We start from the raw sequence: 72089 nt of genomic DNA, 5'->3' as shown, positions 1-72089 counted from the left end.
ATTTGGTCCCAGTAAATCTCTACCTTTCAAATAAAATATTAAAAACTCTCTAATCTCTATCTTGCCCCAGTTTTTCTGGGATTACAACTCTACCCCAAGCCCTACCCATGATGATCACTTCATTGATAATGTCCTAATCTTCTAATCTGTTTATTAAGTTCTATCTCCACTCAAGGGTCATAACAAATACTACTCATCTTTATAAAAGTTGGCCCTCATTTGCTCTCAGATGGATGTAATCACTCCATAATCTAGTTTTATAGCATTTCTTTTGTTCCTTTCTTATATATTCTTGTACTCCAACTTTCTAGATTATAATGTATATTACATATGATATGATATGATATATATGGTATAACATATATATATGTATATTACATGTGACAATATATAATATGATTGACATAATATAATTATAATTACATTTAATCATTTATTAAAAGATACAAGCCAAGACTAAAGTAGAGGAAGAATGGTGCATAACTTTTTGTTCATAGATGATTGTGTATTCTAGTATAGCCTCTGAGGCTGAGATGGAACAAAATATGTATTGAATCTCTTATGCTTGTATTAATTTTGGCTTAATTATTAACATTGAGAAAACATAGGTTCTCTATCAACCAGTACCATACTATCCATACCTGGAACTATTCATTATAGCAAATGGAGAAATTTTGAGTGTTGGGGCTAAGTTCACTTACTTTGGCAGTATACTTTCCAGAGATGTACATATGGATGATGAGGTTGATTCACATATTGCCAGAGCTTGTTCAGTGTGTGGGAGGCTCTGAAGGAAAGTGGGAGAGAAGAGGAAATAAACTGAAGCTTTACAGAGCTGTTATGCTGACCTCATTGTTGTATGCCTGTGAACCTGGATGGTATACCAGCACAATGCCAGGAAACTAAATTACTTCCATTTGAATTGTCTTAGGAAGATTTTGAAGACTCCCTGGTGAGATAAAGTGCTAGACACTGAGATCGTTTCTTGAGCTGGACTTCCAAGTATTCAAACTTTACTGCAAAGAGAGCTCTGTAACACTATAAATTGTAGAAAATGTGCTGATATGCTTTGATAGAATGTCCTCACCTAGTAGTTCCCTATAGCAATGAAATCATTGATCCAGTCCCTACCTAGTAGTATCCTTGTTATCACAATGTATATAATAATGTATCCTTGTTATCTCTACCATTTGTTTACAAACCTATATACAAAAGGGACTACCTTATATAACTTTATATTCCCCACAGGAACTTTCAGTGTTTCATATAGGTAGACAAGAAATATTATTGACATTTGGAGATGCTCTCCTTCAAAACATCCTGGATTATGAAATGTGCTTTTCTGACCAACAATCTCTTGTTCTTCCACTTTTTCCACTCATTTAATTCTCCCATTCACTTTCTTTCTTCACATTACGACCCAATTCTCTGTCTTTCAATCCTGTTCTGACTTTATCAGAAATCCCTACTTATATGATTAGTAATTTCAACAAGTACCTCCTACACTTTCAGATCTTTCCTTCTTGACTTATTTCTACTCTTCCATTTCTCACTTCAGAAAACTGTTACCATTTACCTCTTCTATGACTACTCTTGAGTGGCTGAATGCTGCTAACATGGGTTAACTAAAAATTTAAGCCACTTAGTTCTCAACTGTGCCGCATTGCATTGCTGCTTCTTTTTTGTTTTTCTTCCCAGGTTATTTTTGCCTTCTGAATCCAATTCTTTCTTTGCAACAATGACAACAACAAAATTTGATTCTGCACACATATATTGTATCTAGGATATACTATAATATATTTAATATGTATGGGAATTCCTGTCATCTAAGGGGAGGGGTTGGAGGGAAGGAGGGGGAAATTCGAAACAGGAGTACAAAGGATAAGTTGTTAAAAAAATTACCTATGCATATGTACTGTCAGAAAATGTTATAATTATAAAATTAATAAAAAAATTTAAAAAAAGATACTGAAATGGTTTGCTGTTTCCTTTTCCAACTCATTTCACAGGCAAAGAAACTGAGGCAAACAGGGTTAAGTGACTTGTTCAGTCACATAGGTACTTAGTTTTTGAGGTCTGATTTGTATTCAGGAACTTGAGTCTTTCTGACATCAGACCTAACATTCTCTCCACTGTGCCATCTAGTTGCCCTTGACTTCATCTACTATTATATTAAAATTAAAGCATTCTGATGTGAATTTCCCTTAGATTCTCTTATTTTTTCAGTCCTTCCTTTTGTTTCCCCTTTAAATTTTATAAAAAAGAATCCTTTATAAAAAAGAATACCATAGTTAATCCTTCCATGTGTTAACTGATCTTTCTCCCATCTCTTCCACTGACTTGTTTCCTTAATTATTTATTCTTTCTTATTTATCTTCAAATTCTAGCCCATTATTGGTTCTTTTCCTTCAGGTTACAATCTTACTCAGTTTTATTTCCTAAAACATTTGCTTTGCCATCACTATCCTCTCAAAATATCATCCCATCTCTATTTTCCTATCACTGTCAAACTTTTAGTTAGAATAGTCTGTGCTCACTGATTCCATTTTTTCCAACATCTTCTTACCTTGTCTTTAACCCATTGAAGTCTGTTTTCTATTTACATTAAACAGGAACATCTTTCTTTAAGCTTACTAATTTAATTAACTTAAAAAGTGTTTTTAAAAATATTTCCATCCTTGATCTTTCTGCAGCATATGACACACTTATCTTTACTTTGTTACCCTCTCCTCCCTTGACTTCTATGATATAATAATCTCATGGTTCTCTTTCCTTTTCTGGTCACTCTCTTTTATCTTTTTTTTTTTTTTTATGATCCTTTCCCTTCTCTTATATAGAAGTGTCCCAAGATTCCATCCTTGGCCCTCTTTTCTCTATACATGTTCTTCCTCATTGATTTAACCTACTTCCATGAGTTCATTTATCTATTATAACTTTTTAGATCTATATCTTTATCCCCAATATTTTTTAGAGAATGCCATATTTTCTTTTAAATTTTTTCTTTTTTAATTCTGAATTTAAATACTAGAAAAAGAAAATCTTTCTCTATATATACCAAAGCACAGGAATATGATTATATGGTACTGTGAATCTTCATTTTATATTGTTTATTTTTTAAAGAATATATGATACTTTATATATTACTTTCTTCCTCCCATCACAGCAGCATTTAATTAAATAGCAGTGAAATAAAGTAAGTACTAATATAAATTATTTTCCCCACAAACACATACGAGTAGAAAGAGTTTGTATTTCTTTATAGGAAATTATTCCTATAAATATAATATATATATATAAATAATATAAAATATAATACATATTATATATAAAATATAAAATAATGAATAATAAATAAAATGAATATTTAAAAAATCCTATAAAGAACTGTAGGATCCTTACTATTATGTAGGATATGGACATCTTGTGAAGGGATAAAGATGTAGGAAACTCACAGTCATGATATATATCACACATTACTTTCAAAACTAAAGTACTTGCCTGTGCTTCCTTCTAAACTTCTCTCTATTCCTTTCTGTGGATTTGGTTCCTTATTTTCAATAGCTAGCTGGTGGTTGATCGGCATATTCCCACTGCCTTCTCTTCAAACCCTAGCTCTTTCCCTAACTTTTCTATTTTTGTTAATAATACTACCATATTAGGTACTATGACTTGCCAAATGGAATCATGGTGACTTCTTTCTTTTCATATCTCATCATCCAATTAGTTGTTGAGTTCTGTTGTATCTACCTTTGGAATAACTTACTTTTTCACTTCCACTGCTGTCACCTAAATGTTTCTCTCATTACTTGATAATGATTCTTGGTAAAGTCTTTTAACATATTTTCCTGAATTAACACCTGCTTTTCCACTGCACTCTAATGACCATACGACTTTTCTGGCTGACTTTCATCTGAATCTTTTCCTGTATATTGTTTCTCTCTTTAGAATGTGAGATCCTTGATAGCTCCTTGACTGTCATACTTTTTCTCTTTGTATCTCCAGTTCTTAGAATAATGTTTTGCACACAGTAAGCACTTAGTAAATGCTTTATTATTTCATTCAATTGAACTATTGAATAGAATTTCATAATATTTCTCTCTTCCCCCCATATTTTATATTTTAATCAAACTGGAATAATTTCCATTTTAATTTTTTGGGAAAAGTAAAATAAGGGGCTGGAATTAAATAAATATATATTAGAAACACTTGATGGTAATTCATTGATAAAAGAATACCATGAAAGAAAAATAAGTTTAACTCTACTGTTCAATATCCTATGGTTTGTATTAAAATTTACTAGGATATTGGAAAACCATAACAATCTTGAGGTATTGACTATCAAAAGGATTGCTAAAAAGGAGAATAGCTGAAGGATAACAGTGTGCTTTAATAGTGATCCTTGCCTATTTAATTAGAAATAAAATTAGTGTTCCCAAAAAGAAAAGAGACTATGATCAGACAAAAAGATATAAATAAAACTAGTTCAGGTTAGACTTATAGGATTCAGAACTGGAGGTTCTTAGAAAAAATCATCTGGTCCAACTCCTTCATTGTGTTTTTTAAAATTCAATTTCATTTTATTTTCAGTTTCGTATTCTTTTCTTCCCATCTCTCTCTACTCATCCATTCTTCCTTCCAACTGAAAAATCAAGGAAAATAAAATCCATTATAAATGCATATAATTAAGCAAAACAAATTCCTGCATGACCACACTAAAAAAAAAATCTCAAATGTACACTTTGATTTCATCACATAAATATCAAGGAATGAATAGCACAGTTTCATCATAAGTTCTCTGGAATTTTGATTGGTCATTGCGCTACTCAGATTCCACAAATCTTTCAAAGTTGTTTCTGTTACAATATTGTTGTTATCTGAATTGCTCTCCTGGTTCTGCTCATTATACTTTGCCACAACTCATACAAGTCTTCCTAGGTTTTCCACTTATTTAAACTTATGAAGAAACTAGGGGCAGGAGAAGTGATGGCTAGCTGCAAAACACGAAGTGGCATGAAATTGAGCAAGGATTAGAACATGACTTGTTTGACTTCAAATTTTGTGCTCTTTCTAGGAGTGATATTTAGGAGGGTGGGCAATACCACATTCCAAATACAATAAGCTCTTGTCAGTACAGACAACTTTTTTCAAATGTAAGCCGTCAAGATGAGCTGATGTGGTTCACTCTGCACAGCTGTAGTCATCATAGTGCTCTAGGTGATTGTAATGAATAATGTCTTCTCCCTATCACTTCACTACAGGTATGCAATTTATTCTTTTGGTAAACACTGTTATAATGTGAAATTTATAATACAGTATCTCACAATGCCACAGTCAGATTCATTATTTTCATGAACTGGAAGCTGTCTGTTGTGTATCAGAACAAACCAACCCTGCATTATAAATGATAGTTTGTCTTGACAAAATGGTGATATTTCTTCCTTGTTTCTTTTTTCTTTGGTATTACTTGGTAGTTTTAAGATCTCTGAACTCTATTTTCTCCCAAAAGAAATATTCATTGGATGTGATTTTTGCTGGCTTAAGTTTCCTTTCCTTTATTGATATGGAAATTTTGGTCACTGGAGCAGATTTTATACTAACATTCAGAAAATAGTTATCATGAATTGCTGGGACAAAAAAAAAGTCATTCTCTTGTAGCCAATCCTGGGGTGATGATTCTTTCTGAATTATGGAGTCTATCACCATCTTATACTTGAAGCCTTTCCATATCAATAGTTGTGAGGAGAACATTGATAAGGTACAGAAAAGGAACACAGATGTTCAGAGGATCACAAATCAGGTAATTTGTTACTCATGGCTCCCTACCCCTTCAGTCCCATGGGTAAATATAGGAAGGATTTGTACCTCACTCAAGAGCATAGAATTCAGTGTCTAAGCCTTTAAATCTGATAGTATTTACTGGGCAGATTCAAAAGGACCAAGGCGGAGGTAGACCTGCAAGGCAGTCAATTAATAGTTGGTCAAGGAGAACCTTGAATTCCTTGTCCAAATGAAACTGGCTAAATAAATTTTTTAGTGCATAGGAACTTCCTGGTACATTGGTGGGTCAATTATGGAGTCACTTATGTCAGCTAAGCCTCACAGATTGGACTTGGTCCTCCAAATATCATCTATAGCCATATTGTGATAAGACCTCACAGCAGAACTTTTTCAGGAGATCCTATTCCTCTCTTCATGTAAATAAGGCATTCATTAGTGTAATATCATTTACTTTGGAGTATCAACAGAGCTGGTTAGCTCATTTTGTTCAATGCACTTGAACTATAGAATTCTTATTACTTTATACCAGTTCATTTCTCTCAGTTTTATGACTATTCAGGGTCCTTTAACCAAGTGGTGTTAAATTCATCCCAACAACATATTGGCTTAAAACACCACAAATAAACATTGTCTATGCTGTACTGTATCATTACATTTTTACTTATTTTGCTAAACATGGTCCATTTACATTTTAATATGGTTCAGGCAGCTTTTACCCCACTTGCCGAAAATCTTGAAGGCTTAGAGTTTTTCAGCCTGCAAGTTTGACACTTTTGTTCTAATCTAATTCCTCTTCAAGATCTATTCTGTAGCCTCTCTTTACCATGCCATAACAACTTTCTTACCAGGGAAGTTCACTCTGCCATTGTGGGCTTTTCCTTTAATTAGTCCATTTTCCCAAGAACCTTTATTTTAAGGAAAGTGCCTGGGTCAACCACAGCATCATTCTTCCCCTGGCTCCACTCCAAACTCTCTGCTTTTTATCCATCATGTCATCTGTCCCTTTCTTTTTCAACTCCTTTTTATGTTCTGTCTTCTTCCATGTCTTTCTTTTGGCTTGTGAGTATTTAATCCAATGCCCACCATGCAATAAGTACTTAATAAATTCTTCTTGTTTTTTCCGAGCCATCACTCTAATGTATGTTCTTATCCCTAGGGAAGATCTAGGTAGTGATCATGAATGAGTGCAAAATATTTTTTCTATCTACCTATCTGTCTGTCTATATATGTATTTATGCATATAGACAGCTAGATATCTATATACATATGTAGATATAGATAGATATAGCTTTCAAATACCATCTCATTTGAGCCTCACAAAGACAGTTGAGGAAACTGAAATTAAGTGCTTTGCCCAAGATCACACAACTAGTAAGTATTTAGGATTAGATTTGAATTCAGGCTTTTCTGATTCTTGGGCTAAAAATAAAACACTCTCCACTGCTCTACCTAGCTGCTTGATATAACAGCCAATAGTACTAATGTTGAAGGAATTAGGTAATGCAGTGGAAGACTCATCTTTGTGAGTTTAAATCCAATCTGACACTTATTAGTTGTGTGAACCTAAGCAAGTCACCTAATTTTTCTTGCCTCAGTTTCCTCATTTGTAAGAGGAGCTGGAGAAGGTTACAAACCATTCTGATATCATTCCCAAGAAAATCCTAAATGGGGTCATAAAGAGTTGGGAATGACTGAAATACAAAAATGCAAATGCTGTCTTAGGTTTCATTTAGAGATACTATGGATTTAGAATAAGAAATGTGAATCTAACTGTACTTCCCCCCCCCCCAAGTTTTCAGTCCTTTTCTTTTTCTTTTTTTTTTAAGCTTTTTATTTTCAAAACATATGCATAGATAGTTTTTAACATTCACCCTTGCAAAACCTTGTGTTTCAAACTTTTTTCTCCCTCTCTTCCCCTAAATGGTAAGTAATCTAATATATTTTAAACATGTGCAATTCTTCTATACATATTTCCATAATTATGCTGCACGAAAAAAAATCAGATCAAGAAGGAAAATAAATCAGAAAGAAAACAAAATGCAAGCAAACAACAAAAAGAGTGAAAATATTATCTTATGATCCCCACAGTCCCCACAGTTCTCTTTCTGAGTACAGATGGCTTTCTCTATCACAAGACTATTGGAACTGCCCTGAATTAATTACCTTGCTGTTAAAAAGAGCCACGTCCACCAGGATTGATCATCATATAATCTTGTGATTGCTGTGTACAGGCAGCTTGGTTCTCTTGGTTCTACTCATTTCACTTAGCATCAGTTTGTGCAAGTCTCTTCTCATCTTTCTGAAATCATCCTGCTGATTGTTTCTTATAGAATTATAATATTCCATATCATTCAAAAGTTTAGCACTCAATTTGGAGTATCACATTTAGACAGGATGTTGATAAACTGAAGATCTTCATGAGGATAGTGATCAGGATGTTAAAAGGCCTGATAGTTAGGCCATATTAAAACTGATTGAAGATACTAGGAACTTCTGAGTCTCAAGAGACCTAGGAGTAAGAATGGTAAAGGTGAATGGATAGTTGCTTTACATATTTTAAAAGCTGTTAAGAGGAAAATGGATTAAACTAGTTCTTGTTGAAACAGATCTAGGAACAATGGGTGAAAGTACAAAGAGTTAGAAGATTTAGACTCTACATAAGGAAATCTAACCCCATCCCCAAACCTCAAACCTCTTAGAGCTGTTCATAGTGGATTGGCAGCAGGTTTTCATTCACTTGAAGTCTGCAAGCAAAGATTGGCAGATCATTTGTTAGTTATGTTGTACAACAGATTATTACTCTAGTATAAGATACCATCCCTTTAACGTACTGGCCTATTCATATGGAGCAGTTTAGTAGTGCTGAAGGGCATAAAAAGTGCTTTTGCATAAAGAAAAATAATTAAATCAGTTGAAAATGATATGTAATAGATGAACATTTTGCTGTCTGAAAGGAGTAGGAATATTATGAATAACAGTTTTCAAATGGGATTTGAATAGTCTGGGGCAGGAAAATAAGCTGACTTAAATATAAAGGCTTAATAATAATAGCTAACATTTATGAAATGCTTCAAGGTTTGCAAAGCATTTTATAAATATTTATTTGATTCTTACAACAACCCTGAAAGGGAGGCACTATTATTATTTCTATTGCATAGATGAGGAAACTGAGGAAGACAGAGGTTAAATGATTTTCCCAGGATCACACATCTAGAAAACATTTGAGTCTGTTTGAATTTGTCTTCTTGACTTCAGGTCCAGTGTTCTATTTACCTCAACACCTCCCTGCTTTTAAATCACCTTGTTAAGAAAAAAAGTAGAGTAATGCCTCTGTCTGGTTATTTAAAAAGGGGCAGGAAAATATATTTTTATTTGTTAAAAACTAGAATAATATTAACACGGAGAAACTGTTTTCAAGGACAAAAAATTAGATGGTAAGCCATGTGGAGAATTATGAGCTACAGGACATTAACTTTAGTTTATTTGCATAAAACTATTTTAAGATAAGAGAAATCCAAAAAATGAGAAATAGTATAATCATTTTGATATTTGATTGTGATTAAATAAAATCTGTTAGTTTTATGAGGGAAATTGGTTAAGTTGTAAGTTGTCTTTTAGATGAAAAAAATGAGTAACTGAGGGCAAGAAGGCTCTGATTTAAGTCACTAAAAGGTAGAAAGAAACAGAAAATGGAGTCTGAGGTTCAAGAATGAAGAACTTGTGATATGATGATTGAAGGTGATAGAAAAATAGCTTTAAGAGAGCTTTTTGAAAAGATCAGTAAAAGTAATGATCAGCTGACAAGATAGCATCAACTAATCAACTAAGCTTCTAATTAGCTGAAATAAGACTGGTGTTGTAATTATTGGTCTTTTATATCACTAATAACTTAAAGAGATGTGAAAGGTCTCATAAGTGCCTTTTGACCATTTACATCCCTTTCAGGTTTGAAAGGGGAAAAGATTAAAGGGGAATGACAGGTTATCCAGTTGCATTGTTGTATAAAAGAGAGATGGAGATTTAATTAGTGTTACTTGACTCTTGTTAAGTAGTTGGTTTTCTTTGTTCGGAGAATCAATGTTTTTTGCTGTTTGTTTTGCTGAGAGCTCTATTCAAATTAAACAATGTGGCATCTTGATGAGTGAAGAAGTTGCCTGGTATGATTTGCCTTACTCAGAGAGTCAAGTCGAGTTATTTGCTGTAACTTTTGATTGGAAAAAATGCTTGTGAGTGAACAGCTTATACTGAATTGCCTTCCCCAAAGAATCATTTTGGAGCCATTTTTTTCCCCTGTGATATTTGCTACAATTTGATTATGTAACACAGCATCTTGGTAATTAAATAGCTGATTGTCCTGGTCTGTAGTTATCAGAGGTAGATTGATAAACTTTGCCAGTTTTTCAGCCTAAAGAAAACTGCTATCCAAATTAGGAAGTATCCCTTTCTAAATATCCCTTTAAGGATAATTATAAATTCATGGATCTTGTAGATACTATATTTATTTAAGAATAGAAGAAAAGATTTGCCCAATTAGGGAGTGGTGAAGAATAATAGATAAGGAATCACCAAAGAAGCAGCTTAGTGTAGCACAGAAGCTTTTTAAAAGACCAAATGGCATTAAAGTTGCCATTGTAAGTTATATCTAATCAAACACATTCATATAGCACAACTTGTTCAGCCATTACCCAATTATTGGACATCACTTCAGTTTCTAATTCTTTTCAGTACAAAAAAAAAAATAAGCAAACGGCTTGGGATTTTTTTATATGTATGAGTCCTTTCCCCTCCTCCCCTTTTAAAAAATCTCCTTAGGGTATAATTCTAGCAGCAGTATTGCTAAAATATGCACAGTTTAATAGATTTTTAGGCATAGTTCCAAATTGCTTTCAGAAACAATTGGATAGATTCACAGTTTCACCAACAGGGCATTAGTGAGCCTGTTTTTTCCCCCCACATTCCTTCCTACACTTGCCATTTTAGTTTTTAAAAACAATCATTTTAGTCAATCTGATGAGTGTGAAGTGGTACTTCAGAGTTGTTTTAATTTGATTTTTTCCCCAATTATTAGTGATTTAAAGTATTTTTTTTCATATAATGATTGGTAAGACTCATTTCTTCCTTTGAAAACTGTTTATTCATTTCTTTTATTATTTATCAATTGGAGAACAGCTCTTATTCTTATAAATGTAACTGTTTCCTATATATTTTGGAAATGACAGTTTTTATCAGAGAAACTTGCTGCAAAGATTTTTCCCAGTTCCCTATTTTTCTTCTAATTTTAGCTGCATTGCTTTTGTTAGTATATATAAATCTTATATAATCAGAATTATCCATTTTACATCAGATGAATCTTATGTTTCATAATTATATTAAGGAAAGATTCTTTCATTTCTAGTGTTAACAATAAAATAATGGTATATCTTGTCTAGGAACTTTCCCTAAATCTACTGATGATCATGTGACTTTTGATTACTTTAAAAACTATCACTGTCTTTTATTATGCTCATAATTTTTCTACCTTGAGCCATCTGAACCATTTTGATACAAATATAAACTAATTATCATATATAATCCTTTTAATATATAACTGCAGCCTCTTTGTTATTGTATTGGATATTTTAATATGCATTTTCATTAAAAATATTGCTCAATAGTTTTCTTTCTCTGGCATGCCTTGCTGATTTAGGCATCAAGGCCATAGTTTTTTTTTTTGGTTTTTTTTTTTTTTTTGGAAACAAGATAAAATGTTTTTTTCCCCTATTTTTGGAAAAATTATAAGAATATTGGAATTCATTTGTAAATCCATCAGATTTTATGGTTTTTTTTTCCTTTTGTAAGATATTTATGAGTTGTTCAGTGTATTTCTCTAAAATTGTTTCATTTTAGCTATCTATTTCTTGTTCTATAAATCTGGGTATTTTATCTTTAAAATATTTATCCTAATATTTTTATGCTATTGGTTTTATTGATATACAATGAGGCAGAGTAACTTCTAATAATTTCAATCATTTCCATTTATGAGTTGTTAGTTCTCATCTTTCATTTTTGAAGCAAGTAATTTAGCTTTGTCCTCTTTTTAAAAAATCAAATTAATTAAGTCAATTTTATTAAGCTTTTCAGAAAATTTTAATTTCATCAATTTGATGAGAATTTAATTGAATTTATTTTATTAATTTATTTACTTTCAATTTTGTCAATCTCAGAATTGCAGAATTTCTTTTTTATATCTAATAGGTTTATAATCTAATATATCTAATTTGAAAGGATAGCCACTATTACCACTATTATGTAGCTATTGAAATGTTACTGATAGGGGCAACTAGGTGACAAAGTAGATAGAGTACCAGCCCTGAAGTCAGAAGGACCTAAGTTCAAATGTGATCTCAGACACTTAACACTTCCTAGCTGTGTGACCCTGGGCATGTCACTTAACTCTAATTGCCTCAGCCAAAAAAATGTTACTGATGGCAATAAGATAATAAAATGAAATTTAGAGAAAAAAAATAGGAAAATAGAAAGCAAAGTCACTGCTTTTTTAGAAGTTATATGGTTTACATAGAAATTTAATGAAAAATTCATAGAAACAATGAACAACTTCAGTAAAGCTGCAGGATATAAGATAAATCCATAAAATTACCTGACAAGAAAACTGAGTAGAGATTTTAAAAGCAGTTCCATTTAAAATAAGTACAGTATGAGTACTAGTGATAGGAAAGGATGAAAAAAAGAAGAAAAGTGAAAAAAATGAATGCAAAGAAGAGATTATAAATTAGTTTTGAAGGGAAGACAGAAAAGGGTATTGGTATAATGATATTAAATTTAATATATGCTACAAAGAAATCTATATATTGGATATTCCTGGTTTCATATGTAATCCTTTTTTTCCCACACTTCTTTGTCATGGAAATATTTGTGGTTCTTGATGATAATGAAGTTCAGAATTAAAAACTACTTTAAGGGAAAAAAAGACAAGCAATAAGGATTCTTTCCTATAGTTTTGAATTTTTTATCATAGTAAATCCACAGAGAGATGCTTTTCCATTGGTCAGAGGTTATTAGGTTCCTTGTTTAACCTATCTAACTAGATGGAAACTTCACTTTTGGTTTGAACACAAGCAAGCAAACAGAACAAGACCTTGCATTTTATAATGAGGGAAATATAAGGACGAATATGACTTTTCTTGATATTTTTTCAAGAGCTTTTAGGTGATATTACAATCATTTCTAATACTGTTTAAAAGCCTTTTAAAGAAAAGCCTTCTCTCCTAATAATTGACAGGCAAGACAATACCATGGGGGAAAAGGAGGTGGAGAAGGATCGAGGTGTAGATGTGCTCTACTAAAAAGCCTCTAAATTATGTTGTCAAAAAAATTATAGCAACACCATTTTAAAGTCCCCCCCCCTAATAAAATCATTTTTCCATTCCTTAGGTCTTCTTCCCTTCTGTTTATTTTCGCACAACCAATCCACAAGGTAAATTCATATGTTTTGTATTATTCATTGGCTCTTCTTAGGATCTCCAGCCTAATAGTAGTTTAATATTCTAACATGTCTGAAAGTGTTGCCTCTCTTAATCTTTGTAAAAAAAGAGTTAGGATTCCTGTTAATTCTTTGTCTTTAAGAAGGAACTAAATCCTCTAATTTAGTCATGGGCTATTCTGAATGTATTTCCTTTGCCTGGATAGTTTTTTTGAAAAAAAAAATTTTTTTTTTTTTATCAGAGTACTCTCATTGAGTAAAACCTGACCTTCTTGCTAGTATCATTTCCTCTGCTCTGATAGTGATAGAATATGTTTGTATTGTACCTCTTACTACTTTCCCAGATTCAATATCATTATTTGGAATAATTAGTTATGACACTCTTGACTTGAATCCCTGTTTGGCTTTATTGTCAGACCATAAAAAACAGCTAAATCCTATATAAAAAACATTTAACAAGAGCTATGAAACAACAAAATATGAAGGGAATCAATAATTCTTTGGACCAATACAGAAATGGGAACAATCTCTTTATTATACCTAAATGATCTATAGTCTGAATTTTCCTTGAGACCCCTGATTATAAGATAGAAGTAGAAGACAAACACTTCATAACTCCTGATACTATTCATAAATGCTTAAGACATACTTCTATTTGCCTCTTGGAATTTCTGTTCTAGGAACCTTCTGGGAAAGACTGATGAAAAACTGATGCTTTAGGACAGGCTGAAGAGTGCAGAAGCCTCTTAGTTGGAATTGTAAGGATGCGGTTCCCGAAAAACAAGAGAAGGAAATTGCAAGGGCCCTTTAAATGGGCGGCGCCACAGCGCAACAGGAGATTGAATGGCCCAGAAATAATATCTGTGGATATTAGGACTGCCCTGTGGGTGGGATCTTGGCCACATTGAGATAGCTTTGTAATGGGTGACTCTCTCTCTGGTTGGCTGTGTGTGACCTCACAGGCCCTTTATAAGCCCACTGCAGACAGCAGTCGCTCTCTTTAACCTGGAGCTCTTTAACCTGGCTCCCTGAACCAAGAGGATGGATAGCCCAGAGAGGTAAGGATTTTGGTAGTGAACATGTGGGTCTTCTGACCAGGTGTTCACTAGGGAACCAACAAGTCAGGGCAGTAAGTCAGGGCATTATGTGAGTAGGTTTAATAAAGGCTTTTAAGATTACATGTAGCTGTTCTTGAGTGCGCTACCGGTTATTAAGCTATAGATTCAAGAAATCATGGCCAGAGACCTTTGAAGGCCTCAGAGGAGGCGAGCCGGGTAGAGTTGACACTGCAAAGGTCAGTGGTCAAAGGTACTCTGTTGGGTCTAGGACAGACTAGTAATTGTAACTGCCAGGAGGGCATGTTACATGGAATCATTGGAGTCTAGCTATTACTTATAAGTTTAAGTATGCCTGGATATACTACTCTAAGTGGTCCTCTTTTATCTTCACTTTTTATAAAAAAAAAATCACTTCTCCTCCTCCTCCTTCTCTTCCTCCTCCTTCTCTTCCTCCTCCTCCTCTCTCTTCCTCCTCTTCCTTCTCTCTCTCCTCTTCCTTCTCTCTCTCCTCTTCCTTCTTTTCCTTTTCTTCCTCTTCCTCCTTCTCCTTCTTGTTCTTCCTCTTTTTCATTTTTATTGCCGCTTTTATGTAATGACTGTTCTATTAATTCTTTTCCCCATGGGGTTTTAATATGTCAGAAGAATATGTGTGTGTGTGTGTGTGTATATATGTACATATATATGAATATACATATATGAATATATCACTTATAATTAGACTAAAAATATAGATCAAATGTAGGAACAATTTATTCTTCTGGTAGTCATGCATTTCATATTTAAGTAAGGGGTCATCAGATAAATAAACTGAATTCTAGATTGATTAGGACAAGTGATTTTCTAATTTCCTGATCACTAATGGATATGAATTAGTATATTTGAAAGTTAGAAATGTGTGGCAAGTGGCCAAGGCCAAGGGTGGTTGATAGGGAAACCTTACAATGTTACTGATTGTTGATTTATAGATATTCAGGCTTGAAGCCTGTTTTGTAGGAATTAGAGCTAGAAGAAACATTTGAAAAACATCTAGGTTAACATTTTCTTTTTGTAGGTGAGGAAACAGGAGTCCATTGATATGAAAGACATGTTTCTAATGTCACATGCTTTATTTACTTGTGTATATTTATTGATATTATTACTAAATTTACAGTAAAAATATTTTTGGTAGGCAAAAGACAGTTGAAAAACTGTGGATCTCCAAAGTTTATAAGATCTTTAGGCTCTGTCTCTCCTCTTCCAAACAGGTCCTGAGAAAGTAAGCAGTTTTTTAATTGTCACATGCTTATATACAGGGCTTTAAAATGTCAAATCTATTATTTAAAATAATACCAGCATTAAGAGGAACAGCTAGGTGGTATAATGGATAGAATACTTGGAGTCAGGGAGATGAGTGCAAATATTGCTTCAGACATTTACTACCTGTGAGATTTTAGGAAAGTTACTTGAAGTTCTCTCAGCCTCAGTTTCCTCATTTGTAAAAGAAGAGAGTTGGATATTTTGGCCTGGAAGGTCCCTTCTAACTCTTATCGATGATCCTGTGAAGTAGGCTTTTTTGTTTAGATAACATTGACATTATATAATTTATTTTCTTCTCTTTTCATTAAAATATTTTAAGAAATATGGAATGGTAGATTTTTGGTGAACTTGAAGTCAGAAAGACCTGAACTGAAGTTATACCTCTATTGCTTGTTGTGCAATTCTGAGCAAGTCATTTAATATCCTTGAGCCTTGAATATTTACCCATAAAGTTGAGATAATACTTATAATATGCTCCTCATAGGATTGTTGTGAGTTATAAGTAAAAAAAAAGATGGAAAATGTTTTGTAAATTTTATTTTGTTATAAAAATGTCAGGTACTATGCTTCAAACTCATAGATCCTCTTAGTTTTCAAGCATTAAAATTAAAATCAATAGTTTTATTCTATATACTTTTATTTACTTGTGTATATTTATTGATATTATTACTAAATTTACAGTAAAAATATTTTTGGTAGGCAAAAGACAGTTGAAAAACTGTGGATCTCCAAAGTTTATAAGATCTTTAGGCTCTGTCTCTCCTCTTCCAAACAGGTCCTGAGAAAGTAAGCAGTTTTTTAATTGATTAAACAATGAGAATACATAACATTTTAGGCAAAAGCAGGCAGCCTAGAAGTTGTCTAGTTTATCCTCACCATCCTACCAATTTGAAGAATAAGTTCCAGGGAAGATAAATTCATTTTCATCTTTGGTCAGAAGTAGTGAGCTCAGCCTTACATTAGAAATCATAATTCTGGTACTGTAACCCAGTACACTTTCTGTTGTTACCATACAAATGTGATCAATCTTTTGCTCTTCCAAAGAACTTAATGTACTTGTGAGCAGAAAAAAATTAACAATTTTTAACAATGAACAATAAACATAACTGTTCTTATGACATTGTGTTTTGAACTGAGAACTAAATATGATTTGTGAATGACTTGGGTACAAATTCTGCCTTTGACACATAATTACGTGTGATATGCCATTTATCCTCCCAGTATTCCCAGACAATCCTAATACTATGGAGTTATAGACTTGAATTATAGATTTGTTGATCGATTTTAGTAGAAGTTTCTGGAGCATTGAATATTAGTGCATAGACCTAGAGTTAATCGTCTCAGTTTTTCTAAATAAAACTGTGATTTCCATTTGTTATATGAAGCTCTTGATCAAGAAATTCTGCTAATATGTAGACAGTCACATTTTGTTTGTAATTTATAGTCTTAAAGAATTGCTGGACAGGCAATGAAAGATAAAATCACTTGCCCAAAGTAACACCACTAATTTATGTTAGACACGGACTTGAAGCCAGATGTTTCTAAAATGAATTCTGATGCTCTACCTAATATTGCTAAGAGGCCACTTTCTCCTCCTTTTATAGATGGGTAAATTGTGAGAATAAATGATTTGTTCAAGATTACATAGGTAGTAAGCAGCAGAGCTAGTATTTGATTTCAAGTCATGTAACTTACTCTAAGTTCATGCCTTCTTTCCCCTCTTCTCTCAGGAATTCTTTTTATTAATGGTGTCATAGCTTAGAATTGCTTTCTCTCCCCTGTCCTTTCAAGTAATATTTTGGTTTTTCCTTTATCAACTAAATTAGATATATGTTTTCCTGTCCATGAACTTCAAGAAACCCGTCTCCCTTAAAGCTTAAGTTGTAAGCACGATAGGAACAATGTAAATGTAAGCATCATGTCAAAGAAAAGATATTTCCATTCAGAATAATTGCACTGCAAAATTGTTCACCAATTACATTACTACTTTAGATTTAGTAGTAAATAAAGAATGGTTTTCATAAAAAAATAAAGGGTGATCTGTCTAATTTAGCATCCTTTCAAATGGGAGGAGAAAATTCATTTTGCCTTCAAATATAATTTATAAATGTTTTCACTCATCTGTACAACCAGTTAGTGAAGTATGAAAGCTTAATGATCTCATGAGACCTTTATATTGACCTTGTACTATTTTTGTGTCCTCTATTGGCCTAGTGTAGGACTTGTAGGCCTTCAGTAAATACCTGCTGATTGATTGAAAATTTGCTCAACAAACAGGATAAGAAACGATTTAGGCAAAGGTCCAAGGTAAAATGGTAGCAATGGTGTATTTGTCATCACAGCAGCTGAACAGATGCAGTTGTTCCTCCTTCAGAAATGGTTCTTTCTGTCATTATCCACAAGGTGGCCACAGTACCTACTTCAACCTTTTTATAAATGCTCACTTGCCTTTATCTACTTTTTCCATAAAGGGAATCAAATTACAATATAATTGAGTAAGTATATTTGGAAAAAAAGTCATTGTTAATTAAAGTACACATCATTTAACTAATATTTTAAAATTACCAGACCATAGGAAGAAATTTTGAATATCTCTATGCTTTTATGTTATCTATTTTGTTAAAATATAAGATTTTTGAGAACTTTGGATCACCAATATCTATCAGAGTGCTTAGCATATACCTGACTTTGAATCTTGTCTCAGACACACATTGATTGTGTGATTCCAGCAAGTATTTAGCCTCTTTGTTCCTCAGTTTCCTCAATGGCAAAATGGGATTAAGAATTGAAACAACCTCATAGGATTGTCATGAGGATCAAATAAGTTAACATATCTAAAACTTTTGCAAACTTTAACATATTCAGATAAATACTATTACTAATAAGTATTTGTTGATTGATTATTTTCTGCTAGAAGATGCATACTAAAAATAATCAAGCAAGTCTCTAAAATGAATAAACTTCCTCCAACTTAGTTTTACTAAAAAGAGACTTATTGAAGCCTTAGCTTAAAAAGGCCAAAGTTATCTTGATCTATATCTGGCCACTGGACCCAGCTGTCTCTGGACGGGAAAGTGAAGTAGGTGACCTTGTATATGATGTCAGGAAAGAAGACACAAATTGTGAGCCTCAGGAAGTCACTTAAACTTCATTGTGCCTTAGCAACATCCTAGGATTTATTCATTAACACCCAGAGGGGTCCACACTGAATAATTCCTCATTGACAAAAATCTTTCCTCAACAGAAGAATAGTTTGTACACAAGGCAAAAAAAAAATAACAGAACGATCTCTTAAAGATATTATAGAAACCATATATATTGGATGGCTTACTCACTTTCTTGAAAGCAATTTCTTGAACATTAAATTTCTTCTATTAATTGATCTGTCCATCTCTTTGAAGACAAATACTTTATTATAATCATAAAGGAAACCACAGTTTATAATTTGGATAAATAGAACATAAGTTCTTCTCTTTGTCTACAGTGAGACTATGCCCCCTAATAGACTAGATAGATTCTAGGAACTACTGAGATTTAGTCTCAGAAAATGTAAGAACTTGTATTCATGCTGTCTCTTTAAATGTCCTTCCTCTGCCACTGCCTAGCAAGCTGAATCTTGTTGTTATCCTTCAACTAGCTATCAGTAATCATCATTGATGTAAACATTTATATAGTATGTGACATGCTTTGAGGAGATATTCCCTCAGTCCTCTTTCAGGAATCCTTGAGCTTTCAGAGCACATGAGTTTGAATTGCCATCAGTGGTTGTGGTTCTACTTGTCACCATCATTTAATGCAAAGACAATGTAACTCATCCTTGCATGTAAATTGCTGATCTTGGTTGAGTGAACAAGCTCTCTCCAGACACCATTCTTCAGTTTACTTTAGTTGGTGGCAACAGGATTTTCTCTAAAGGAAATTTGCATGTATAGAATTGTTAAGGAACTAGAAGCTAACTTTCATGGTTTTTTGGGAGGATATTTCCTACACACATTTTATGATGTGTTCTTTGGCAAATTTTCTTGTTTTTGTCTTGAAGGTTGTCATTTCACAAGGGTTTCCCCTCCCCACCACTTACCATATTGACAGATCCTGAATACCAGAAGTTTACAGTAGAAATGAGAGAGGCAGGATGGAGAAGGCAGTGTAGTCAGGAAAAAGCTTTGCCTCAGAATCTGATCTAAGAGTTAGAAGAAACTTCAGAGAGAGATCATCCAGCCTAGCCTGTAGCAGAGCAAAAATTCTTTCTATAGTCACCCAACTTTTGCTTAAAAATCTTTGTGAGGGAATTTTCTACCTCTCAAGGATATTGCACTTTGGAACAACTTTTAAACATTAGGAAAATTTTCCTTACATCAAGTTGAAATATTCCTTTATGCAGTTTCTTCCTTCACTCCCTCCATCCTTTCTCCCTCACTCACTACTTTTCCCTCTTTTCCTTCTTCCTCCCTTCTTTCCTTCTTCCTTCCTTCCCTCCAACCTTCCATCCTTCTCTTTCTGCCTCTCTCTTCTTCCCTTTCCCTCTTCTTCTTTCCCTTCCTCTCTCCTTCCCTTCTTGTCTCTGTGGTTAGGTAAAAGAAATCTACCCTTCCATACAACAGTTTTATAAATACTTGAAGATAGCATCAGGTCAGTAAAAGAAACCCAGATCTTATATATAAGATATATATATATATATATATATATATATATATATATATATATATATATATATATATATATATATCTTGCTAATTTTTTCCTAGAGTAGAAATCTAACACAAGACTTCAATGCTTTTCAAATTGAATTGAAGCCCTATGTCAGATGTCTGGTGTTATATAAATATGGCATTTTTAAGAGCACTTAGCAGAAATAGTAATGTTTAAATATAATTCCATTGCTTTCTTTGTAGAGATACTACTCTAATAGGAGGATAAGAGAAAATACAATAGATAAAGAGATAAGTGAAAATACAATATGATATGTAGTAAGTGTTTGGACATTCAGAGTAGACTTAGTAGTAGAAGTGGTATTTGAATTGAAGTTTAATGATGTTCATGAATTAAACAGATAAAGAGAGAGGATATTTTAGGAATAGGGAAGATCATGAATAAAGGTACAATAACAAGACATGGTACATGTTTGAGGAGATTTGAGTGGCACAATTTATTTAAAACGTAGAATGCCTGGAGGTGAATAGTATAATGTTGAAATATTATGTTGGCCTGCAATTGTGTTCCACAGTTGGAATTTTAAGTTTCAATGTAACTTTTAAGTGGCAATAGGAAACAAATACAAAATAGCTATATGACGAGATCATAGATATAAGCAAGATTATCCTGCCAGTACTTTGGAAGCTGTCTTAGAAAGAGAGAGAATAGAGGTCAGGAGGCTTATTGGAATAGTAAGACATGTGGTAATTAGAGTCAACACTGGGATATTGGCTTTGGAAATAGTGAAGTGATAAGAGAGATGAATGATTAAATTTTATAAAAATCTGTTGACAGAAGAGACATGACTGGTTAAAAAGGCGTAGATTAATAAAGTTGTTTTGCATTTCATTGAATTAAAAATCTGTTTGCAAATTCAATGCTACCATACATGACTTTTGGCTGATGTCAAATGGTTAATAAATTAATTCTGAAGCAGTATCGCTCATAGAGGCAGAAGAAGAAAAGTGTTAAGAAGAGTGAATATGTGAGTAGAATTATTTCTGAGCATGATCCACAGAAAGAAAAGCTCTGCAACAGACACAGGATATTAAGTCTTGTAACTCTTGTTGAACATCAACTATTTAAACTGATACCATTTATTTTCTTGATCTGTATGACACAAATTTTATTTACCTAGATTATATTATAAACTTTTTGAGGACAGGGTTACTTACATGACACATAATAATGTACTTCACATAATGGGCACTTACTAATGCTTTTAAATACATGAGTGATGAATGTTGATTGATTTAGTACCTCTCTCCTACTATTTACTTAAGATGATCCTGATTTGTCATTACTGCCTATTAATATTATTTTGATAACTCATTCCCCAATTCAATTCAACTTACATATTTTAAATTAATTTTTATTTATTTCTTTAAATATTTCCCAATTGTATTAAATATTTTTAACATTCACTTTAAAAAATTGAATCCAAATACTCTCCTTCCTCTTATACTCTCCTTACTCTATGAGAAGATAAGCAATATATTAATTATACATGTAAAGTCATGCAAAATGCATTTCCAAATAAGCCATGTTGCAAAAGAAAACACTCACAAACAAACTATAATTTACAGTCAGGGTTTATTAGTGCTGTCTATGGAAGTAGGTAGCATTTTTTTTTTTATCATAAGTTCTTTGGTCTTGATAAGAATAGCCAATATATAATCTTATACTCAATGATAAGTCAATACTCTAACACTTTTTCTGCATTTGTCAACATGATTATGTGATTTTGGATGGTTTATTTTATAATATTATTATCAATGTTGATTTCCTAATACAAATCCAACTTGATTACAATGAATGATTATCTGAATAAATCACTGTAGACTATTTGATAGAATTTTATTTAATTTTTTAATTATTTAATTTTATTTAAACTTTAGAGTTAATGTTTTCTTTTGATGTTTTGTCTTTCTCTCATTTAGACATTAGGGCTATATTTGTCTCATCAAAGGATTTTGATAGGGTTCCTTCTCAATTTTTGAGAATTGTGAAGCATGGATACTAAGCGTTCTTTAAAAATCTGATAAGATCATCCTATTAATTCATTAAGACCAAGAGGTTTTTTGTTTTGTTTTGTTTTAGTTCGTTTAGCTAGGTCTATTTTCTGAGATTGTATTATTTAAGATCTCTATCTGGTCTTCTGATTGGGTATTTTATATTTTTGAAGGCATTCTTCTATTTCTTTTGTGTTTTCAGTTTTGTTAGCATATAACTGCACAATGTTATGAGTATTCTTTTAATTTTTTCTGATTTTACGATTTTACCATTCTCATTTGCTATTGTATTAATTTCATTTATTACCTTGTAAAATTTGCCATATGGATTCTTTTTTTATTGTACTTCTCAAAACAATATTAATTATTGTAGGTGCCAGAAAGAAAACCATTGATCTTTATCCCCTTCTGTTGACCCTTTTCTCCCATACCATTTTTCTGAATATTTGTTCCCTGTCCATATTCTTCCACTTCTCCTGGTGCCAGTCATCTCTGTGGATCCCAATTCTATTTCCCACTCCAGGACAAGTAGACCTTTCAAGTACCAAATGCCCTAGGCTCATTCAGTATAAATTCCTAATCTCTTGTCATCCAGAGGAGGATTCATCAGTAGAAACCCTTGTTCACCTTCAAAGTAAGGCCTTCTTCCTTTCTCCCTCTTTTTAGTTTTTCCTCCTCCTCCTCCTCCTCCTCCTCCTCCTCCTCCTCCTCCTCCTCCTCCTCCTCCTCTTCCTCCTCTTTCTCACTATTCCCCTGTATACTCTTCTTTTTCTGAGAACCTCAGAGTTCATCTTTCAGTCCCAGCCCTTGTTTTGACCACAGTGCATCACTTACTTCTCTCTATCCCCCTGTTTTTTTCCCCTTTCATGTATTCTCATGTTGTAAAGTAATGCCACAAAAATTCACTTATAGGCAGTACGTTTCCAGATTTTGTCCATAATGCCCCTTGCCCTATCCATCTCTTTAATTTTATCTCTGACAGATTTTTTTTTACCTTTACCCTATCCCCTTGTGGGGATACATTTGGAATAAGTCTCTTTCAGGTTTTTATTTTTTTGGTCATTCTGCTGCTTTTGCTATCCTTGCCTGCTGCATTTATTCTCTTCTCTTGCATTTTTTTTTGATTGGGGTGTTGAAAAAGGAAATAATCTCTTCAGGTCTGTGTTTCTTTCTAAAAATGTTGCAAACCTTTCTTTATTATTAAATGTCATCTTTTCCCTGTATAGTTAAGCTCAGATTTGCAGGTCAGGGCACTCTAAACTCTCATGCCCTTTGGAACACATTATTCCATTCCCTCTTTTGTTGTTGTTGTGGGTGCAGGATAATCTTGCATTATTCAGAGGTTCTTTCCTTTGTATTTGAAGATCTTTCTCCCAATGGCTCACAGAATTTCTTATTTCTGAACTGAATTATTAAATTTAACCAAGCTGTGTCTTGGATTTTGAAGCCTTTCCCTCCCTTGATGGTGAGTTCTGAATTTCTTCAATTGGAATTTCATTTTCTATGATAGAAGTTCTAGACAAGTTTCTTCTATTATTTCCTTCTTATGATGTCAAGACTTTTTGTCTTGTAACGTTCTTCTGGGAGACCTATGATTTCTTGATTGTTTCTACTTATGCGTCATCAAGATGAGTATATTTTGCTTGCATCATGAGTATATTTTCTTTTAATTTTTTTGTTTTTGCTTTTCTTCTTTTAGGCTGCTCTTCACATCTCTCTCTCTCTCTGTATATATACATACATACACACACACACACACATATATATATATATATATATATATATATATGTATGTATGTATGTGTATATATATAAAACTTTTTTGTTTTAGCCCTGATGGTTCATAGACTATTTTCCACAGCACCATATATATTCCTAATCTATTGTTCCCTCTTATTATTTTTAGATGAGGCTTGACATTACAAATTCCAGTTTTTCTATTTTATTCTTCATAAGACTATAAATAACTTTTATTTTTTCATTTGAAAACTACCTGCTTATAGCCTTTGATGATTTATCAATTGAGAAATGGCTTGTAAAATTCTAAATATACTCAATTCCCTATATGTTTGAAAAATGAGGTCTTTATCAGAGATATTTGCCAAAAAGATTGTTTCCCAGTTTTTTTGCTTTCCTTCCAATCTTGATTGTATTAGTTTTGTTTGTGCAAGAGCTTTTTATCCTTCAGAAGTACTTTTTTTTATTCTACTTTTTTTTCTATACAGGATAGATTATACTCTAATAATTCACATTTCCCTTTTGCTCAGTTCTTTTATGTACTCGTTTCACTAATGATTCATGTCTTCTTTAAATTCCCCAGAGTTTTCTTTTCTCACATCAAGTTTTGGATCATTTTTCTTTATTTTTCATTATTTATTCATTTGTGAATTCATTTATTAGATTTGGGAGCCATATTTCCTTCTGCTGTACATTTTTTCAGGTTGATTTATTTGTTTCTTTTAGAGATCTTTGAGATTTCATCTTCCTAAAATCTTTGATATTTTTAGTCCCCTTTTCTACTTTATTTTGCTTACCACTGACTTCATGCCTCTATTATTATTATTGGTCTCAATTGACTTTGGAGTAGTCAGAACTGGTTGCATCTGGGTGCTATTTTCTTTCTTTTAGGTCTGGGGAGTCCTATACAATTCCTTCCCCCCATCTCTCACTCTTGCCTAGTGGTGTCTTGTTCTAGTATTTTCTTGTCCCAGTGGTTTTTTGTTTTTTGTTTTTTTTTAAATTATAGCTTTTTATTTACAGGACATTTGCATGGGTAATTTTACAAAACTGACAATTACCAAGCCTTTTGTTCCAATTTTTCCCCTCCTTCCGCCTTTCCCCCTCCCCCAGATGGCAGGTTGACCAATACATGTTACATATGTTAAAGTATACATTAAATACAGTATATGTATACATGTCCAAACAGTTATTTTGCTGTACAAAAAGAATCAGACTTTGAAATAGTGTACCATTAGCCTGTGAAGGAAATCAAAAATGCAGGCAGACAAAATTATGGGTATTGGGAATTCTATGTAGTGGTTCATAGTCATCTCCCAGAGTTCTTTCGCTGGGTGTAGCTGGTTCAATTCATTACTGTTCTATTGGAACTGATTTGGTTCTCTCATTGTTGAAGAGCCATATCCATCAGAATTGATCATCATACAGTATTGTTGTTGAAATATATAATGATCTCCTGGTCCTGCTCATTTCACTCAGCATCAGTTCACGTAAGTCTCTCCAGGCCTTTCTGAAATCATCCTGCTGGTCATTTCTTACAGAACAATAATATTCCATAACCTTCATATACCATAGTTTACCCAACCATTCTCCAATTGATGGGCATCCATTCAATTTCCAGTTTCTGGCCACTACAAAGAGGGCTGCTACAAACAGTCTTGCATATACAGGTCTCTTTCCCTTCTTTAAGATCTCTTTGTGTCCTGGTGTTTTGTTCCATTCTCTCCATTGCTTACTTTTCTGTTTTAACCCTGATGGTTCAAAGTCTGTTTTCCACAGCACCAGCAGTTAAGAACTTTGCAGCGTTGTACCTTCCAGATTGTAGCCCCCAGAAACCTTTCACTTCTGAAGGATAAAAAGCTCTTGTACAAACGAAACTAATACAATCAAGATTGGAAGGAAAGCAAAAAAACTGGGAAACAATCTTTATAGCAAGTATCTCTGATAAAGACCTCATTTTTCAAACATATAGGGAATTGAGTATATTTAGAATTTTACAAGCCATTTCTCAATTGATAAATCATCAAAGGCTATAAGCAGGTAGTTTTCAAATGAAAAAATAAAAGCTATTTATAGTCATATGAAGAATCACTGTTGCCTAGAAAAATTGAAATTCATTCAACTCTGAGATACCACTTTAACTTATCAGATTGGCTAATATAATAGAACAGAAAAATTATAAATGATGGAGAAGATGTGGGAAAATTGAGGTACTAATGGATTGTTGGTGGAGTTGTGTTCCTCTCCATAGGTTGGAGAGGAACAGATTTCACCTCTCCAGGGGGTATCTCAATTGTCCCAGCTGCATACAACGCTATCCTCCCTAATTGTAGTCCCTTTCTCCCATCATGTTGCCCCTTTCTCCCCTCAGATGGCTTCCTGGCTGATTGGTCATGTCTGGGTATTGGACTTGTAGGCACTCTCTGGGTGTGGCATCGGCTGCCATCATGCCCCAAGTGTTTTTTGCCTGGGGCCCTGGAGCTGGGCCCCGCATCCCGTTTCCCTGAATCAGTCTACACTCTGAGGCCCAATGGAGTCCTCTGTTGCATTTTGGACATGGGGTTTTGGGTCTTGTTCTCCCAGCCTGTCTTCTCACTCTGTCTCTATGCCAACATTGAGCTTTCAGATGGCCTACTTTACCGCATTGAAAGCATTGACTAGTCTCTCTGGAAATCCCTTGCCAAAAGGGATCCTGTCTCCCCATGTTGGGATCTTGGGAAGTCTGCACCGTAGCCTGGCTATAAAAGGTATTTGTGCCCATTGTGGCACAGCGTCTTATGATCTCCTCTAAAGGGGCATCCCTATGTAGTCCTAGTATAATCCTTCTACAAACCTCATTGGCATTGTCTCTAGCAAGTTGCCTCACCAAAGTGTCTGTTACTTCATTTTCACCATTAGTCTGTGTAACAGCTATCTGCAAACGTGCCACAAAATCAGCAAAAGGTTCATTTGGCCCTTGTACAATTTTTGTGTAGGTCTCACCCTTGTAGTTTTTACTGGGGAGAGAAGCCCATGCTTTGATAGCAGCAGCAGCAATTTGCTCAAATGCTGTTATGGAGTAATTAATCTGTACCGAAGCATCTGCATAAGAACCTACACCTATTAGTAGGTCATAGGTGATGGAAGTATTAACTGCACTTTGACTATTTTGTTGGGCTTGAATCCTACAGAGCTCATAAAATTCATTCTGGAGAACAATTTGGAACTATGCAAACAAATTTTGCATACTCTTTGATATAGCAATACTACTACTAGGTCTGTATTCCAAATAAATAACAAATGGAGGAAAAGGACCCATTTATATAAAAAAATTATATAGCAGCTCTTTTTGTGTGATGGCAAAGGATTGGAAATCGAGGGGATGTTCATTAATTAGGGAATGACTGAACAAATTATGATATATACATGTAATGGAATAGTATTATGTTATGTGAGCAGATTTTTGGAAAATCTGGAAAAGCTTACAGGAATGGATGGAAGGTGAAGTGAGCAGAACCAGTAGAACATTGTACATAATATCAGCAACATAGTTCATTGATCAACTATGAATTTAACTCTTATGAACTATGAACTTAGCTCTTCTCAGGAATACAATGATCTAAGACAGTTCCAAAAGACTCATGATAGAAAATGCTATCCATATACAGAGAAAGAACTGATGGAGTCTGAATTAGATCAAAACATATTATTTTCACTTTATTTTTTCATAATTCTTTTCTTTAGGCCTTAATTTCCTATGTGTACAATAGAGTTTTAAATTAGATCTTCTCTCTAAAGCTATGATTCTCCAAGTAAGCTTGTTAGCAAAAATAATAAAAACTAACATTGCTTAGCACTTTTAATATGTGCAACTCACTATAAACATATTATCTCTTTGATTGTCATAAAAATTCTCTGAAAAAAACAACAAAAGCCAGAAAATTCTAGAAAATAATTAGAACCCGGGCAGCTAGTTGGTGCAGTGGATAGAACACCAGCCCTGAACTCAGGAGGACCCCAGCTCAAATCTGGCCTCGGACACTTAACACTTCCTAGCTGTGTGATCCAAGTCACTTACTCCCAATTGCCTCAGCAAAAAAAAAAAAAAAAAAAAAAAAATATATATATATATATATATATATATATATATATATATATATATATATATATATATATATATATATATAATAATTAGAAACTATCTCATCCCAAATCACTAACTATACATTTCCTTTTAACTAGTGGTACCACTTCTAGGAATATACTACAAAAGGAACAAAAAAGGAAGGAAAACAGTCATGTGCAATGATGTTTATCTAAAACTTTTTACTGTAGTAAAGAACTGGCAATGAAGTATTCATCAATTAGGCAGAGATTGAAAAATTATGGCATATAAATGCACTAAAATATTATCATGCTTATAGAAACCTGGGAAATCTGTAAAAGCAACTGAAGTGAGCAAAATAAGGAGAATTTTATAATTATGACAACATTGTAAAGAAAACAACTTTGAAAATGCTTGATAACCATGATCAATTGAAAGAACAACCATCACTGTAGAAGAGTAATGATGAGCTATCCTTTCCATATCTTTGCAGAGTGGTAATAGACTAAAAGTGCAGAATAAGGTAAATATTTTTCAGACTTGTCCAATGTATAGATCTCTCTCTCTCTCTCTCTCTCTCTCTCTCTCTCTCTCTCTCTCTCTCTCTCTCTCTCTCTCTCTCTCTTTCTCTCTCTCTCTCTCTGTCTCTCTCTGTCTGTCTGTCTGTCTCTCTTTTAAAAACAATTCTTTGTAACAATGGAGGACTTTTACTTTGGGGGGGCAGTAGGAGAAAATAATATGGATGATAATGATACCAAAAAAAGTAAAGAAAAAAGTATTGCATCAATAAAACATGAGAATAGAAAGGAGTTCAGAGACAAGCAAAACACAGACAAGTAAGACAAAGTTATAGGTACTAGGGACTTACGTGTGCAAAAATGTGGCAGCCCTTTTTATAGTGGCAAGGAATTGGAAACCGAGGGGATAACTAGTTGGAGAATGGCTGAATAAGTTATAGTATATGGGTGTTATAGAATATTATTGTTCTATAAGAAACGATCAGCAGAATGATTTCAGAAAGACTTGGAGAGACTTAGATGAACTGATGTTAAGTGAAGTAAGTAGAATCAGGAAATTATTATACATGGCAACAGCAAGATTATTCAATGATCAATTCTGACGGATGAGACTTTTAACAGCAAGGTAATTCAGGCTAGTTACAATAGTCTTGTGATATAGAGTGCCATCTGTACCAAAGAGCAGACTATAGGAACTGAGTGTGGATCACAACATAGTATTTTCACTCTTTTTGTTGTTGTTTGCTTTTATTTTGTTTTCTTTCTAATTTTTTTCCTTTTTGATATGATTTTTCTTGTGCAGCATGATAATTGTGGAAATATGTATAAAAAAATTGCACATGTTTAACATATATCTGGGGGGAAAGGAGAGAAAAAGTTGAAATACAAGGTTTTGCAAAGGTGAATGTTGAAAATTATCTATGCATATATTTTGAAAATAAAAAAAACTTTAATAAAAAAGAAAAAAATGTTGTAGGTACTGTTTAAATTTAATATATACTTAAAATCTCCAATGCTTTATTTAAAATAGTTATAGTTTCATCATGCATTTTTAGGTATAGATTTATTGCACATACAAATGAATATTTATATTAGTCAATATGAAATAAACAAACATTTATTAAGTGCTTACTATATTCCAGGAGAGTGCTAAGCATTGAATGTTAGTTTCATGATAATAAAAAAGAAAATAAAAACAAGATTTGCATCTGTTCATTTTAGTGCTTTAAGAAATACTTAGCATGTCTGTTTTATATGTGATTTCTATATGAAAAATAAGGATTAAAAGATATTTTTGATTACTAGGAGCTTACAACTTACTTAATTATGTATAAAATTTCATGCATCAAGATACTAAAACATAGAATGATTTTCATTATCAACAAACTTCTGATAAATCCAGAATATTGTACAAATGCTATAAAAGAAATTAAGATGCACAAAGGAAATATTGATCTCAAAGAAGGCTCTATTCACACTTCTGTCCTAGGTCCTGAATATTGGTCCTTACTTTTATTTGATGATAGAGAGAGCCTTACTTTTCATTGTTGCAATTGCTCAGGAATATTATTTTGGTCTGTTTTCCTGTTTCATAGGCTATTTTCAATATATACTTCACTTCAGATTTTTGTATTCATATCCTCCATGGAACCAATCAAGATTTATTTTCCATTTTCAGGTTATATCACTATACTTTTATTCTTGTTCCTCTCCTTCTGGGACCAGTAGTGACAATTTGGGATGTGGCCTCCAATATGATTTATCTCTCTTTTCTTCCCTATTTGTCATTTTACATTTTTCATTTGTTGTCATCTGTCTTCATTTATGGGCACTGACTTCATTTGGGGGCAGATTCAAGGTCTTATTAGTGCTGCAGCTTTCCCCTGGCCATTCAAATCATTATTTATCTTGCTCTCCACATCTCCTGATAATACAGAAGCTATCAGCAAGATTGAAAAGGAGGTGATTTGTCTATGTGGCCCTTTCAACAGCCTTTCATCACATTTTTACCCTCCTGCTTCCTGATCTACTTCAATATATTATCCTGTATTCCATTTTCACATAGCTATTCAGTGTAGAGGTGTGGCTGACTGAGTGAAGGAAGAAGTTCAGAGTGTTACGGGAATGAGACACAGATAAAAGGTGTTAACACTGAGGAGAGGATTTAGTATCAACATGTCTGATATACTTGGGATCTGTGCTTATGTTGACAGCTTTTAACTATATCTCTCTTCCTTGTCAAAATATATTTGGTCAATTTTGAAGTCCGACTGTAGTCAATCAATGGAGAATAGCTGCTTTGGATATAGTTGATAGTGCTATAAAATATTGCCTATATCAGAAGTGTTTAAATTTTAATAGTCTACATAAAAAGGTAAGATTTAAATTCTAAAAGATAAATTACTTATATTGAATTTGTCTTTGTTGTTTTTAAGTTGTTTTAGTAGTGTCCAACTCTCAATGATCCCATTTTAGGATTTTCTTGGCAAAGATATTAGTATGATTTGCCATTTCCTTTTTCAATGCATTTTACAGATTAGGAACTAAGGCAAAGAAAGTTAAATGACTTGTCTAGTATCACACGTAATTGTCTGGGGTCATTTTTGAATTCAGAAAAATGAATTTTCCTGATTCCAAGCCCAGTGAATATTGAATCTGGAGTACCATCAATTCATTTCTTAGGATATCATGCAATCAGAAGATCATAGAATTTGGAACTAAAGGGAACTTTAGAGATATTGTCTTATCTAATTCCTTGGTTTTATATATGAGAAAACTGAAGCCCAAAGAGGTAAAATGATTTACCTAAGTCACTTTTGGCAGTAGGCCTTCTTGGTATTTCTTTAATCACGCAAGTAGATAGCAGCCTACTTCGTAAACTCATAAGGTTGGCTTTGTCTGTTGATAGTATGATTATTCATGGTTTGTTTTCCAGTGAAGTCAGAAAGATTTTTTTCCCTTTATGATAAGACAGATCCAATCTTACCTTAATACACACACACACACACACACACACACACACACACACACACATACACACACATACACACACATACTTCTGCTGATATTGAACTTCTATAGGGCTCAGTTTCAATCTGTTAAATAAGGAGGAGAGGACTTGAAGTAAATGGTTTCTAACATCCATTTCAGTTCTAAATCATATAATGTAGATGTGTTTGGAGGAAGGATAGCATTATGACTATTTTCAGAAGAAGTTGTGGAATTTCAAAGATGACACAATGATCTAATTATATAGGGTTATAATTACAACCTCACTCAGACCATGGGATCATAATTCAAAGGTTTAGAATTGAAAGAGATATTAGAGCCATAAAATCTGGCTCCTTTTTATTTGACAGATGAGAAAAATGATCCAAACAGGTTATTATTTTCTAGGGTTACAGAGTTTTTGAAGAAATCTTAATGAACAGTTATTTCTCTTATTCTATCTAATTATTCTATCTGCTATCTAGCTGTCTCTTTCAATAATTTTGAATCTGTCTAGCTTAGTAAGGAAAACAATATATAATCCTTGTAAAGAATTTATATTAATTGTTGGAAATGATTTTTTTTGCAAGAGCATCAATTTTTTGTACAATGAAACCTTATAACTTATACTTTTGTGCTATATTCTACTTTAACATTTTTTCAATGTGTTTCTTAAATAAACTAATTTTAAGTTATTTTCTTGTCACCAAAGACAGAAAAAACTAAGCCAACTCTCATCCATTAGCTCATAAATAAATTGGGCCTTTTATCATAAATTACAAAACTAGTCAAACAGAAATCCATAGTAAATCATGATACATCATAGAGTATGGATAAATAGTGGAGCAAATTAGGGCTAAGGTGAAGAACTCTATGTGGGTGCATAGAGAAGGCATTTGCAACCTAGTCTAGTGGCCCTCAGTTTTTTCTGTCCCGTAACATTTTGTCTAACTTCCCCCAAAGACATTATTTTTTCACTTAAAGTAAAATTGGAAAAAATTTACATGCTTTTGAAAAAGGTAACAATGATTGCAATATCTTTCCTATGACTAACTCAAGGGTAAAGAGATGCTAATGGTGGAATAGGGAGGGAGGAAGTAGAGATTATATACAGAGAATTCTAGAACTAGGTAGAATGTTATTGATCACACATATCAACTCCTTTATGTATAAATATGCATATTTATGGTCCTCAAACTTTTTAAATAGGGGGCCAGTTCACTGTCCCTCAGACTGTTGGAGGGCAGGACTATGTAAAAACAAAGCCTCATATGTCTCCGCCCCTCAGCCCACTTGCCATAACCCGGTGGGCCGCATAAATGTCCTCAATGGGCTGCATGGAACCCACAGGCCATAGTTTGAGAACCCCTGGATTATAGATAATGTAGAACAAGGTAGATGGTAAAGTAGTTACAGGACAGTTATATGATGAAAAAGAGAAGAAAAATTGTGATAGCCATGGGGAAAGATTATGCAATTGAATTGTCTCCTCGCATCTTCAAATTCCTATTTAAAATTCTGTAGCTCTAGATCTTGAAATTGTTTTGGGATTTTTTTAGTAATACTCCAGTTGGCTATATAAAGCTAGAGCCAATGGTTGATTTGTTATATTTTGAAAATTCCACCATGGAATTTTAACATCTAACAACAGTCTCTTCCATCAAAGAATTCCTAGTATTACCTTTTTGGCATATAAATTTGTGTATATTCAAGGCTCTATTATTGAGAAAGAACTTCAGAGGCATGTGGTATGAGTTATGTCTAGCTTCCAGTGCAGGAGAACTGAACGATATTTGTGAGGAAAGGTAATCATTTAAATGTGCAGAAAATGATATTTGACTACTACAAGTAAAGAAATGAATAATATGAAAAAGTCATAAAGTAATCACTTAAAGCAAACTAAAGTATTGGGTAGGATGGGTATATTTTAAAGAAAATTTGCTATGACTTGTGTTGGAACATATCTTCATTTCTCTCTTCTAAGGCTGAGGCTAGCTGATCTCTTGAGCTCAGGAGTCCTTAGCTGTACATAAGGGGCCATAATTTTGGCATTAACAGAGTTAGCCCCTTGCAGGGAAGAAGCACCACAAAACCTAAGAGGGACAAACTACCCCCCAAATTGAGCCGATTAAAGCTCCCATGCTTATTGGAATGGGACTAGGATGTGAATAAAACAAAGAAAACTTGATGTGGGCATATTCCACTAGGATTTCTAATTGATTATCCAAAAAAGGAGAGTTGAATTCAATAGAAACAGTGTGTGATAAGTTGGAGATGATGGAGACTGCTTTAATGACATATTTTAAAACAAATTTTGCCAAGTTGTCTTATGTTTGAATAATAACCAATCCAGAGTATTTTGAGATTATTCATATTACCAAAAGAGTCAATGCTACATAAGAAGAATAACTTGAATTTTTTAGGTGTCCACAGAAATGCAGAGAAACTTAAAGCTAAAGTTTTAGTAGCTTGAACCAGTTGCAGTTTAATTCCAAGAATCTAATTAGAGACCACATGTGTATTACAAAAAGGGAGATATTCCTATATAATGGCACATCATTAGAGCCTTGTGTTTTTATGCGATGTTTTCATTAGTTGAATTCACAATTATTATTACTATGTACCTTCTTTTTTTGTTATTCTTCTTGCCCTTTGCACATACTAAGTATTCACAAAATATTTTTGGGTTTGAGGATATGAACTATTCTTTGTTAGTAGATTAAAATGAAACAGACCTCTTGAGCTCAGGAATTAAGATGATGATGGCAAATAGATGACGTTTGTGTGGCTACCATTTGTTTTGAAAACCACTTTCAAAGTAATTTATATATAAACAATTTAGAGAAGATGTCAAACAAAAGGCCCAAAGGCCTGCATGTCCTACCATGCTCCTAGTGTTTCAGAACCAGATTGAAAGATAATTGGAAAATATTGGCATGGTAAATAAAAATACAATGAAAAAATAAATATATACTTGCAGGGATTCTTATCTAGGGTGTAAGGATCCCCATTTCTTTTTGAGTTTGTCACCACTGATTTAGAGTGGAAAACTTCTGTACTAACCACAAGCATCTGCTTGTGGGAAATGTACTCAGATTTATTACCACCAAATTGGATTCCATCAAAGTCATACAGAAGGAGGCACATTCTCTTAATTTTTATAAAAATTATCTGACTAATTCCTATTAGACCCATTCTAATTCTTGAAAGGCTTATCTATATACATCAATAGTTTATTGCCAATTGGTTAAACTTCTTCAAAACAGAGGATTAGATAATGATGACAAAACCCTATATTTTTTCCCTCTTAATAACAAAATAAAAAACACACAATATCTTTTGAACTTGTCCAAGCTATACCTCTGCCTGAAGTCAGAACCATCCCACACAGTTGGAATCTTTCCTCCTCTAAGGGATCTCCAAAGTAAGCTATTAGAAAATATTGCTCCTTATCAAATTGGCAAAGAGCAAGTATTTCTCAAGCAAAGTCCTGAGCCATATTTAATTTCTCAGTTCAAGAACAAAGTATTCTAGAGGTCAGAGAAGGAAATAGCTTTTGGTTTTGAGTAATAACTCTGTGTTCATAGTTTCCATAATGCCAGATTTTCCTTAGGACAGCCCATTGAAGATTTCCTTCTTTCACAAATTAGTTTTAGAAAAATGAGTTAGAAGGAAATTAATGGATCAAGGACAGTTTATTCCAGGTCATTACTGTTCCTTAATGTTTGTGCTAAGGAATTGCTTAATGTGAAACTTGAACAGGCATTTTAAATCTTCAAATTATAACCATTCAGACAATCGCATTGAATTATTTTAGTTTTTATCAGGGAAGATAAAATGAGTAATGCTTTAAAAAACTGTTAGTGTTTCAGAGTAACTTTAAACGCTAAATGACTTAAAAATATGGACAACATCTGAGTCATTTTTTTCTTATCTGTATTTTGAGTTTGATTGATTTGATTGAGTGGAAGAGAACTAAATTTTTTCCTCTCCCCACCCCCCACCTCCACTTTCACTGAGATACTTTGGAGATGGAAAGTGATAATTTTTGCTTGTATCCTACAGGAGGAGTAGAAAGAGGTAAAAATGCATTAGTCTTTTTAACTTGAATTCTATTCATGTTATAAAAAAACCCTAAAAACCAAATCTCTAATATTTCTGATTTCTTATATTATTGAAATTTTAGTTTATTGGGCTATTATTTTTGGAAGTGGTCTACTTTTTTCCTTTTTGTTCTCTTGCCTTGCTCTCTCTTATTATTCCTTTTTTTCCCCGAGGCAATTGGAGTTAAGTGACTTGTCCAGGGTCACACAGCTAGGAAGTGTTATAAGTGTCTGAGAGCAGATTTGAATTTAGGTCCTCCTGACTTCAGGGCTGGTGCTCTATCCACTGTGTCACCTAGTGCCCCTCTCTCTTATTATTTCTATTTCTTTCTTAAACTCTCTTAATTAATCAGCAAATATTTCGTAATTCAGAAAACAATAACCTCAAGGCAAATGTTGACTCTTCTAATTGTATTCTGGCATCTATCTCAATACTGTAGATTAGAAGTCTCAAAATCATTGACCCTAATCTGGTAGTTGATTTTGAGGCTGTGCCCAGCTGACTTTGAAGTAGGCTAGTTACATAAATGTTGACTAGATATAGAGAAAAGGAATTAGCAGAGCAGTAGAATAAGAATGACTGGCTTTCTATCTTATAGGAGGAAAATTTTAAGTTGAATCTTAGAGGAAGTAATGAACTATGTTTGTTAAAGAAAAGAAAACATTTAAGGAAATGAAATGAACAAAAGCACATAGGAAAAAGCATTGATAGCATATGGTGGAGAGCTGTTAAAGAAATTACATTAATTTTAAAAAATCTTACTGAGAAGAGACCAGAACTAAGATTGATTTTAGAAAAGCCCCAGAAAGTTATGAAATAATGGTCTTGATAGGATTTCTTTAATGGAAGGCTAAGGAGTTTATATTTAATTAATTAGATAACAAAAAATGATTATAGGTTTTTGAGAAGGAAAGTGATAAAGCATTTAAAGAAGATGATTCTGTCATCAGTACATAGCATGGGCTAATTTTTTGAGAGACTTTGGATCATGAAGTTCAACTAAGAGCCTGTAATAATAAAGCCAGTTGGAGTTTGTAGTTTAAAAATGAAGAAAAAAAAGAATGCTTAAGAAAGGAAACACTGAGTGTGAGAATTGATAGGGGATGATCTGATGAATGAGAGGAAATAAAAATGATTCTAAGTTTGTAAGCTAGGGAAACGATGGTGACATTGGTGATTATGGGGAATTTAGAAAGGGGTACATGTAGGAGGGGCAAGAAAGTAGGACATCCTAAGTGTTTTCTTTTGGTAATCTCCATTTTAGGTCCTTAAAAAATGTGTTTTTGATTCTCTATGGGAACCAAGTTGCTTTGGCCCTAGCCTAATTTCCAGGTGATTTTGTTTACTTATCCTGAATTTTGTTTTCATTTCCTCCCTGGTAACCTAACCCTTTAATGATAGTTTAGTTTTTTGGACATGATAGGATGTCTAGTTGTTCAGTAGGAAACTAGAAGCACATGCCTAAATGAATAAAAGGATTCAGATAGTTATAAAAGTTTTGGATAGTTTTCTATTCAAATCGAAGTGATAGTTGAAACCATAAAAAATATGTCATTCCAAGGAATATGTAAAAGAATCAAGGCAAAGGAATGAAGATTCAACTTTGGGGGATACCCATTGTTAAAAAGGAGGTAGAGAAACAAATGAAAGAGACTGAAAAAAAGTAGTTGAAGAAAAGAAAAGCAGGAGAGCAGTGTAATGAAAAACAAAATTTGAAATATCTAAACATTTCTTATAGATGATGAAATTAAAGAATAGAGAGGTTAAATGTCTTGTCCAGAGTCACACAGTTAGTAGCTGGTTGAGCTGTCATTTGAAGCTGGATCTTTTTAAGCTTCAAGTCCAGTGCTATATCCACTACCCCAGTCTTGCATCTATCTCTTTTCATCTTTACCAGTTTTCATTGATTGAAGTGAAACTTCAGAGTTGTTTACTTTCCTATTAAGGAAAAAATTGTCAAGTTTTTACTATATAGAAGGTACTGTGCTAAGTTCTGGGGATACAAATACAAGCAATCAAGACATCTGTACCTTCAAAAAATTTATATTCTAATAGAAGAAGTATATAAATAGGGGAATGAATGCCCTTGAGGAGTGTCAGTAAATGATGATAAAGTAACTGATTGACTCATCTTTCTGTGGAATGGTGCCGTTGGTATAATTTGATTGTTTACTTTTCTCAGAGCTAAACTTGCAAAGTTGGTTTGGGGAGAGAAGGGCAGATGGGAAGGTTGTAGAGGGAGGAAGATAAGCATGGTATAGTATGGAGATGGGCTGCAAATAACTTAATGTGGTCAGGACTGGGCAGGATAGGTGAATGCTTATCTTTCAGATGCCCAGAGTCTCAGGAATAGGAGCTCAAGTTCTGGATCAAGGATGGAGACTTGATTGTAGAAGACCTGATTATAGATGATATGCCATGGAGATGGCCTGAAAATGCTGTTTTATATTATGCTGTTCATCCTTTGTTTCTTAGAGAGGATCTATGCCATCATGGGATGATATCTATATTTGCATATGAATAGGATTTAAGTAATAGAGAGCCATGCAAAGTGATCAGTCTCATTCTCTAGTAGCAAGATGAAAGTCAAGAAGCTGGTGATGGCCCAGGATGCAGTGGATGACTTTAGCATTCCACAGAGCCTGTTTCAGATGCTTTATGGCCATTGGAACACATTGCTCTCATTCACCCATTCTCCTGGGGGTCATCTTCACATGCTTGGGAGCAGATATCTCCCTAACTCATCAATAGGTCTGGGACCTGTCAGTTATCTTTAATCTTATTTAGTTCATCTGCCAAAGCAGCTTACTAGGGTGTGGAACACTGCACATGCAACACTTTCTTGGAGCTACAGATGGGATAGTGAGAGGTGGGACAGAAAAGGTAAGTGAGCAATTCTGAAAAGGGTTCTGCAATCCTTCACAGTAGAGATGCTAGTCCTCTCTGAATATCCTGTACTTCATTTTTTTGCACCATTTCTTGGCAATAAGGTATCCAGATTGAATGTTTAGGTAAGTTTATCATAGATTGGCAACATTCATGATTTTCTGTGTTTTAATCTGGAGGAAATAAAAATCCCTTCTCATAATCACTGGATGAAAAATGAATTATAAAGGTGTCCCCCACTTAAAGTTTGGTAACATCATAATTTCTTCTTGTACTTTTCCTTTATTATCTTCCTTGAAATTTTCAACTTTTTCTTCTTTCAAATAATTTAAATTTACTTTATCTAGATCTTATAAAATAACCATTCATTAATTAGATTAGTATCACACTAAAAAATTAATTTAGATACCATAATCATTTTTATTATAGTGGCATGGTGCAGCTCTGATCAGTGAACAGGTATTCAATTATTTCTTTCTTTATTATTGTTGCATATTTTATACTTATATTTGTATAAATGTTGTATATATCTTTTGGCCCAGTTATTTTATTCATTTTTGTAGTTATTTCAAATGAATTTCATCTTAGTAGGAAATGAATGATGATTGAATATTAGAAAAAATTAGAATATTTCTTAAGCTCATGTTAAGCTAGATGCTAGGTTTTCAAATATGAAAACTCCCTACATTTTAGGAAATTAGAAATATAAGAAATTGTAGCCCAGGAAGAATGTTTTTGCCAGTGAGAAAGTAAATCACAAATGTTATTAAAATTTAAAGAAGGAAAGAGAACAGAGACTATTTGGTATAGCCAAGAGAAAGTGATGTTAGAAATCATCTTAGAGAATAGGTTAATAGAATATTATGAATCACAGAAAAATACAAAGGAAAAAACAATTTAACACTTTTAAATAAATAATAATGTGATGTAGAAGACTAGACTAGGAATCATGAAGACTTGTGTTCAAGTCCTTCTTCTGACTGGTTTTATCTTCTTAGGCAAATTAGTACACTGGGTTATTCTCCAAGACTCTAAAATGCTTTATTTTAATGTTCACCAAGAAATGCAGGGGGTGGAGAATGGTGAGTGAGGAATGGTTTTTAATGGCCCATATAACTTCAGAATATTTACCAAATGACAAGTTGATCTTTGTATCCATTTACTCATATTTATTTTTAGACCATTTAAAAAACTATTAGATTTTGGACTTCCATCTTCTCTGTAATGCTTTAGTATTTCAAACGATTCATGGTCTTATGAAATATCAATAAAGAATATAATTTATTCATACCTTCTCATTTTCTATGATTTTTACCCATGGTCATCCATAAACTCAACAGAAGGAATTTATTCAATATGTCTTCTTCTAGGTCTTTTTAAATTTTTGTGGGTACCAATATAACACTTTGGCTGTACATTTACTATAATTATTCTAAAACCACCATTTGTATACTTCTTTATTTGAACTTGAATTTTCTGGATAACATCATCACCATAAAACCTGTAAGCAAGTTGACTTTAGTCATTTGACATTTTAAGGAGGAGGAGGAGGGTGGGTTGGATTGTCTTTGGGAAATTATATAGTTCTTTTAATGATCCTACACTGAACAAAGGCTAATTTATTTTAACACCAATATTCTTCTGGTGATATGGTAGCTTTGAGCTGTGGAATACTATGATTATTGGAAAATTGAAATGGGATCACTCAGAGGATGATCGGGAGGTACAGGGTATGTGTGAGCATGCTGTAGCATGTTATTAATAAGGAATTATGTAGAAAGAGTATGAAGAATGACATTAGAGAAATATATGACTAGATAAAAGAGATTGAGGGATTACCACTGCATAGTCCACATACCATAGTGGTATCTGCACAATGTCAAGGGATGGAGAGAAAAGCCCCTAGCATGTTAGATGGAGCCTCTGTGGCAGATTTACAGATGATAGTTTCAACGGATGGGAAATCATCATTGGGTTATTATGTTCATCAAAAAAAGGAATATTCATAGTATTAAGATTACAAATCCATTGGAGTATTGGACTTTTAAAACTTTCAGAAAATGGCCAAATCTATTATGAGCATTTTCCAAAGGAATGTAGCCCTTTATAATCATTCAGACAGAAAGTTTAAACCAGTTTTCAGGGACTTTCCTTCAAGTATGAAGAGGCAATGAAAATATTGTTTCAATTCTGAGTCACTACCTCCTTCTCTCCCACCATGTACTATGTGCTAGTGGCTACACCAGTCACTTTAAAAGGCAGTACACTGAACTCTTAAGAAATGAGTTATCTTTGTCTTAGCTACTTCTCCCACATTCTGTGTCATTAGGTACCAAAATGTGGCTTGACTGCTGGATCCCAGTGAATTAGGAAATGACTTTATTTCTTTCTGCAATGCTTTTCTGTCTAATGAGAAGCCTGAGAAAAAAATGTGCCTCCAAGTCTTGCTGCAAGCTGTTGCTGTCATTTAGAGGAGCTATTGCTCTATCAGAAATCCCGCCTAAGCCTATTATTCCAGGGTGACAATTTTGTTATAAAGAAGTGATTTGTTATTTTAAAACCTTGGCAAACAAGCACACTAAAGAAAAGACTCATTTGAAGAGGGGGGGGCAATAATTCCAGGTGAGGAGGTGGCTGCTAGCTTACTCTTGTTTGTTTTATAGAAAGGGTCAGAATTTGGCATGAGCTTAAAAAAATCTATAAAAACTCATTTATCAAGCTCAGCTGGCTTCAGCACATTGCCCTTGAAAATAGACTGCCTTGCCTTTCATATACCTACCTATATATGAAAGGAATACCTGCTCTTTAAATGAGACACAGTTGGAAGGAATAACATGCAATGCATTATAAAGACTTTCTGATGGCAATCAGGCATTGGTGGAAATTGGCATATAATAAAATAATTTCTGCTAGGTTTTCCAAAGCAAAGCTATGTCTCTTCCAGTGATTGTCTGTGCTGACTTTTCATTTATCCACACTCTCATCGGAAGCAATTATAGACATTTTAGGATAGGCAGTCAAAATAACAAGTCATTTAGACTGGCAATTATGCATTATATATAGTTGTCCTTTCTATTAGAAGATGACACTGTTGATAGTACAACTTTCCCATGTGTAAAAGGGTGGCTGCAAAGACTGAATTATCACTGTCAGTTCCTTCCTTCCTAGATCCTGACTTCTGTCTGTCATTTAGTTAGGAAATCAAATGTTTGCTTTTAAGTTTGTTGATTGTTGCTGCCCTGTATTAGATGCCCATAGTTACAGTGTAATTAGGTTCAATGCATAGAGAGTGAGGATGTTTACAAAATGCATGAAAAGGCTGAAATCCAGGCTAAAGGTTCAGATGTGTAAAATAGCCAACTGGGCGTTTTATATATAATCTAGTATCTTGGAGAATGCTTAAAGGGGAGAATAAGGTCCCATGATATAAAAATAATAATAACACTTTTTAATCATAACAAAAAATTGGTCATAAAGTGGATATCCATTAAATAGGGAATTACTGAATTGATTATAGTAGAATATTATTGCAGTGAAACATGAAAATTTTCAAAAATTTAGGAAAAGATTTATGTGACTGAATACAGAGCAACAGAAGACCCCCCAAAACCCAATTTACACAATGACAGTAAAACATGAAGTTAAAAGCAGCATTGGAAAACTTCAAAACTCTTTTCAATGCAATGATTAATCATGGCTTCAGAAGAATGAAAAAACCTTTGGATAATATAATCCATGGGGTCATGAAGAGTCAGATTAACTCACTGATTGAACAATAGAGATCTAGTGAAATCCAAAGAAAATCTTTGATATCAATGATTATTGAGAAATCAGTAGCAGGAGAAGCAAAGAAACGTTAAAACAAGGGACTAATTCGAAATCCATTAGATAATTTCCTTGTGCAGTATTTGTTTTTAACTTCTTTTCTATCAATGCTTGGTAGTGGGCCGGATCTCTTCAAGTTCTGTTCAGCATTTTTCTAGTGACTTGGCTCAAGGCACTTGTCAAATTCCCAGATGACACAAGTGGGAGGGACAGTAAATATTTTGGGTAAAAGAAAAGGGACCCAAGGGATCTTGGATAGCTGGAGCTTTTATGGTGAAAAATAATCATGATGAAAGTAAGTCTTGTATTTTAAAAACAATAAAGAACTTACTGTATAAGTTCAGGATGGAGAAGGTATGGAAAACTAGCAGTTCATGTGAAAAAGACTTGGGGATTTTGGTAGATGGAAAATTGGGTGTGATATTGTTGCCAAAAACAAAAACAAAAAAAACCAAAACCAAACAATAACCCTAAGTTATGTTAGTAAGAAATTATGATAGAATCAGGAAGGTAATAGTTTCAATTAACTCTGTTTTTGTTAAATCACATCTGGATGCCCCACTTGTTGATGGGTCATTGGTAAACTGGATAATGAAGACTGAAACCATGTGATGAATATTTGAATTAAGTAAGGATATTTTGGGAAAGCCAGGGAAGTCTTAGTAGACAGAGAATAAAAATAGTCTTTGATATTTGAAAGATTGTCATTTGGAAGAGGGATTAGACAATTTCCTTGGTTCTAAAGGGCAAAATTAGGTCTAATGAAAGCTACACATTTTGATTGGAAATAAGAAAGAATTTAACAACCATCAGTTTTTTTATTTTTAAGATTTTAAGTTTTTTAAGTTTATGGACTGCCTTGGAAAATAATGAGTTCACTATTGATGGAGGTGTTCAAAAAGAAGCTGGATGACCACTTCTCAGAGATGTTATCAATGTGATTCATCCATTAGTCAGGCTGTGGATTAGATGACTCTTCTATGATTCTATGTTCTTTCTAATTTTTATTTTTCCTGTAAGTCATTTATCCTTCATAGAAAAAAAGTTGTAATTTTTTTCCTTTTTTACATCTGGTTAGAGCAGACCAGGATTTCAGAGTTTGGAAATTAGAACATGAATCACGAGGGAACATCGGTCATGAATCAAACACAAAGAAAAAGCGATAGTAGAGAAACAAGGCCTAAGATAAAAAAAAAAAAAATTGCAAATATTTGGCAATTATATGTTTTATCACTAATGTATTGAAATACTTTAGTATCTTTTATATAAAATGTCATTGAAGCAGATTAAATGTATTATTTCTATATGTCTTAAAAATGGATATGTTTATATATTTAAAGCCAGAACAAACAAGTTCTTTCTGAGGACTGCATGAAATTAAGCAACATGCCAGCTTTTACTATCAGGCTATCAATTTCTCTCCAAACAATTTATGTCTTGAAATGGTTGAATGGAAGATTGATTCTGGTGGGAATTATAGAGTCAAGAATCTAATTATAGTTGGAAGGGACTTCAGAAGCCATATAGTGAAACCTTTATCTTACCTAAAATTTCATCTATAGCATCTTAGAATTTATTAAAAGATTCCTGGTCAAGGTAACTTGTCACCTCTAGGGACTACACACCAAGAGTGGTTCTAATTTTTAGCAAGGTCTTCTTTAAGCCAAAATTTGCTTCTCTGAAACTTACACCTGTTACTTTTATATTCTACTCTCTAGGAGTAGAATGGGCCCACTGCATCCAGGGCCATCTCCACTCATCCTGATCTATACCTGGCCACTGTACCCAGGTGACACTGGAGGGGAAAGTGAGGCAGGTGACCTTCCTTAGCCCTCCCTCACTTAAATCCAATTCACTTATATGTCATGGTATCACCTCCCTGATGTCATGATCTTCTTTGAGAAAGAAGGACAAACAACAACAATAACAGCAACAGCAGTAGCTCTCTGGGCTACTAATCCCTTTTCCATATACTTTCAAATGCTTGAAGACAGCTATTGTTCCTTTCTCGAAAATATCACCTTCAGGTTAAAAATTCTCATTTCCTTTCATTATTTTTGTACAACACATTATTTAGTCATTTCATCATCATGATTCCCATCTTTTTTTTTTTTTTATTGGAAAGACCATAGTTTGTTTTTCCTAAAATGTGGTTTTCAGAATTGAACAGAATACTCCAAATGTTATTGATAAAGAAGAATATAGTAGAAGAGCTATACCATTCATTTTGGCTACTCTTTCTGGAATATTATTATATATTTTTTTTGGTTTGCTATTTTATTCTGTTGATGCAAATTATATCTACTATGCTCTTTAATTTATTTTCAGTGAGATTATTCAGCAAGGCTTCCTTTATCTTGTTTTTGTGAATGTGGTTTTTTGAAAACAAGTTTATAACTTTATAATTATTAATTTTCTTATTTATTTGTATCAATCTTCTACTCAATGGAGATTTTTTTTTTGGGTCCACATTCTTCATACACTGTGTTAGCTATTCCTTTAATATTCATGTCACCTGCAAATTTGACAAGCAGGCCAGCTTCGGTTTTATTCTAGAGTTTGAATTTTCACATTCAAAATGTTGAAATTGCCCAGAATAATGGACAAATTCTTGTGGGATATTTGACTTGAGATATCACTCCAAGGTGGCAAATTAATGGCTATTTTTTGACTCTAGCCATTGAATCAGTTCTAATTTAAATGTCATCTCTTCTACATCTTTCCATTCCATCCACAAATATAACAAAAGAAACTTTTGTTAAATAACTTTGTTGAAATTCATGTATATACTATCTATCCTGATCTACCAGTGTAGTTACTCTGAAATGATATTAGTCAGACATGACCTGTTCTTGATTAAATCACACTGGCTTTTCATGATGTCTCATTCCCTTTCTTAGTATTCACAAACCATCTCCTTAATAATATAGAATTTTTTTTTCAGGAATAGAAGTCAAATTCACTGGTCCATAGTTAGCAGACTCCACTATCTTCCCTTTTTTGAAAATGGCAACATTTGTCTTTTTTCAGATCTTTCTAGGAATGTGAGACTTGGAGGGCACAGTTTGGGTAGAAAGTAAATCATGTAGTCTGTCATACTAAAAGGGTTGTAATTGATAGTTTCCTGCTCATCAAAGGGTATGGGTGATTATGCTTATTTTGTCTCTAAACTATTAGGAAGGCAGAGCTTTATGAGATCTTGGTGGGCAGAGATTGTATTGGGGTCACTGGGGGAAAGATACTAAAATTATTTAATTAGGAGGACTCTAGACTTCAGCATATAGGCAATCTTAACTATGTTCTCAAAGTCATTTCTTTCGTGGGACAAAGCCCTACTTAGAGTTGCCTAGAAAGTTATGAGGATTTACCATAAAGTTGATCCACAAACCATTTCTGTTGAGATGTAGTTTCGCTTTATTTTCATCTTCAACTCAATTATGTTATTTCTTGTCATTTTCTGATCATTTTCTCATAACAAGCTCCTACTACTATTCATTATCTCTTGTTCTCTATTCTATTCCTGTTAATTATTCTGTATTCTGATTTCACACACTCTGAGGGTGGTTTCCTAGTGGGGAGTCTACTTTATAGTTTTCAGTAGTTGGAGGTTTTGAATCCTGTTCATAGCCTGAGCGTGAGTTAATTAATAATCAGTATCTACAAACTCTTGGATTTGGGCTTTCAGCCAGATCTTCTTTGTATTCTATTACCTCTTCTAGCTACCTTTCTCATTTTCAAAATAGCAAAAAAATTCAATGGGAAGATTGTCTAATAATGATTATTGTACATAAAGGCTCCTAAATTGAATTTGAGTCATCAAGCATTTATTAAGCATCTTCTTCAAGTCAGGTAATTGAATTACAAAGATAAAAATGGAATAATTCCTGCCCTCAATCTGTTTACATTCTCCCTCTCCTCCACCTAGCACAGCCAGAGTTCCAGTTCCAATATTTAGTGATGTTGATTGGATTATCGAGGGAGGAGCTTTAATACTGAATTAGTGGAGGTAGAAGTAAGGGGCTTTTACTCCTCCAGTTTTTCTATTCTTTTCATTTCAGTTCTAGACTTTAAAGTGGTTTTCTGTTTTCTTCCTACAATCTCCTTATATGATAATCCCTCCAAAGTTTGCCTAATACAGTGAATCATCACCAATCAAGAATGAATCATATGGTTAATAATGTCTCCAGTGGATGTATATCTTGGTTACTTTTATTTTATAATAGTAGTCCAAGACTTGCTTTTCAGGTTATATTTCCTACAATTTATATAATTTGTTTTTTCTGATTTTCTGAATTCTATATGCTTTACCAATCTTTTTCTTTTTAAACTTTTCATTTTGATGCCTTGATATTTTTTATTCCTTTGCTGGTCTCAAAAACCAGAATCAAACAAGGAATAAGTTTGCACATTTCAAAACCAGGTGGGAAAATAGCAAATATTCTCCAAAGATTCTGGGACCTGAAATAAAGGAATAATAGGTAATTCCATAATGGACATATTTAAATAAGAATTCTTTATTGGAGATAGAATACAATAGAACTATTTAGGAGTCCCCTTTTTCACAATATATTAAGGAGAGTACTTCAGTTGCATAATATCCAGAGTCTTTTCAAGTCATGGGAATTTTTTTCTAAAATGCTAGACATGAGCTGTCTGGATTTCCTTTGGATTGCACCTTAAGCTCATGCTTTTCAATGAAGATTATTTTGTAAAACATCAGCAATTGGGAAGAAATTTTGTGTCTGTTATCTCTGTCTTTATGCATTATAGATAAATCCAAAAGAAATTCTTAAACCTTTTGTAAATTAATATTATATAAACAAATATAATTTATGGAAATTAATATTTCTTCAAGAAAGATATTGCTTTTTAAAAATTTGATTTACTCATTCATAGAATATTTCAGTGCCCTTGCAAAGAGCCCTGAATTTGGTGTCAGAATATCTGGTTCAAATCCTGTCTTTGCCATTGACTATCTCTCTGACCTTGGACCCATTGTTTATTTGTTTTTACCTTTAATTTTCCCATCTGTAAAATGAAGGAGCTGATTCCAGACGGGGGGGGGGGGGGGGGGGGGGAGGAGGGGGGGAGGGAAGAGTGTCAAACTCATATATAATTTGTACACAAGGATCCCTGTAGCTGCATATTGACTTGTAAATGTAATGTCATCTATGTTTTGTTGTATTTTTATTAAATATTTTCAATTACATTTTAATCTAGTGGGCTACATTAGGGCTGGACACTTGACACTCTAGTCTACAAAATTTCTAATGTCTCTTCCAGTTTACAACAATGATCCTTTTCTATGCAAAGAATTGTGTTAAACACTATGGGTGCTTTTGATTGGCCAGAGCTTTTGCTCTCAAGCACCAAATAGTCTAATAGAGGGATGAGATAATATTAAATCCCAATATTAAATGAGATTTAAGTTCTATAAATATTTATTAGTTTTCCTGCCTAACTGCACTCTTTGAATTTCTCCATCATGCCCCAGGAAACTTCATCATCAGCAACCTTGTCATTCTGAAAGACTGCATTAATCTTGGTGCTTATAAGCACCTTCTATCCCTTTTATTAGAGTGCAGAGTGATGAGCACCTCTCCAAGCCTCTATTTAAGAGGACACCCTGCATAGCCATCTTTTTATTTCCCACCCTCTTACTTGGATTTCTTCCATCATGTCCCTGAGTCAGATACCTTCTTTGACTCCCACCTCCCTTTTAACTTTCCTTTTTTTGTGCTGTCTTTTCCCATCAGATTATTAGTTTCTTGAGGGCAGAGATTATCTTTTTCATATGTGAATCCTCAGTACTAAGTACAATGCCTGGCACATAGTAGGCACTTAAGGTATGCTAAGATATTGTGTTAGGCAAAGAGATAGGTGATCTTTATGTATATCTCACTACTGAAGCTTACACTTGGGTTTCAGGTCAATCATCTTGGGAAAGGGAGTTAATTCAAGCTGTGTTAGGTCTACATAGCATTCTGGTCAACAAAAGAAGATAAATATATGACAAGTAAAGTCAGGAACTAACGAGTCAATGCATGGAGATGGAATGTTGACTTTAGGGAATAGCAAATACTTCAGTTTGGATGGATTGTAGAATTTGTAAAAGGAAACAACGTGAAATCAGGCTGAAAAGGTGGATTACAGACAAATTATGGAGGGCCTTGACTTTTAGGTTAAATGGTTTCTATTTTATCTGAGAGGCAATGAGGAACCATTGAGGATTTTGGGAAAGGGCAGTGATATAATCCTTTGATAGAGGAAAAAAAATTTTGGCATATGTGTGAAAGATGCATTCTTTCACAAAATCTTTTTCTGTCCTTGATCAGAACATGGAAGTGGTCCGTAGTTCTTGAAAGTTATGCTATCAGAGCTCAAGTTCTGGAAAATTTTACCATGTTGGAAAGGCAATAGATTATATCTCCTTTCTGATAGAGCAAATCAATGCAAAATATTGATTCTAGTAACTATTACGCCACCACAAAATAGTTAACAAAGCTTTGTTGTAATGCTTAGAAAGATGATGAGACAGATATGTGATATAATGTTGCTCTATAGAAATACAGGCAGCACACTCATATGTACAGAAGGGTGTATATTTTCATTGAAGGACCAGAATCAATCATGGTCCAAACCTTTAGAAACCTTAGGCAAAGAGCTGATTACATTGTCACCAGTATGGTGGAGGCAGTGGTATGATTTAGACCAATACACTGAGGATATTCTTTGATTTGTCTGTTAAAGAACGAGAAGCAAGAAATCAGGAAGCTTATTTCTAACTAAGCTACAGGACATATGAATAATAAAATAAAATATACTATACCACAGCAGGCAAGCAGATGGGGGCACACCAGATTCTCAGCAGATTAAGCCTTAGTGTATGAACTATTCTGGAAACTGAAGTTAAACTAATCAAACTAGTTTTCCCTGGCTTCCAGAAGTGAATTACCAATAGGCTGGACACTCGGTAATGAATTACTTGTCTACAGAAATCCATAAAGCAAAAGAAAATACAAACTGACCTTTGGTCCTGGGCAGCCTCTTTTTTGCTTCTGCAATGATGGTGGCAAACAGGAGGAAAAGGAGATTGTAGATGCTTAGAATCACAGTTTTTAGGCCTTGTGTAAACATTAACTTAGTCCTTGGTACCTTAAATGTGAGATCCTTGTGCAGTGACAGACAAATATACATCCTATTCAAGAAAATGAATAGGATAACATATCAATTTTGACATTCTTGCTATAAATGAAATCAGAAGATAAAAAGAAATTGCAGTTAAATGAAAGGATGGCTCACAGGATCTTACCTGGAGAAGAAAATGAGAGGAGTTGGCAGAATTTATTTATAGTATTTCCAAAGGCAATAAGATATATAATTTTATGAGTCATTGGTCATTGTATGGTACAATGATCATGATAAGTTTTTGCAAAGGTAGGAAAGGAAGGAGAGAAGCAAAGAAAGAAGGCAATAAGGGAATAAAGAAGGAAAGGAAGAAAACTACTAAATACTGATGATCATATTCATGATGTATAGTTGTGAGACTTCTGTGTAGTCTCTTGTTCTTTAAACCAGAACCATATATTTAAAAAAATTTATAAAGCTTTTTATTTTCAAAACATATACATGGGTAATTTGCAACAATGACCCCTGCATAGCCTTGTGTTTCAGATTTTCTCCTCCTCCTCCCATTTCCTCCCCTAGATGGTAAGCAATCCAATATATGTTATACATGTTAAAATATATGTTAAATCCAATAAGTATAAACAGATTTATATAATTCTCTCGCTGTACAAGAGAAATCAGATCAAGAAAAGAAAGTAAATGAGTAAGAAAACAAAATGCAAGCAAACAACAACAAAAAGAGTGAGAATGTTATATTGTAATCCACACTAAGTTCACATAGTCCTCTCTCTGTGTAGATGGCTCTCTTCATCACAAGATTATTGGAACTAAAATCAGTCATCTCATTGTTGGAAAGAGTCATGTCCATCAAAATTGATCATTGTATAATATTGATGTTGTTGTGTACAGTGATCTCCTGGTTCTGCTCATTTCACTCAGCATCAGTTTGTGTAAGTCTCTAGGTGTCTCTGAAATCATCCTGCTGGTCATTTCTTACAGAACAATAAGATTCCACAACATTCATATACCACAATTTATTCAACCACTCTCCAATTGATGGGCATACACTCAATTTCCAGTTTCTGTCCAATACAAGAAGAGCTGCCACAAACAATTTTTTGCACATGTGAGTCCCTTTCCTTCCTTTAAGATCTTTTTGGAATATAAGCCCAGTAGTAACATTGTTGGGTCAAAGGGTATGCACAATTTGATAACTTTTTGAACATATTTCTAAATTGCTCTCAAGAATGGCTGGATCAATTCACAGTTCCATCAACAATGTATCAATGTCCCAGTTCTCCCACATACTCTCTAACATTTGTCCTTTTCTTTTCCTGTCATCTTAGCCCATCTGACAGGTGTGTAGTGGTATCTAATTTGCATTTTGTCATAATTTGCATTTCTCTGATCAATAGTGATGTAGAGCATCTTTTCATATGATTAGAAATGGGTTTAATTTCTTCATTTGAAAATTGTCTGTTTATATCCTTTATAAATTGAAGAATGGTTAGAACTCTTATAAATTTGAGTCAGTTCTCTATATATTTTAGAAATGAGGCCTTTATCAGAATCCTTAAATGTAAGAATGATCTCCCAATTTATTGCTTCCCTTCTGATCTTGTCTGCATTAGTTTTGTTTGCACAAAAAACCTTTTAATTTAATATAATCAAAATTATCTATTTTATGATCAATAATGATCTTTAGTTCTTCTTTGGATCCAAATTCCTTCCTTCTCCCCAGATCTGAGAGGTAAACTATCCTATGCAGAACTATATTTTCTATCATTTGTTTCATTGTTCTCCATTATATCCACTTTTGCAATGAACTTTAATTTTAAATTACATATTACATATTAATTTAATTTAGAGCATTTTGTTGAGTTCTTTCTAGAATTTTTCTATTTCTTCATCCTCTTCAACTGAAGTTGATGCACAAGCTGCAATTATCTTCATGGTGATCTTTTTGCAAAAACTATCTCTAGTTATCCTGATCTATATCTGGCCACTGAAATCAGATGCCTCTGGAGGAGAAAGTGGAAATACTATAGATGTATGACTTTGCACAGCCCTCCCTCACTTGAAACCAACTCACTTCCATATCATGGCATCACCTCTTTGATGTCGGGTTCTCTCTGAGATAAAAGGATAAACCATAATCTTGATGAAGGTATTAGAAGAGTACAAGCTATTGAAAAGATCTATAGCCATTCCATTTAAAATAGTTCTTATGTAAACAAAACCATTACAGCCAAAATTTGAAGAAAATTAGGAAGGCGAGAAAAAATTATTGTAGTAAATTTTCTTAGGTGTATGTTTTATTTCTCAACCATGTAGAAACCTGAGCCAAATGTATATGTTTTCAAGCTGATAATGGTCAAAGAACATGAACAAACATTTTTCAGAGGAAGAAATCCAAATTATTCAGTCATATGAAAAAGTGCTTTAAAACACTAATAAAAAAGTGCAAATAAAAAGAACTCTCATGTACTACCTCATACCAATGAAATTGACTAAGATAACAGAAAAGAAAAATGACAAATGATGGTGGGAATCTGGGGAAGTAGGTACATCAGTGCATTGTAACTGGTGGAGTTGTAGACTAATTCAACTAAATTGAGACCAATTTAGAAGTATGCCAAAAGGGCTATAAAACTTTGCATATCTGACCCAGTGATACTGCTACTTGTTTTTTTTCCCCAAGAAAATCAAGGAAAAAGGAAAAGAATCCATAAATATAAAATATTCGTAGCAGCTCTTTTTGTGATGGCAAAGAATTAGAAATGAAAGGGAAAGTTGTCAGTAAGAACAGTTGAATAAATTATGTACGAATGTAATGGAATATTATTATGCTATAAGAAATGATAAAGGGTATGTTTTACAAAAAAACCCAGCCTGGTAGGAATTATACAAATTGATGCAAAGTGAAATGAACAAAACCAAGAGAAAAATGTACATGTATTATTGTACAATAATATTGTTATGATGATTAACTATGAAAGACTTGGTAGCTAATCAATAAAATGATCTACCACAACTACAAATGACTCATGATTAGGGACAGCTAGGTGGTGCAGTGGATAGAGCATCAGCCCTGAAGTCAGGAGGCCCTGAGTTCAAATCTGGTCTCAGACACTTATCACATCCTAGCTGTGTGTTCCTGGGCAAGTCACTTAACCTCAATTGCCTAAGCAAAAACAAAAACAAACAAACAAAAAAGACTTATGATTAAAAAATGCTATCCACATGCGGAGAGAGAACTGATAGATTCAGAGTACCGATTGAAGCATTACTTCCCTCTTTTCAGAATATGAAAAATATATGTGTATATCATACAATCTGAATGAATAGGGACAAAATTTGTAACTGAAAATAAAAATAAAACAATAATTTTAAAAAAGAACCATAGTCTATCTCAACTTTAGAATCATATAACTTACTGAAAGATGCAATATAGTAAATAAAGTTCCCACTATGATGATTTCTTTTTTTTGGTTGTGATTTTAAAAAACATTTGATTAAATAGGGTAAAGCATTGTCTTAAGGTTTCTTCTCCAATGTAGTATTTTCTAGTAATATGTTAAATTAATACAAGATTCCCTGAAGGATGAAACAGCAGATTTTGTTAATTACTTTGTTATTATTTGTATCAATCAAACCATAAAGCAGGGTACTAAATACTAAGGATATTTCCTTTCATTATACAGGAAGTTTGACATTGAGTCCAAATCAAAAAGGAAGTCCCTATGGAAGGTGAGATCCTCTGGATACTTCTGTCTTTAGATGACATCGCTGTTCTTAATGTTGGAACATTGTAGAAATTAATAAATTATATCTTTATAATATATTATAATATGCTTAATATTTATGTAATATTACACATATTTAATATGTTTGCTTAAGAGTTTGATTACATTCTCCATATAGAGAATATTTAGTGGATAAGGAATATCTGTTGTCAGTACTACAGAAACTTTATGAGCAACTCATAAACCTCAATCTTGAGAACCTATGTCTTATATAATTATTTGGAATATGAGGTGAGTGTAGAACTATATAAGAAGAGAATGGGTTGGATGTCATGCAATTCTTTTAATGGCTTAAGGCTTCTCCCTGAAATAAAGATTCATTTAAAAATTGATATTCTTCATTGGTATTTTATAGCCTTGAGTCATGGTATACTGTAAGCTCTAAAGAATTGGTATTGAGGATCAGCCAGAGGTAATGGAGAGACTTTATAAACTAAGAATTATATAGATAATAAAAAGTGTAAAATAAATATATGCCTGGAAAAGATAATGGGATGATCACAGTAAGAGAGAAGGATAATGGACGAATGATTGACATGTTTCATTGCTATTCATACAATGTCAGGAGAGTGAGAGGAGGGCCTCCACTTTGTTGAGTAGACCACTTTTGAAAGATATATGGGAAGATATGGAATGGCATTACACTATATGTGCATATATGAATGGATGCAGAGTATTAGATTGGAGAGGAGAGAAAATGAAGGAAGAAAAATCAGCTAAGAGATTGTTATATCAGCTTTTCCCAATAAAGGAAAAACAACAGATGTGAAAGATTATTTTGAAGATATAATTGACTAGACTTGCCAAAGTTATCCTGATTTATTCAGTGGTTGAGGGAAGAAAATAAGAATTTGGATAACTCGGATGTTGGTGATCTCCTCAATTGAATCACAAAATCTCAGAGATGAAAAAGACCTCAAAGATCACATAGTTCAATCCTTAGTTAAATGAGAATTGTTCAATTGTTTTAATCATGTCTGATTCTCCATGCTCCTATTTGTAGGTTTTCTTGGCAAAGATACTAGAGTGGTTTGCCATTTTCTTCACCAGCTCATTTTACAAATGTGGCAACTGAGGCAAAATGGTTAAATGACTTACAGCTAGCAAGTGTCTGAGGTCAAATCTGAACTCAGGAAGATGAGTGTTGCTAATGGAACCAATAGATTTCCAATATCCCTAACAAGTAGTCATCTAGTTTTTGCTTGAAGAGTTATGGTAAAGGGGAACCTATTACTTCTTTTGGTAACCTATTTATTCTACTTTTGACTACCTCTGATAGTTTAAACATGTTTTTAAAAATTGTAAACTAATCAGATACAAGTCAAGATGAGCATTGCCTTGTACAAATAACCAGAAAAGAGGCCTGCATAATGTATTATCAATCTGCACTGGGGTGCAGATATAATAAGGCTAAAAGTCTCTCCTTCCCTTCCTCCCTCCCCCTCTCTCTCCCTTTTCCTTTTCTTCTTCCCCCTTCCTCCCTTATCTACTTACTAACTTCCTTTACTTTCTTTGAGTCCCAACTAAAATCCCATCTTTTACAGAAAACCCTTCTTAGCCCTTCAATTTAGCACCTTTCTTTTATAATTATGTCTTATTTGGCTCTATTCCTATTTATAGCTTGCTTGCACATATGTGTTTGCTTGTTGTCTCCTTTATTAGACAATGAGCTCCTTTATGGGGAAGCATGGACTGTCGTGTGTGTGTGTGTGTGTGTGTGTGTGTGTGTGTGTGTGTGTGTGTATTCCCAATTCACAGCACACCATCTAGCATATAATAGGTGCTTAATAAAATTTTATTGACTGATCAAATTGTGTTTCCCACTGATTTTCTTTTCTCTCTGTTCATTTAATGACCTTTTTTCAGCCTCAGTTTTTCTCATCTGTAAAATAAAGATAATACTAGTTTTGATTAATATAGGATTACTGTGAGGAACAAATTACATATTTAAAGTATTAACTAACAAAGCACTGTATAAATAATAGTTATGACATTAGCTATTATTTGAGGATATTGGTCTAGTAGTAGTATCTCTGGGTTAAAGAGTATGCACAGTTTAGTAACTTTTGGGTCATTGTTCTTTAAGAAATATTTTATTGATGCTTAAAAACACCCATTGCTATCACTTCCCTGTGAATCCAAATTTTTACAGGAGGCCCTCATGAAACCAGACTTGGTTTAAATTAAACTTAATTAAGTAAAACAAACCGACTGGCCATTTCTTAAAATGCATGATTCATTTCACAGCTATACTCAACCATCTCAAGAACTAACTCTAGATTTATGATCCTATCATAGGCATCTCATTTAAGAAACGATTTCTTTCTTAATCAACATTTTGTGCCAGACACTGGCACATAAAAGCACTGGCAATATAAAAAGGGGCAAAAGACAGGGGGCCCTTGCTCTCAAGGAGTTTATGCTTTAATGGGGGAGATAACAAGCAAACAAATATATGCAAATTAACTATTGCAAGAGCTAAATAGGAAATAATTAACAGAGTAAAAATTTTCTTTAGAAAATGGAGTATCCTAATTGAGATTTAATAGAAGCCAGAAAATTTAATAGGTGAATTGAGAAGTGAGAGTGGTCCAGACATGGTAGATAGGCAAAGAAAATACCTGGAGCTGAGACATGTAGTATATTGTTTGTGTATCAAAAAGTACCTGGCAGGAATAAGGAAAAAACTGGAAAGATAGGAGTAAGCTAGATTATAAAGAAGTTTGAGGAGAACATTTTATATTTGATCTTGGAATTGATAGGGAGCCACTGGAGTTTATTGAGGAGAGAGGGCAGCGTGTGACATAGTCAGACCTGTATTTTAGGAAAATTGCTTTGGAGGCAAAGTGAGGATGATTTAGAAGGGGGAGACTTGAGACAGGCAGATTTACCAGCAGGCTATTGCATTAATCCAGGAATGAAGGGGTGAGTGCTAGCTTTAGGGCCGTGGCAGTATCAGAGGTGAGAAGGGGGTTTATTGGAGTAAGGTGACAGATGCTATCAACTGATTAGATATGGGGAAGTGGGAAGAGATAGTGAGGGGTCAGGGATGGCTCCTAGATTGTGAATCTGAGGAATAGGAGGATCGTGTTGCTTTCTACAGCAATAGGGAAAATGGAATGGGGGAGCAATTGGAGAAAAGATAATGAGTTCTATTTTAGTAATTTTAAAGATATTTAGTGGACATCCAGTTTGAACTATCTGAATAGAAGTTGGAAATATGAGATTGGATGTCAGCAGAGAGGGTGGGGCAGAATAGATAGCTCTGAGAAAATCAGCCTAGGTAGTAATTAAATCAATGGGAGCTGACCAAGTGAAGTAAAATAAAGGGAAAAAGAAGAGGGTCCAGTATGGAATCCTGAGGGATACTAATGGTTGAAGTATAATGCATTCTAAGATGACACTCGTCTTTTTTAGGTTATTCATATAGCTGCCTTCATTTCTCACTGGACTAATCTGGAATTCTTCACCAAGACTGCAGAAACTTCTTCATCTTGGAAGATCACTTCACATTTGGTATTCATTCATACATCTGAAATACCCTCTATCCTTGTGTCTCCTCCTTTAACTAGATGGCTTTCTATAGAAACTTCATTTAAGGAGTGCTCAGACCAGCAATCTCTTCATTACTCACCAGGCTGTACTACAGCTTTCACCATTGCTCTGACATTAGATACCCCTTTCTTTCCATTGAGGTAAGGGACTATTTTTTTTAAGCTTTGTATACCCAGAGTACAGTACTTATATACATTGTTTAATAACTGATTGTAAGCATTTTGTTTACTATATCTCCCAAATCTTTTTGAGATGAATTTATATTTATTTTATTACTTCTGTCCAGCTACTTCTCTCTGATATACATGTGAAATTGTTTTTTTGTTTGTATCCCTATAATTTTTTTTTTGTTTGGTTTGGTTTACCTTGCTTTATTCCCTTTAAACACAGAGAGACAATTGTATGATTAAAATCTAATCAAGAGATTTGAAGTATCTTAGATTATGTTTCCAAGTCAACCTACAAGAACATCTTAATGTAGCCAGATATCCTCCTTCCCACTCTCCTTACATGGCATTTTCCCCTTTTGTGTACTACTGCTTCCCAAGTTCTAATCTAGAGGATGAAAATATTTAAAATAGTATTTGATACAATTATCTTGGTTCTACATTTCCTATTGACATAATTCATTTTCTGCTCTCTTACTCTGTGCTCAAGTGATTAAGATAGGGAAAATAAAGATCTCTGAAGTTCTACTATGCATTAAATTAAAATAAAATACAAATAATTTCACTCTTCTATTCCCAATCATCTCACATTTTATATCATTCTTTTTTGCCTGCCCTTTTGTGATGAGAAATTCCTCACTCACTCCCTGGCTCAGAGAATTTGAAATGGGAAAGTGTTATGCTATTATCAGTCACAAAGGAAGATTTTGGGACACAGGGTAGAAAAAGCAATGACTCTTACCTACTTTGATTACTCAGTTTGCAGCTGGCTCTGGGCAATGGAAGATTGTAGTTTTGTGCCTTCTTACCTTGCAGAGAACAAGGACCCTAAAGAATTAAATTTGTATTGTTTGAAATAAGCTTCAGTTTGTGACAGCCTCTTTTCTTCATTTTAACTTTTCCTGATTTTTAATAGAATTCTCTGAAGCAATACCACTAGAAAAACCTGGCTGTTCCTATAACATCTGGTGTTCTTTGTTGCATGATTCCCTCCTATTTCACCTAATGTGGCTAATCATCACTAGTGGCTGAGTTTTAAGGGAATATCTCCAGTGATTAGAATCTTCATTAGAATTATTATTTGAGGCTCATTCTTAAAATTCCATCCAAGGTATAGGTATTTTTGTGTTTTGTGGTATCTCTTGTGGTTGTGGACATTATAACTACAGAAGTAGCATGGGTATAATCCTGTATTCTGGCATTTAATAGCATTTGTCTTATAAAGTCTGGGTAAATAAAATGGCAAGAGCATAATAAAAAAAGTTAGCAAGCTTCCATTTGTCCCCTGGTAAGTGCCTTTGCTTCTAGAGGCCAAGTAAGTACCTCATTGCTTATAGCTCTGATTAGCAGTAAAGAGTAGCTTCTTTTAGCGAGCCCTCAAAGGAGGATGCATCCTGAAAAGAACACAACAGCATCACATTTCTTTTTAAAATTCTACTGCTAAACACTGTGCTCCCTTGCCTCCTTGCTATTTTTGTCCATTGGCAATTTCTCCTTGAAATGTTATCATCGAATTCTCCCCTCGGCTTTACTCAGCCATGTGTTGAACTGCTAAATGCCGTTTCAGCTAATACTACCATTTAACATTCAGCTAAGATACCATGCAAGCTGTAGAGACTAGGGGGAAATGAATCTGGCCCATAATTTTGAAGCAAACATCCCTCAGCTGTGAATACTAAGATATGATTTCATAGGATGGATTTTCAGTGAAGTCAGCAAGCATTAAAGTAGGCATGGAGGAATGGAATGGCATGCTTTTGCTACTCCTGGAGTCAGCATCACAAAAACACAAGGCCATCGGCCTGAAAACTTGACTGGTCCTTGATTTGGGGTTTCGGATTCTTCTCCATCTCTGTCTCAGTCTCTCTGTCTTTCTGTCTCTGTTTGTCTCTCTCTCTGTCTCAACCATAACCTTTCAATCCTTGCCTTTACCCCTTCTACATATCATATTGCTCTTCTGTTCAATATGTTGAGAAAATTGTAGTTACAGTTTTCTCAAGTTATATTAATGCCTATTTACAGCATCAGCTCCAGCAAGTGCTATTAAGCTGGAAACACCTTGAGTACAGACTCAAGAATGGAAGGGTTGGCTTTCACCTATAGACTAATTCAGCTGAGACCAGAGATTCATTATAAAAAGGGAGGCTACCAAGTGATGGCATTTTTCTATTCACATTAACTCATGATACTGTTTTCTTTGGCAGAAACATCCAGGTTGATAAAATCATCGATTTCCAAAATATTGATATTTTTCTGATGCACCTTGACATAATGGGAAAAAAAGTATATGATTTGCAACCCCAGGACCCAGCTTCAAGTTCTGAGAATGAAGAACAGTGAATGTGGAGTGAAAAGACCCAAGTTAAAGTACTCTGCCACATACTACCTCTATGACTCTGGAAAACTAGTAACCTCTCAAGGTCTCAGTCTTCTTATCTGCTAGATATATTAACCTAGATTAGTTGACTGCTAAGGTTTCTTATAGCTCTAAATTAATGATACTAATTTATATTTTTATATTTTTATTTATAATTTTTAATATTTAATCATCTGAGGCTGGGCAAGTCACTGAACTTTCCTAAATGCCTCAGTTTCTTCTTGTATTAAGTAGCTTTTTTAAAAAAGCACATACTTTTGTATAATGCTTACTACATACTAGACATTGCCCTAAGAGGTTTACAATTATTATCTCATTTGATTCTTTATTTGGTTATGTGATAACTATTCTGGGAAGTAGATGCTATTATTATCCATATAGAAGCTAAGTGACTTGGTCAGGGTAGCATAACTAATACATATCTGAGGCTGAATTTGGATAAAGGGCTTCCTCACTCTGGACCTGGGTTTTATTTTCTGTGCCACAATATTATTGGGATAATACTTTCAAATTGATAATTTCATCCAAGAGAATGACAATAATGAGACAAAATATCAAAATTTGTGGGATGCAGCCAAAACAGTTCTTAGGAAAAGTTTTATATCTCTAGATGCTTACTTACATAAAATAGAGAAAGAGAAGATCAATGAATTGGGCTTGAAAGTTAAAAAAAAAAGCTAGAAAAAGAACAAATTTTAAAAAACAATTTAATACAAATTTTTAAATTTTGAAAATAAGACATTAAAAATTGAAAGTAAGAAAACTACTAAATTAATAGACATAAATAAGAATTGGTTTTATGAAAAAAAATAACAAAATAGATAAAACTTTAATTTGATTAGATAAAGTAAAGAAGAAAAACACATTGAAAGTTCTTCCTTTTCATTTTGATACTAACAATCAATGAAGAGGAAATTAGATCAATAATTAGGAGTTATTTTGCTCAACTATATGACAATAAATCTGATAATCTAAGTGAAATGGATGAATATTTACAAAAATATAGATTGCCTAGATTAATAGAAAAGGAAATAAATTACTTAAATAATCCCATTTTAGAAAAAGAAATTGAACAGGCTATTAATCAGTTCCCTAAGAAAGACTTTTCAGGGCCAGATGGATTTACATGCAAAGTATTTGAAAAAATAGGGAAAGAAGGAGTCCTACCAAATTCCTTTTATGACACATATATAGTGATGACACCAAAACCAGGTAGGATCAAAACAGACAAAGAAAATTATAGATCAATTTCCCTAATAGATATTGATACAAAAATCTTAAATAAAATATTAAAAAAGATTACAGCAAGTCATCCCCAGATACACCATGACCAAGTAGGATTTATATCAGAAATGCAAGGCTGGTTCAATATTAGGAAAACTATTAGCATAATTGATTATATCAATAACCAAACTAATAAAAATCATATAATTATCTCAATAGATGCAGGAATGACACTTTTGGTATCTAACTTGTAAAGAATGGACTTTTAAAACTGTAATGCAAAGGTTATTAAGCTGTAAATAGTTAAATTTTTTGATAATTTTTTTTCAACATAATTGATTTCTTTTGTAATCTTATTTTTATGAATTTAAAAACATTATTCTATGAGGGGGTGTATAGGCTTAACTCAACTGCCAAAGGAGTCCACAATTTAAAAAAAGTTAAGAACAGCTGTTGTAAAGCATTTTATGTCACCTATTATAATTATTTTTTATAAAATTTTACTCTGAGGCCTCATTGTAGTGCATAAGTGACAGTGATTTCTTTAAGTCTATGCCAATGGATGGTAAGGTCTAGCCCATTTTACCAAGCTAGAAGGACAAAGAATGATCTTAGCAATATCTATTAAATGGAAATTAGTCAATTTTTTAAAATTAATTTTTTATTAGCAAGTATTTATATTCTCTTTCTCTTCTCTCTCACCCCTACTCTTCAGGAAGAAAAAAAGAGAGAAAAACCCATACTTATAGCAACTATGCATAGTTAAACAAACATTCCCATATTGGCTATGTCTAAAAATTTGTCTCACATTGCATCTTGAGTCCCTCATCTCTGTTAGACAATCTTTTGGTATCTACAAGTGTCAGACAGTGAAGTAAATGTTAGAAATACAAATAAAGGCAAAAGTTTTTATTTTTTAAGTCTTTATTCTTAAGAAGTTCGTAATCTGAGGGAAACAACATGAAAATGTCCAATCAATTTTTCATATACATGAAAAAAATGGGATATAAACAGAGGAATGGTACTAGAATTAAAAAAAAAAATTGGGAAAGGCTTCAAGTAGAAGGTAGAATTTTAATTTTTTTTTTTTTTTTTTAATTTTTAGGCTGGGGTTAAGTGACTTGCCCAGGGTCACACAGCTAGGAAGTGTTAAGTGTCTGAGATCAGATTTGATCTCGCGTCCTCCTGAATTCAAGGCTGGTGCTCTATCCACTGCGCCACCTAGCTGCCCCTAGAAGGTAGAATTTTAACTGGCACTTGAAGGAAGTCATAGGGTGAAAGGAGAGGGAGAACATTGTGGACATGAGGGAAAATAATTGAAAATGTCCAGAGTCAAGAGATAGCATGTCTGGTTAAGAGATTAATATTCTTACATATATATATATATATATATATATATATATATATATATATATATATATATATATATATATTTAAAATGGGGGGTGGGGAAGAGTATGAGGTATAAGAAAATTGGAAGAGGGGGAAAAGATTTTGAATGACAGAGGATTTTATATTTGGCTCTTGACCTTTTGTTTTTCCAGATGAATTTTGTTGTCATGTTTTCTAAGTCATTAAAATAGTGTTTTGGGAGTCTGATTGGTATAGCACTAAATAAATAGATTAATTTCGATAGTATTATCATTTTTATTATATTTGCTCACTCTATCCAAGAGCACTTAATATTTTTCCACTTGGTTAGATGTGACTTTATTTGTATGGAAAGTGTTTTGTAGTTTTACTCATATAGTTCCTGACTTTCTCTCAACAGATAGATTACCAAATATTTTAAAATATTGGCAGTTATTTTAAATGGAATTTCTCTTTCTATCTCTAGCTGTTGGATTTTGTTAGTGATATGTAAGAATGCTCATGATTTATGTGGATTTATTTTGTATCCTGCAACTTTGCTAAAATTGTGGATTATTTCTAATAGTTTTGGGGCTTTCTAAGTATACCATCATATCATCTGCAAAGAGTGATAATTTGGTTTCCTCATTACCTATTGTAATTCCTTTAATCTCTTTCTCAATTTTTATTGCTGAAGCTAGCACTTCTAATACAATATTGAATGGTAATGGTGATAGAGGGCAATCTTGTTTCGCTTCTGATCTTATTGGGAATAGTTCCAGTTTATCCCCATTACATATGATGCTTACTGACGATTTTAAATAAATGCTCCTGACTATTTTAAGGAAAAATCCATTTATTCCTATACTCTCAAGTGTTTTTATTAGGAATGGATGTTGGATTTTATCAAATGCTTCTTTCTGCATTTGTTGAGATGATCCTATGGTTTTTGTTAATTTGGTTATTGATATAGTCAATTATGCTAATAGTTTTGCTAATATTGAACCAAGCCTGAATTCCTGGTATAAATCCTACTTGGTCATGGTGTATTATCCTAGGGATGATTTTCTGTAATCTTTTTGCTAATATTTTATTTAAGATTTTTTTTTTGCATTAATATTCATTAGGGAGATTGGTTTATAATTTTCTTTCTCTGTTTTCAACCTACCTAGTTTAGGTATCAGTACCATGTTTGTGTTATAAAAGGAATTTGGTAGGAGTCCTTCATTCCCTATTTTTTCAGATAGTTTATAAAACACTGGAGTTAATTGTTCTTTAAGTGTTTGGTAGAATTCACATGTAAATCCATCTGGTCCTGGGGATTTTTTCTTGGGTGTTGATTAATAGCTTATTCTATTTCTTTTTTTCTAAAATGGGACTATTTAAACAATTTATATCCTCCTCTGTTAACCTGGGCAGCCTATATTTTTGAAGGTAGTTATCCATTTCACTTACATTATCAAATTTATTGCCATAAAGTTGCTCTAATTTCTTCTTCATTGGTGGAAAGTTCTCCCTTTTCATTTTTAAGACCAACAATTTGATTTTCCTCTTTCCTTTTTCTAATCAGATTTACCAAAGTTTTATCTATTTTTTTTTCATAAAACCAACTCTTAGTTTTATTTATTAATTCAATAGTTTTTTTAATTTTCAATTTTATTAATTTCTCTTTTTAATTTTAGAATTTCAAGTTTAGTATTTGATTGGGGGTTTTTAATTTAGTCTTTTTCTAGCTTTATAAGTTGCAAGCCCAATTCATTGGTCTTCTCTTTCTCTATTTTATTCAAGTAAGGCTCTAGAAATACAAAATTTCCCCTTATTACTGCTTTGGCTGTATTCCACAAATTTTGGTATGTTGTCTCATTGTTGTCATTCTCTTGGGTGAAATTATTAATTGTGTCTATGATTTGCTGTTTCACCCATTCATTCTTTAGGATGAGATTATTTAGTTTCCAGTTACTTTTTGGTCTATTTACCCATAGCTTTTTGTTGAATGTAGTTTTTATTGCATTGTGATCTTAAAATAATGCATTTACTATTTCTGCCTTTCTGAATTTAATTTTGAGGTCTTTATTTCCTAACATATAGTCAGTTTTTGTATAGGTTCCATGAACTGCTGAGAAGAAAGCATACTCCTTTCTCTCTCCATTCAGTTTTCTCCAAAGATCTGTCATACCTAACTTTTCTAATTTTCTATTTACCTTTTTAACTTCTTTCTTATTTGTTTTATGGTTTGATTTATCTAATTCTGATAGTACAAGGTTGAGATATCCCACTATTATAGTTTTGCTGTCTATTTCTTCTTGCAGCTCTCTTAACTTCTCCTTTAGGAATTTAGATGCTATACCACTTGGTGCATATATCTTTAGTATTGATATTGCTTCATTATCTATGCTACCCTTTAGCAAGATATAGTTTCCTTCCTTGTTTCTTAATTAGATCGATTTTTGCTTTTGCTTGATCTGAGATCAGGATGCTTTTTTTACTTCATCTGAAGCATAATAGATTCTGCTCCAGCCTTTTACCTTTATGTATCACCCTGCTTTGAATTCTGGCTTTTGATATCTGCTATCTGCCTCTGCTTTATGGGAGAGTTCATCCCATTCACATTTATGATTAAAACTACTAATTCTGTATTTCCTGCCATCTTATTATTCCAAGATTATATTTTTCTTTTTTTCCTTCCCCCTTATTACCCTCCTCAGTATTAAACTTATGGGCACCACTTGCCTCATGCAGCTCTCCTTTTTTAGAATCCCTCCCACCCCCTTTGAGTCCTTCCTGCTTTCTTATACCTTTCCCTTATTATTTCTGTATTCCCTCCTATTAAGCCTACTCTTTTTCTTTTCCCTTTTCCTCTCCCACTTTTTAATGAAGTGGTAGAAGTTTCTCTCTAAAGCAAATATGTCTAATATTTTATCTTTGAACCAAATCTGATGAGAGTAAGATTCACACAATGTTCCTTTCACTCCCTTAATTCCTTCAGATATGATAGGTTTCCTTTGCCTCTTTGTGAGATGCAATTTCTCTCTTTTTGCCTCCACTTTTCCCTTTTTTTGATATAATCCCCTTTCCACTTCTAATTCCCTTTTTAAATATTATAATAGTAAAATCAAATTATACATGTATATTTTGTGTATATCCATAAGAGAAATACAATTCTCAAGAGTTCTTTTTATCTTTTTATGCTTCTCTTGAGTCCCATATTTGGAGATCAAATTTTTTGTTTAGTTCTGATTTTTTCATTAGGAATAAATGAAATTCACCTGTTTCATTGAATGCCCATCTTCTTCTCTGGAAGAAAATACTCAGCTTAACTGGGTAGTTTATTCTTGGCACATTCCAAGTTCTTTTGCCTTTAAGACTATCAGATTCCAGGCCTTAAATCCTTTAATATGGAAGCTGCTAGATCCTGAGTGATCCTTATTGTGGCTCCTCAGTATTTGAATTGTTTTTTTTTTTTTTTTCTGGCTGCTTATAATATTTTTTCCTTAGTCTGATAGTTCTGAAATTTATCCACAATATTCTTTGGAGTTTTTATTTTGGGGTCTCTTTCAGAAGGTGTTTGATGAATTCTTTCAATATCTATTTTACCTTCTGATTCTATTTACATCTGGGCAGTTCTCTTTGATGATTTCCTGAAAAATAGTGTCTAGGCTCTTTTCTTTTTCCATCATGGTTGTTGGGGAGCCCAATAATCCTTAGATTATCTCTCCTAGATCTATTTTCCAGATCTATTGTTTTTCCAAGTAGATATTTAACATTTTTTTCTATTTTTTCATTTTTTTTTGGTTTTGTTTGACTGATTCTTGATGTCTCAATGAATCATTCATTTTCATTTATTCAGTTCTGATTTTTAATAAGTTATTTTCATTTACTTTTTTTACTTCTTTTTGTATATGTCCAATTGAGTTTTTAAATGAGTTGTTTTGCTCCATGGAATTTTTTTTTTCCATTTCACAAAAAAATTTTAATGAATTATTTTCTTTTTTCCAGTTCACAAATTCTGTTTTCCTGGGAATTCTTTGCCTTTTCCCTTTCACATTTCAGGGAGTTGTTTTCTTTTTCAAATTTTTCTTTCTTCCTTTTCCACACTCTCTTGCAGAGCTTCTTTTTCCTTTCCCCATTTTTCTTCTAGCTCTTTTTAAAGATCTTTTATAATTTCTTCTAGCAGAGCCTTGTGTAATGGGGACCAAATTATATTCCCCTATGGGGTTTTGTCTTGAGACTGTCTGCTATTAGTCTCCCCAGGGTTGAAAATCTGCTCTCTTTCTGTATAGAAGCCATCTATAATTAGAGCTTGCTTTGCTTTTTCACTCATTTAAAAAACACACACACACAAAACCCTTGGAGTCTGCCTTTAGGGTAAGGAGGTTCCCAGCTTCCCCTGCAGAACAGGGACAGAAGATAATGATTGTCCTGTGAACAGGCTGTGAAGGCTGCTACAGAGCTGCTACCCTGGGAAGAACTGCAGCCCTGCAGAAGAGCAGGTGATGAGCATCCAGACTATGGAGTGTGACTGCCCTGGGAAAAGCAGCTGCCCCAGGGAAAGTGGCCAGTCTGCAGAGGAAGCCAGGTCTTAGTGAGAGCCAGAAGATGGAAGGGCAATAACATTGTATATTACATGAAGCCAGCGACTTTCTTTTCTTTTTTATCCCCACTACTTAACACAGTGCCTGGCACATAGTAGGAGCTTAATAAATATTTATTTATTGATAGAATGTGTAGGAAGGGAAATGATTTAAGATGAAAACAGTTATCTGTCAGAATGTGGGTAGGATGCTTCATGCTGAAGTCTGTCAGTTCTGCAAGGACTCTTCAGAAGCTGGCTACAGGGTGAGGTATTCTCAGGCACAGCAATTCTTGAAAAAATAGACTAAGTTATAGAGAAGTTGTGATCTATGTTGGCAGAGGGAGTTCCTACTTGGACAAATTATAGACTTCAGAAATATAGAAATTTATCATATTTTTATCAGTATTGGAAATAGATTTATGTTTGGAAGATGGATAATTATCTGAATTAGCCATACCTCATTAATCTCAAAATTGATGTGAAATTTGGGTGGATAGATACTATCATCACTGCCCTAGTCTCTGAGTAAATTTACTTTATGTTGACACTAAGGAGAACTATTTTTGGAATCGTACTTCTTCCTGGATTTTCCCTTGAACTCTGGGATCACTTTGAAAGTTCTTTTCTTCTCCTCTTGAAGGAAACCTTGTGCTCTGAAGAGGACAACCTATTACTGCTAACAGATGGTTGGGAAAATTTGGTGGCAGAAAATGTGAAAATTACCTGCTGTTTACCAGCCTACATTTTTGAAGTGTTAAGTATTGAAAATACTGTAACTAATCAAGTGGGAAACATATAACAACAAACTCTAATTGTTAACATTTAGTTTTTGAGAAGTGATATTTCACTGTTCTTATTGCTCTGCTTCTTATTTTTCTATCAGTGGAGTTCATGTAGTTGATGCTTATTATGGAGTTTCTCTATGCTGCTTTTATTTAATTCCAAGATTGGAAGCAGGAAAAGTCCTTGGCTATATGGATAGACTTCTATTGTACTTTAAGTTTGCAAAGGGCTTATCTATATTGTCTAATTTGGTCCTTAAAGCAGCCTCATAATGTAGGTGCATTTTTGGCCCTCATTTCATGAATGAGGAATTTTATGGATGATGTAGAGACAGGTTAAGTAACTTGTCCAAGGTCATACAATTAGTAAATATCTGAGGCTATATTTGGACCCCAAGTTCCTGACTAGTTCAGCTCTCTATCTACTGTAATACATAGATATCAGATATGTTCTTTGGTATATCCTTCCTACTTTCTTCTGAAAATAGGAGAACAAAAGGTCAAAGTGACCTGAGGTGATTCAAAGAAACAGCACATTGGATGCTAGTAAGCAACCTTAGGAGAAATAGCCAACTGGAACCCTTGTTAAGAACAAACATATTCATGGCAGAAACTAGGCATGGACCCACATTTAACACCACATACTAAGATAAGATCAAAATGGGTCCAAGATTTAGGCATAAAGAATGAGATCATAAATAAATTAGAGGAACATAGGATAGTCTACCTCTGAGACTTGTGGAGGAGGAAGGAATTTGTGTCCAAAGGAGAACTAGAGATCATTATTTATTACAAAATAGAAAATTTTGATTACATCAAGTTAAAAAGTTTCTGCACAAACAAAACTAATGCAAACAAGATTAGAAGGGAAGTAACAAATTGGGGAAACATTTTTATAGTTAAAGGTTCTGATAAAGGCCTCATCTCCAAAATATACAGAGAATTGACTTTAATTTATAAGAAATCAAGCCATTCTCCAATTGATAAATGGTCAAAGGATATGAATAGACAATTTTCAGATGATGAAATTAAAACTATTTCCACTCATATGAAAGAGTGTTCCAAATCACTATTGATCAGAGAAATGCAAATTAAGACAATTCTGAGATACCACTACACACCTGCCAGATTGGCTAAGATGACAGGAACAAATAATGATGAATTTTGGAGGGGCTATAGGAAAACTGGGACACTGATGCATTGTTGGTGGAGTTGTGAAAGAATCCAACCATTCTGGAGAGCAATCTGGAATTATGCCCAAAAAGTTATCAAAATGTGCATACCCTTTGACCCAGCAGTGCTACTACTGGGCTTATATCCCAAGGAAATACTAAAGAAGTGAAAAGGACCTGCATGTGCCAAAATGTTTGTGGCAGCTCTTTTTGTTGTAGCTAGAAACTGCAAGTTGAATGGATGTCCATCAATTGGAGAATGGTTGGGTAAATTATGGTATATGAATGTTATGGAATATCATTGTTCTGTAAGAAATGACCAACAGGATGAATACAGAGAGGCTTGGAGAGACTTACATCAACTGATGCTGAGTGAAATGAGCAGAACTAGGAGATCACTATACACTTCAACAATGATACTGTATGAGGATGTATTCTGATGGAAGTGGATATCTTCAAAATAGAGAAGAGCTAATTCAATTCCAATTGATCAATGATGAACAGAATCAGCTACATCCAGAGAAGGAACACTGGGAAATGAGAGTAAACTATGAGCATTTTTTTTCTTCCCAGATTATTTTTACCTTCCGAATACAATTCTTCCTTTGCAACAACAACAACAAAATTCGGTTCTGCACATATATATTGTACCAAGCATATACTATAAGATATTTCATATGTATGGAAATGCCTGCCATCTAGGGGAGGGGATGGAGGGAAGGAGGGAAAAATTCGGAACAGAAGGGAGTACAAGGGATAATGTTGTAAAAAAAAATTACCTATGCATATGTACTGTCAAAAATGTTATAATTATAAAATTAATTAAAAAATGAATAAACATATTCCCAAAGTATTCTGTTTTCATGGTAAATCAAGTAAATGAAACCCTCTCAAAGGCCATGTCTACACTAACTTCACCTATTGAAAGATATATGTATTATATACTGTCTTGCAGAAATATCTATGCTTCTCAAACATAAGATCATAGCATTGTGATTCTATTTCTCAGTCAAATGTAATTCAGTGCTCTCAAGAAGTTCCATTAGTGAAGACATGATCTATAAATAAAATGTTCAGTACTGTGAAATAACTGCTTTCAGGAAAATGGGCTTCTTAGGAAATGAGTTTATCTTTCAGGGAACTGAATGGTGGGTAGGTTTGTTTTTGGAAATAATACATTTTGCTTCCTCATTTTTATATATTTTTTGAATGGTATCCCTTTAAGGGGGGTTTCACAATTCTGGGGTGGGAAGACAGTAATCTTTATCAGCTTGTTTTTTGGAAAGATTTCTGAAATTGGAGAATTGTTTACATTTTGGTTAGGAGCCACCCTTTCTCAGACTTTCAAAGATTTTGCTCATCTTGATTATTTGAGGGTCACATCGCTCCACTTTTCCTGTTCAAGGAATTGCTTCTGAACAGAGCTACAAAATAAAAGATGGGGGAAAAAGCAACTACAAAATTCTGCCCTGTCATGTTTCCACATGCATCTTGAACAACAAATTCCAATCCTGTTCAGAGAGAGAAATGTTGTTAATTCAATTCAAAAAACATTTATTGTGCCAGGCACTGGAGAGACAAAAACAAAACAGTACATTCCCCATGGAGTTTACATACATTCCATCTGCTATATAGAAACAAGAGGCTATAATGTGGAAAAAAAAAAGATCAGCCCTCCCAAAGTGACTGAGTGGTCATCCCCTGTTTTTCCATGGGTCACTAGTGAAATCTGAAATGGTTCATATCCACCATGCTTTTAATTGAATTTCATTATGCAAACTCCCTAAATTAGTCTATAGTATGTAGAACTCCTGAAAGTAGAATACCATGTTTTGGTACATTTAAATGATACCATAGTTACTATTGCTTTTTTCAATTCTTGAAGAACATGACATCTTCCTGAAGCTATTAAAAATGCTAAATACATAGTTTCCTTAGCAGGAGCAAATTTATCTTGAAAATACCCAAGCAAACAACTCACCTTGTTTATTCAGTGTTTAGACTAAAAGATTGTACTCTTTTTGATGAGTACCTCAGGGTGCATACATTAAGTTCATGAATTCAACTTAATGTACAAAATTGTAAAAGCAACCCAAAGTATCAAGGAATCTTGTTTTGTATTTAACAAATACTCATTAAAATTCTTCCATGTTTAAGTCAGGTACTGTCTTTTGTCTCTTTTTGTATACTCAGCTCTTAACACAGTACCTAGCATATAGTAAATACATAATAAATGTTTATTGATTGATTATGCTAGGCACTATTGTGCCATTGATCCATTGATCAATGGATCCATTGATATGATTCCATCTTCTAAAACTGCTTATCAATGTGCTGCATTTAAGTGACACAATGGACAGAGCACTAGGTCTAGAGTCAGGAAGCCCTAAGTTCATACAAGTTCTTAAATGTGGTAGTTGTGTGGCCCTGTGCTAGTCACTTTGCATCTGTTTGCCTCAGTTCCTTCAGCTGTGAAATGGGATGATAATAGTATCCACTTCCTAGGATTATAGGGAGGATCAAATAAGATATTTTTTATAAAATGCCTAGTGCATTACCTGCCATATAGAATGTTGCATATAGATACTAGCTCTATTACCCCTTTCCTCTTTTTTTTTTCTCCTCCTCTTCTTCCTCCTTCTCCTCTTTCTTGTCCTTTCTTCTTCCTCCTCTTTCTCTTCCTTCTTCTCTTCCTTTTCCTCCTCCTCTTCCTCCTTCTTTTCCTCTTTTTTCTCCTCCTCTTCCTCTTCTTCCTCCTCTTCTTTTTTCTCTTCCTCCTCTTTCTCTTCCTCTTCCTTCTTTTTTCCTTTTCCTCTTCCTCTTCTTCTTCTTCTTCTTCTTCTTCTTCTTCTTCTTCTTCTCTCTTTTTTTTCTCCTTCCTCTTCTCTTCTTCTTCTTTCTTGTTCTTCTTCTTTCTTGTTCTTCTTCTTCTTCTTCTTCTTCTTGTTCTTCTTCTTCTTCTTCTTCTTCTTCTTCTTGTTCTTCTTCTTGTTCTTCTTCTTGTTCTTCTTCTTGTTCTTCTTGTTCTTCTTGTTCTTGTTCTTGTTCTTGTTCTTGTTCTTGTTCTTCTTCTTGTTCTTCTTCTTGTTCTTCTTGTTCTTCTTGTTCTTCTTGTTCTTCTTGTTCTTCTTGTATACATATCTGGCTATTCTGAAAGACTCTTAGTTATTTCCTCTTGTAACTCATGCTGTGTTTGGGGTAGAAATTGTCCCAGAATGTTATTCTTCTAGATAGCTTTATCATTCCCTGAATACCAATGGAGCACACTGGATGAATGGTTCATAATTTATTCTGGCCACAAATATTATTCACAATATCTTTTATATATATAACAGGAAAGTTAAATGCCTATGCTCTGCTCTTCTGGTGATCTATCTCACTTTATGCTTTAGGTCAGCTTTGTCCACAAAGTTGAAAAGCTAGTTGGGTTAGAGAAAGGAATTGTCCAACAGAAAATGTCCAGATATAACACCAGAAGAAAGGGTCATTAGCAAGGC

At 33.6% G+C, this 72089-nt stretch overlaps 1 long non-coding RNA gene across 1 annotated transcript; it reads left to right on the top strand.

Moving 5' to 3' along the window:
* Window positions 1-14267: 14267 nt before the first annotated feature.
* Window positions 14268-59487, top strand: LOC141559508 (uncharacterized). The gene is made up of 3 exons (XR_012487450.1): window positions 14268-14316; window positions 56810-57087; window positions 59319-59487. It is a non-coding gene; the product is annotated as an uncharacterized LOC141559508 (long non-coding RNA).
* Window positions 59488-72089: the final 12602 nt, after the last annotated feature.

This window comes from Sminthopsis crassicaudata, chromosome 3 (genome assembly GCF_048593235.1).
Source record: "Sminthopsis crassicaudata isolate SCR6 chromosome 3, ASM4859323v1, whole genome shotgun sequence".
NCBI classification, from domain to species: Eukaryota; Metazoa; Chordata; class Mammalia; order Dasyuromorphia; family Dasyuridae; genus Sminthopsis; species Sminthopsis crassicaudata.
This window is presented reverse-complemented; position numbering and strand designations above follow the sequence as displayed.